The 72,089-nt window shown below is 41.3% G+C and overlaps 1 protein-coding gene across 1 annotated transcript; it reads right to left on the minus strand.

Annotated features, from left to right (window-relative positions):
- Window positions 1–9,797: 9,797 nt before the first annotated feature.
- POU2AF1 (POU class 2 homeobox associating factor 1) lies at window positions 9,798–32,505 on the minus strand. Its single transcript, XM_005291416.5, has 5 exons — window positions 32,353–32,505; window positions 15,152–15,282; window positions 14,277–14,319; window positions 13,909–14,180; window positions 9,798–12,312 (listed from the first exon to the last, which is right to left on the minus strand). The coding sequence occupies exons 1-5, from the start codon at window positions 32,366–32,368 to the stop codon at window positions 12,001–12,003; spliced, it is 774 nt and encodes a 257-aa protein (XP_005291473.2). The 5' UTR covers window positions 32,369–32,505; the 3' UTR covers window positions 9,798–12,000.
- Between the last annotated feature and the right edge of the window lie 39,584 nt (window positions 32,506–72,089).

Raw genomic sequence — 72,089 nt, forward strand, 5'->3', positions numbered from 1 at the left:
CAGTCAGGCCAAATAGTCCTACTGAAGAGGGCCATTATACAGTCTCTGGCCATTGGGCTATGCAGCCCTGAGAGAGGGCAGTTAGACTGACTCTGGCCATTGGACCATGAAGCCCTGCTGAACTGGGCAGCCCTATTGACTCTGGCCACTAGGCCACACAGCCCTGAGAGAGGGCAACCATATTGACTTTTACCCCTAGGCCAAGCTATTCCAAGACAAGGGATGGTTGTATAGACTCAGCCATGGGACCATCATTACCCCCATCCCGTTCCAAGAAGAGACAGGGCGCACTTGCTCTGCGACACGGTGTAATCAGTAATTCAACCACAGAAAGCAACAATGTTCGCTCCTTACTCGGCTGTGGATGGAGGCTCCCATCTGCACCAGAAGGTGGATACATGATAGCACCTCCTCACTCTGGTACTGAAGTTCTTTTCTCTGTTCCTCGGTTAGTGTAAGGTGACATTGCTGCTCTCGGAACAGGGAATTATGGGACAGAACAGCACAGTGAAGTGGGGTATGGCCTAAAAAAAAAGGAAATAAGGTTAAAATGGTTTCAATAAAGAGTTGATTTAAATAAAGTGTAAAATAAATAAATTTATTTATCTTTGGCTCCTTTCACCCTGAGTGACTTCACAATTATGACAAAAGTGGTTTCATGAGCGACACAGGTCTCACATATATAGTCTGAGGTGCCCCAAAGACACATAGGCCTCAAGGGAGAGGGAAATCACAGAATGGATCTCTAACCCAGATTTTAAATGCTAGTTTCAATGGTAGCCAAAGCGAATCTTTACATATTGAGAAGAGTTAACTCCCTAAGTTGTTCTGGGAGAGCAGGTGGGTGAGGTAGTATCCCGGCTACAACAACACTGCAAACAACAATGTAAGTTGTTCTCTTAAGTCAGGGCTCCCTCTTTTGTCTGTTTCATCTATGTGCAGCATCTTCTCTTAAACCTAGATTGTGAGCTCTGGATGTTTATACAGCGCCTAGCACATGGGGGTCTTGATCTGTGACTGGGGCCTTTTGGCATTACCATTGTACAAAAATCAATCATCATCATCATCGGTCATTTGCACTAACTCTGAATCTTTGCTTCATTTTCAGCTCTTTTTCCAACAGTTCCCTCTATTCTGAGAGAATTCCAGGAATATTATTGTGTACAATTAACTCAAAGTAATGAATGGCAAATTGCTTGGGAATACATGAGATGTGCTTAGAGACCATAAACCTTAGAACCCATTATATTATATATTATACAGGACTTTGTTATCCATTATGGTCCCAGTTCAGGAAAACATCCCTATTCAGGCAGGGGACATAAACATGTGCTTATCTTGAAGCATATGTTTAAGTATGATTGAATTCTATAGCTTAAGTTCTTTCCTGAAACAGAGCCTATGACGCCAACACTCTCCTTGATATTCTTGCAAACCCAAAATTCATTGAATTCAAATATCTGGGCCCCAAATATCCATTATAATTATTATTTGCTGTGTTGTTGTAGCCGTGTTGGTCCCAGGAACTTCGAGACACAAGGTGGGTGAGGTAAAAGCTTTTTTTTGACCAGCCTCTGTTGGTGAGAGAGACAAGCTTTCAAGCTTACACAGAGCTGTTCTTCAGGTCAGAAGCATTTGAGCTTGTCGTTTTCTGACATGAAGAAGAGCTTTGTATAAGCCTGAAAGCTTCGCTCTTTCACCAACAGTGGTTGGTCCAGTAAAAAATATTACCTCACCCGCCTCGTCTCTCCATTATAATTATTATTCCTTATTATAATGCCACCATCAAAATCTGCAAAACCAAAATGTGAAAGAGTTAAAACTCAAACTATCTTACCTTCAAAATCCTTCATTTCTAAATCGTACGGGAAACCTAGTGACATAATAACCTGGAGTTGACAAAAGCACAGGAGAATTTAAATTCAACAGAACGCTGTTTATAGCAAAAACCAGTCAAAGCATCCATAAACATTTGTAACATTCCCAGAGCCGACTGACTGGCAAGAATTTCTGCTGATGGCAGAATACAGATGAATCCAATTATATGTTCATGCACTTAGCCTCCGTATTGGAGTTAGTGATTGTTTCAAACCTGTCTATTTTGTCCCAACTGTAGAACTATGGGTGGCCCTTTATTTCATCTTGCCTGGGAATGTTTTCAAGTATTAAAGCTGGCAGCAGGAGGAGAAATAACAGTATTGTGCACTTTTTCGCTTTCTTTATGATGGCTAGAGAAGACCTATTTTTTTTTGTGTGTGTGTGCAGGATAAGGGATTTTTTTCCTGCTTGTTTTTTACTTGGTAATATCAGGAATGTTAAATCTTACCTGTTTTTGCTGGATGTCTAGTTGGAGGATACAGAATTGTGGACTGGGAGTTTTCTCAATCCTTAACTGAAGGGATACGGCAGGGGCTGAATCATTAACAAACAGGTTTTTTCCTTTTGTCGCATATAGGGTGTTTGTTTTTAAAAATATGTTTAATTCAAATAACTTTAGAGAGTAATAATTATAATAATAACCTGTATATCACTAGCAACTAAAAGCTACAGGCAGAGATCGGGGCCCTTTCATGCTTAGCGCTGTATGTATGCACAATGGGCTTAATCTTCAGGAAGAGAGATTAAGGCTAGGTCTACACTACCCGCCTGAATCGGCAGGTAGAAATCGACCTCTTGGGGATCGATTTATCGCGTCCCATCGGGACGCGACAATCGATCCCCGAATCGGCGCTCTTACTCCACCAGCGGAGGTGGTAGTAAGCGCCGTCGACAGGAAGCCGCAGAAGTCGATTTTGCCGCCGTCCTCACAGCGGGGTAAGTCGGCTGCGATACGTCGAATTCAGCTACGCTATTCACGTAGCTGAATTTGCATATCTTAAATCGACTCCCCCCTGTAGTGTAGATGTACCCTAAGGTTAGATATTAGGAAAAGCTTTCTCACTATAAGGGTAGTTAAGCTCTGGAACAGGCTTCCAAGAGAGGTTGGGGAATCCCCATCACTAGATCTTGTTAAGAACAGGTTGGACAAACGCCTGTCAGGGATGGTTTAGGTTTACCTGGCCCTGCCGCAATGCAGGTCCCTTGCAGCCTCACATTTCTCTGATTCTATGATACCAGAAAGTAAGTCCTTCCCCCAAAAGGCTTACAGAATAAAGGTCACTACTGGGCATGACTGAGAGGCCAGTCACAATCACAAATCAGCTGGGTAAATGTCGTTTCCCCTCGGATATTGATGATATCACAATCCTACTGGATCATAGAATTTACCAGGAAAAACAGAGGGAAAAGATTGAATTTCTAATGTAAAAAACATGTAGAACACTTTTGCTCCCTTTAATAATAGCCAAGCTTACAGACCTTCTTTATCCATCATAAAGAAGCAAAGAAGAGCATCAACCCATTTTCCCCCTTTGCTGGTTACCTTAACCATCACTTGAACTTTGGTCATTGATGTACTGAACTGTACTGCGCACGGTACTGTATATGAGAGATTCAGAGGCACTGGGCTATTGAACATGCCTGCTAGAGCAAAAGGCAGGATAACTATTGAGCTGTGAATCCTACCCAGAAAGGCTGCACAAAGCCTATCTATGTGGGTCTGTCTATACCAGGGTTCAAACTCAGGCTCAAGCATAACTCCCCTTCCATCAACACACAAATCGTGTTGACCCAGGTTCCCAGGACTCCATTGGGGTGGAGGAACCGAGCCTCAGTCAAGCTGGGATCCTGTTGCTTTGCAGTGTAGATGCAGCCCCATGGGATTCATGCTCCAGGAGCCCGCCAAAAGTATTCCACCATACTGAAGGGCTGGCCTTCTTTGTCCTCTGGATACTTACGTTTTGTGGCCAGTCAAGGTTTCCCGCATTGCATCACGAACTAAGGGCTAGAGCGACCAGATTTTGGGAGCGCACTAGGAAGTCTGGGATATGGGTGGTTGGATTTGGGCCTGCATAATGCAGTGTAGACGCCGGAGTCCCAGGTTGTGTCACTAAAGTCCCACTTAAACCCTTAGAACAGGTCTTAATATAATTCTGTTGAGTTCTATTTTAACAATTATACATTTTAGTCAGTGCATCTATGTCAATGATGGTCAAGTACTTCAGCCAACTTTCTTTAGCGCACTCTGCACTGGGTTAACAAACAATGTAAAATCAGGCCTTTTAACCCTTCCTGTAACGTGAACGCATGTGTATTTAGAACGATCTTAGAAACCTATAAATAACAAGCTGTCTCCACATATTATCATTTACAGCATAACTTCATTTCCTAAAGATCTGTTGACATTGGCAATGCTCATGTTGTAAAATTTTCATGTGTAGCAATATGGCAGGCTGAAGCAAACATGCCTGCTTGTAATATCTGGGGCAGTATGCAAATGAAACTAATAAAAGCAGTTAAGAATCTCTATGGAAATGAGCATTGTTTGGATTTAATGCAGAGTGCAACATTTGAAAACATTCAGCTCTTTTTTCCCCAGATAGGGTGATATAAAGTGATGCTTCGTACAGGCTCTTCATCTAAAATACTAGAAAGTATAACATTTTCCCTACTTTTGTTGAATAACCTGATTTCCCCATAGCATAGCATCTTAGCTGAGATTTTCAAATATAAATACATGTACTGTGATGACTCATTCAGAACCCTTAATACTTAACATACAGGCATGAGACACTAAGTCTTTGATTGAATTTGGCCCCAATTTCAGAGACACCTGGAATCAGTGCCAACTTTACATAACGTGAATGTGATTTATCCAGATAAAATATTGACACATAGCTCTGAGTTTCCTCCTTCTTAATCTCAGTTCATTAAGGGGGAGAAGAAAAGTTCAGATTGAAACCTTAAAAATTCAAGGATTTGCCTACACAGATTGGGGAGCCTGAATATATTTTGCAGCACTTATTTTAAGTGAAAAAGATGCATTTCCATGAAAAAGGGTTCCGTCGGTTTTACAAGTGCCCCACAAACATTCCCTTCAACGGAATCCTCCCAGTCAGATTCAGCACTTTATGAGGCTGCGTGAAAAGAATGTTGTCTTAAGCACTCTGTAAGTTACATATTAACTTCCTATTTATGAATTAACTTAGGGCTGTGTATAAGGCATGGTTAACCAGTGCTGGAATTCAAACGGCCAGAACTAAGGCGATCTTGCAACATTCTTTCATTTACAATGCAGCGCCATCATTAGAGGAACAGCCCTACCTATCATTGTGGGTGCCAGAACTTTGTCAGGGAAGCTTCCTACAGTGTCTGCTGGTATGAATAGAAAGCGGGGTAAAGGTTTCTTTAAAGTTTATTAGCAACCGATGATCTACGAAAGGGCCAGATTCCAATACACTCACCCATGTTGGGTAGTATCTTGCTCTGTGAGAAATCCTGTTCAAGTCAATAGGATTTCTGGCAGAATAAAGCTAGGGTGATCATATTTCCCAAAAGGAAAACAGGACACTCCCAGCCACTCGCCCGACTCCCCTTCCCCCCGTGTGAGGCTATTGTCAGTCGGAACCCTGTTGCCTGCTGGAAAACTGCCCCCTTCCTCCCTGCGTGAGGCTGTTGCCTGCTAGAACACTGCTTCCCCCCTCCTCCCACCCCCTCGTGCAGGGCTGGCATCTCTGCTTGCCTCCCCCCTGCAAATTCTTCCTCAGCGCACCCAACTTTTTTGACAAAAGTGGGCATTTGTCCCTTATGCTCTTGCCAATCGATCGAGTCAGCAAGAGCAAACGGAACAAATGCCCACTTTCGCACACACACACACAAAAAAGTCAGGCCAGCTGGGACAGGGCTTAAAAAAGGGACTGTCCCGGCCAAAATGGAATATATGTTCACCCTAAATAAAGCACTATTCAGTGTGAGAAAGTGTATCAGAATCGGGCCATACAACCAGGCAGGCAGAAACGCACAGGAAATAATGGCTCGGCAGGTGGCCCACCAAGTTTACTGCTATCGTTAACAGAAGAGATATTCAACAGCACAAAGGGCAGTCAAGTGTCATTGACTTTCAGTAAGAATTGGAGCAAGGGAGCTGATCAATCTGATGGCAATGGAGCTATGACAATTTACGTCAGCTGAGGGTCTGCCATGAATGCCTACTTCCTCTTTGTGCCTTTGAAAAGCCACATCAATAACTCTTGTCTCTATTTATCATTTAAAAAATATATCTGATTTTGCAAACTGTGTAGGGAGCTAGTCTACGTATCCAGGGACCAAATTCTGCTCTCATTCACCATGATATAAATCTGGAGTAACTCTGCTGATTTCAGTGGTGTTACTCCAGATTTACACCTGTGTGCTCCTGATGTGCTCCTATCATTGTTACCTTCTCCCTCCCTGTGACTCCTTCTGTTTGCTACACCCACTTGTTCCATGATGTCTCTTCAGATTGCAAACTCTTCAGGGCAGGAGCTTTCTCTTAGTGTGTTTGTACAGTGCCTAGCACAATAAGGCTCACGTCTGACTGGAGCCCCGGGCACTACTGCAATGCAAATAACAAATAATAACAACAATAATATGCCTAGATTTCCTCTACCAGGTTTGGAGCTAGCATCCACAGCACGAGTAGCAAGATAGTGACATGATACAGCCATCTCCTTTGAAGTGAAGGGCTGACATATTAGGTGCAAGTGGCAAAAAAGACTCCTAATAAAGGACTGGAAAGAATGAAATCAAGCCAAAAGATTTTTACTTAAGGATATATTTACTTCTGAGATGTTCATTTTAGAAACACATCTCTCAATCGATTGTTACATTCACGGCATACAAACAGAGAAGTTAGATAAAAACAAAATACTCTTTCTGGAAGGTTGCAGTGTAACACTATTTCTTACAATCCAGAACCTTCACAAGATGAGAACCAAAAACAGAGAGAGACGATGCAGGCTGCTCCGTAAGGCACAGAGACACAACTCACACAGCTTGCTCTAGACTGGCTCTTTGCAGACTGACTGCTGCTAGGCTCAGATTGCATATTTCATTACAGAGCCCCTTAGCCTGCAAGCAGGACCAGGAAACCCCTGAGAACTGAAATTTTAGCATGGTTTTCAATACCCTATCCCAATACTGTGATTTCTTCGCACTTCTATATTGCTTGCAATTAAAATAAGGAAGCTGTTCCTACCTGAATGACTTGTGCGTATCCATATGTTGCCGCGAGGTGTAAAGCAGATTGCCCTTTATCGTCCACAGCATTGACATCAGCCCCTGTCAGTATCAAATCATAGACTATGGCTGGTTGTCTGGCAGCTACAGCAACCAACAGGGGAGTCTGAAAATAGCAGCAAAACAAATACAATACAAGACTCCAGCAACAGTGAAACTAATAAAAAAGAAAATGCTGTGGAGGGGGGAGAAGGACTCCGTGCAGGACCCATGGGATGACTGAGCCCTCACGTTGCCCAAGGATGCTCCTGACAGAGAGGCATGGAGCTCTTGTCATTGGCAGAGTTATGAGAAACACAGTGCTCCCTTCTGAGCATAGACAGAGACAGAAACATGCCTGGATAAGGCCCTTTCATGAAACAGTGAAATAAATCCTGTACTTGTCCCCAGGATGAAATTCACCCTTGTTCCGAAGGCTTATGACTCATGTATGGGAGATGTGTTTTTCAGTGGGAATGAAGTGATGCTCAGGATGAGTGCTGGCACAGAGGTGAATTAAATGCTGCAATTCTGGTTTGAGCAGGGTACAGTGTCTGCATTACCTTTCCTCTGTGCTCCTTGGCATCTAGTCTTCGCAGCTCTCTCATACGCTCTGCGGCTGCCAGTGTGTATTCCCTCATACCTTTAGCTGCATAAATATGTAGAATTCTAAGACAGTAAATAAAGACACTGATCATTGCCTATCCATGAATCATCCTGAAGATTAATTAACAGTTTTACTGCACAGCACTATCTGGTCTGTGGTTTTATACTGTGAGTGCTGGACTCCAGTAAGGGCATATGGTGTGCACCGAGGAGCCATTTAAAGGTCTGATCTTGAAAACAGACATAGTGCTTGCTACTATGAGTTAAACCTATTGATTTCAATAGCGTGCAGTTTTACTCAGTTCTTGCATAGCCTAGTTACAGGCTTTCTTTCAGATGAATGCACTCTACCGGGACTGAGGTTCACCCCTGTGCACTGGGCAGTTCTTAAGTCCTTCTTAATAGAACCACAATGTTATACTTGCAGGGGTCCAGTAATATTACAGTATTACATTATCCCATGTATATGCAGTGGACACATGGGTAATACCTGTGCATCAAAAGTAACAATGATCCTCTTTTAAATGATTTCATCTCTAGGATAAATCCAGAATTTCTTGGCAAGGTGGTTCTACATGTTTTTCAAAGCTAGTGGCTTGAAGGAAAGAATGTTATGTTGATTCCACAGGACAATCAATTTATAAAATAACAGCAGAAATATTCCTTACAGATTAGGGTTTGTTGGAGCTGAGGTCTCTAATGATGGGGGAAATTCTATTCTTAGGTGCACTTACTTCTGCAGTTTGGATGAAATTCCCCTCTGAAGAGGGCTAGCACAAACCTATGCATCACTTAAGTCCCACCCATTTCAACCCTGCTTTGAGGTCTTCAAGTGGGATTTAAGCTGTACATAATTTTGTGCTGGCCCTGTGTGCAGGGTGGAATTTTACCCTGTAAGCATTAGTACTGTGATGTCAGTCAGCTGGCCATCCTTCTCCTTATTGTTCTATATTTTTCATTTAGAATAATATAATGATGAACGAATGCTTGTTTTCTTAGACAACTCTGTTCTGTCCAAAGTAATTGCCACAAATGTATTCCCTCAGGGCCACAGTTTGCACTCTAGAAAACACGGACAATGTTAACGGGGCATCTGATTTCCAGCCAGCCTCGGTATTAAGTGCAGCCCCACTCACCCTGGCCTTCTGTCTAGATTATTTCTGCCAAAATAAGGACAAATGTGCATGAAATGAAGCTTTGTGGGATCTGGGCCATGTTAGGCAGTAGATAAGCTAAAGCAGGTGGACCACACACCCGGACATAAAGAGAAAAAAACATAAAAGGTGCTGACACATGAATTAACAGTCACAATACCTACATGGGTTAGAGTTCCTGTTAGCTTGGCCACATTAATAAAAAAACATACATCTGCTTTCTGAAATGCTGATGCACAGCTGTGGAAACAATCAAACAAACCAGCATCCAAAGTGCATGCAGATAGGTAGAAGCAAATTCTCTGCTGCTATAAGTGGATACAGCTCCTCTGACTTCTGGCACTTCAGCCATTTATACCAGCAGAGAATTTGGTCCAGAGAGCATGATCATGGATATCTTTACTATCTTTACTGGGAGGTGATGTGATCTACTAGATATGGCACCGGACTGGGAGTCAGGAGATCTCAGTTCTATTCCTGGCTCTGCCACTGACCTGATCTGTGACCTTGGCCAAGTCACTCTGTCTTGTCTACTTAGACTGTAAGCTCTTCAGGGTAGGGATTATCTCCTAGCATGTGTTTGTGCAGTGTCTAGCACAATGTGTCCCCACTCTCAATTGAAGCCTCTCTAGGCCCTACTGTAACACAAATAAATAACAACATGACCACAGTTGCATAAGTAAGGACTACTTGAGTAAGGAAGGTTTTGAGCCCATATTTGGCTCACAAGAGTCTCTTTTAGCATACATTAAATCAACACAAAGCCATGTAATTAATCGCTGGTTATAGTCTCGTAACCGTGCTATCAAACTAATATTATTGCTTTCCAAGCCAGTATGTTTATATTGTGTCAAATGCCATGGGATACTTCTCTGAGTATGAAAAAAACACTCTAGGCATATGAAAGTTACTGTAGATCTTTATTGAACATTGTTTTTTTTTTAATCTAACAGAACAACCCAGAAAGAAATCCATAGACATCACATCATCACTTTATATACAACTGGGAGATTTTACATACAGTGAAATGAAAAAAAAAAGTTTCAAATAAATCTTGGCAAACACGGGCCTGATTCACAACTGCACCACGCCAGTGTTACACTGGTATAACTATATTACCAGCATAAACCTGGAGTAACACAGTGGTAGATCAAGCCTCATCTAATTAATTTCTTTGCTGGGTTTTTCTGCAAATTTAAGCCACTAATACTAGTAAGCCTAAGCTACTGCAGTTTTCAGACAATTTTATGATCATTTGCATGATCTGTTGTTTAAACCCTTTAGATTTGTCAATAGTGAAACCTGCTTTGAAAGTCTTAGAGACACTGGACCCGATTTTGCAGTCCTTACTCAGGCAAAAACTGTAAAGTTATTTGGAATATTGCCTGGGTAGAAGGAGGAGGTGTGGGCACCAAGTAGTTAACCAATGCAAGGTAACAACCCTTTGAATAAATTCATTCCAAAAATACTTCTAAATGCTATAGTCATCTAAGGCTCCTGGGCTTTATGAAGCAGAAAAACCCAGAGAAATTGTGTTCATCATCTAGGAGTCCCTGGTGCATTAAGAAAACAGTTAACAAATGTTAAAAATGGATATGTCCTCACGCAAATACCTTTGTCTGTGGCATGATGCCATGGAACACCAGTAGCGATATTTACAATAGCTTTAGAGGGGGCAGATGCTATTCATTTTCCAGTGAATAAAACCAAAATGCAATAATGATGCTGCATATGCCTGTGACTCTAAAAGACTGGAATACAGAGAAACGTTCAATGTTGATAAGGTACGTTAAAGGTCTCTAATTTGACATGGCCTGTCTCCAATTTTAGGATTGTTTATCATCGTTGTAAACTGAACTAAGGCCCAAGAACAAGAGAATGAATGACGGTGCTGTCAGTATTGCCACACACCCATCTGAATTTTGGAAGGCCCAGTCTTCTCAATGATCTCCTGACATAGGGCCATATCTTGCAATCCCACTGGGACCAGGTTCTGTCTCAGTGCAATACACAACATCATGCGGCAGCCGTAAAATATGACTCTACCAGTTTTAAAGGGGAACATTTCACATACTGAATGCTGAAAATGCATCAGTCCAATTGCCCCACTCACTGAGCTAGAGCTCTGCATGAAGACAAATCTGTACATTTTGCAAGAATGATCAGTAAAATGAAATTAAGAAGCAACTGTACAATTCTTTGCCTAAGTAATTTTGTGTTCCTCTGTAGCTGGTGACCTCTTTTCACACTAGCACATATCTCACCAGTTCTGTTTATATTACTGGTCTTCAGACTGGCTAACAATTGGTGCTACCACAGGAATAAAAAAACAGGAGTACTTGTGGCACCTTAGAGACTAACAAATTTATTAGAGCATAAGCTTTCGTGGACTACAAACCTGTCACAGGAATAAAAATATTCATAATCATACAATGAAATTTTTCAACGGTGTTATCAATTAAAGGACCATCTCATTTCAGGCCCCACACTTAAGCTGGCCTTTTTCAAAAAGATTTATTAAGCACAGGTATTGGGGTAGTTTCCTCCACCTGAACAAAGCAAAGATATCGATGTGTGTCCGTTACACATAGCTCAAGAAAATATGGCTTGTAAAGTAAACCCTCTAAGATGCCCTTAAGATACGTGTATCCAAATGCTACAGTCAGACACTACAGGGTTAGCAAATATGTTACTAAAAACCATGTCAGTTTGAGCCCATGTTCCACATATGAGGGTGAAATTTACTCCTTGCAGAGGTCCAGCACAAGAACCATGCACTTCAATATTTCCACTAGGAAGGACTAAAAGTGACGTTAGCAGTACATGAGTCTCATGCAAGTCCTGTGTGCACAGGTAAATTTCACCCTGAGTGCTGTGGAAGCAGAGAAAGAACTGACAGGAAGGGGATGCAATGCATGACCGTTCTTTCTCTGCTTCCACAGTGCAAATCTCATATTCAGGGAACATTAGTGGTGGTTGATAACAAAACATCTTAAGAAAATAAATAGCCCAAACCTGTTTTTCTTGTACACTCAAAACTCTCGTTGATTTCACTTGGAGTTTTGGGTGAACAAGAAATGTAGGATCAGGCCCCATATACATTACTTTAAAGCCCTTCAACAGAGAGAGTGTGATTTAAAACATACGTATCATTGTCTTCATCTTCTAGAAGTAGCTTTTCAATGGGCAGAGTGCTGATCACTCTTCTTGCATCCTCGAGTTCCTGTGGGGCTGGCTCTGGAATTGAAATGGGAAGTGGAACGAACTGTGGCCCAGGAAGCGAGGAGGAAGCCGGCTGATACTGCAGGGTAGATGCTGGTAATGCAGAAATGGGCTGAGCCCATGGGAAATAGGTAAGAGGGGATTGCTGGTCTGTCACCTCCAGCTGCGGCACAACAGCTGGAGTGGTGCTTCTTGGCTGTTAAGTACAAAGATATCAGAATAAGGATACTCACTATCACAGTTAAAACATCTTTTCCTGGCTCCATAAAGTTTCATGTTCAATAAGAAAATTTTCACAAGCTCACCAGAAAGAAGGATGCAACTTGGTTAAAACCCCAGCTGCCAGCAAGCCAGCAAATGCAATCTCAAAGTTTTTGCAGTGGTAAATATACTTGTACATATCACATTCCTGTCACCTTTCCGGTCTCCCTCCTGCCTCCACTTTTGTAAGCATGCAAGGCATCCTTTCAAGATTATTATAAATTGTATTTGGACCTGCTATCATAGAATCATAGAATCATAGAATATCAGGGTTGGAAGGGACTTCAGGAGGTCATCTAGTCCAACCCCCTGCTCAAAGCAGGACCAATCCCCAACTAAATCATTCCAGCCAGGGCTTTGTCAAGCCTCATCTGTGGCTCTCTGATAATGTTTCAACACAGATGGAATGTGTCAGGGTAAGCTGACATGATGCTGAACATGTCCTTGTCTACATTGACCACCAGTCACTCATGGTCAGCATCATGTCAGCTAAGTCAAGGTCATGTTTAAACATCATAAGATTTCCCAGTGAAAACAAGTTCCCTGGAAGCCTTATTTAAAAACCCCCAAACCACATCCTTACTGAAAAAACTGTATTGAAATAAACTCAGAAACAGCATCTGAAACACTCAGATTCTCAAGTGCAGTTTTGTCCTAACTGTTTGTCCAAACAACAGAGCCTATTGTATATTTGATATCTGATATTCTGTGCATCTAGACAGAAGATTATAATTTATGATCCACTCTAATTGAAACTTCATGAGCACCATGAATCAAAGCTGTAGGATTCCTTGTTACGTTGGAGCTGATGGCAACATGACTTTATTGCTCTGAATTATTTTTCCTTAGCTGCAAACAATACTCTCCTAAGATAAAATCTGCCCATTGGCCTGATCCAGCTCTCAATGAAATCTATGGCAGTCTTACCACTGACTTCAATGGGAGCTGGAGAAGGTCTCATGAGAACAATGCAGAATGGTTCATGAGTTAATTAGGTGGTGAGTGCTGGTGGGTTTGAGAGAGCATGGAACAGGCAAGCTTTGTTAAAAAGATTGGATTCACTCCGACTTCAATATAGTCAAATCTTTTAATCCCTCTCAAACTACAATAATTCTCAGAACAATCCCCCTAACTTCCAGGCCCAGGCAGAGAATAAATCAGGCCATCACATTAGACAGTTAGGTTACTAACAGGAATTTGTAGCTCACGTAGAAAACCATACGAGAGACTCACACCAAGAAGAGACAGTTGCATGACCATTATAGAGAGGGTCACTAAGGCATGTTTCTCTACTCAGTCTCACTTCTCAGGACTGTTCTCCTTGCATAGGCAATTATGGCAGAGGAAACTACTTCTGATTTTTCAGCATCACTTGTATAACTTTTTACTGCGGACATCATCCTTGACAATATAATGTGAGTCAGGGATGTCAAGCAAACCATAGTATAAAGATAAATGTAGAGAAATGTGGCTTCTCATAGCGCCTACTGGAAAGCAGATTTGCCTTCATTTCTAGGTATCTTTAGCTTACCGCAAAATTGGTGATCAGCGGCTGGGATGCGTAAGTCAGAACTGAAGAGGGTCCAACAAGTGTATAACTGGGACACATAGGCTGAACATACATGTCTGCTGTGTATGGACAGCTGACTGCTTCATGTGACATATAATCTGGGTAAGTTGTCCACTGGGTTAAGGGCTGTAGGGTAGCAGGAGAAGGCTGAGAGAGCCAACCAGAACATAATGCCCCTTCGTCGGTAACTGGCAAGGAAGAGGCAGTAACATCCATATCAATGCAAGGCTGGCCTGCAAAACAAGAAAAGAATTGTATCAAATGTCAGCCAAAGCATGGACTGAAACCAAGCTGACGAACAAATGAAAATAAATGTTTGGAAGCATTACCAATTGGTGAATAGGACGGAAGTGGCTGATGGGGCAAAACAACCTAGAGAACAAAGAAGAATATTCAGATATCAGTTATTCCTGAAAGATTTAAACTCCGCATATCTTGAGAAACTCTTGCTCAGAGCAGAAGTAGCAATAAATATATTATCATCCATTGCCTCTTAGATGAAGGTATCATGTGCCTGTGTTATACCGGTATGAGAGCAGTTATTGAAAACTATTTCAGGGTGAAATTCACCCCTCTGCAGTGGGTCAGCACAAGATCCACGCTCCATTGAAGCTTAAGTGGGATTTAAATGATACATGAGACCTTGTGTGGCTCCACTGCTCAGAGTGAATTTCATTGTTAGTGAAGATACAGTCAAACTGCTTCCCTCCAGGAGTTTAAACACCAGAATAAATGGATCTAGCCTAAGTATAGGAAATGAGGGGCCAGAGAGCTTTTTTGGACAGCTTCAGTAGCTTTTAAGGTTGCTTTGTGTGTTTTGTCTGGAACAGTATATACAGAACAGGTCACCTGTATAACCGAGTGTTTTCAGCACACTACAAAATAGGAAATTAGACTCCATGGGGAAATAGCTCCGCAAAGTTTTAGTGGATTTTTAAGAATTAGACATTTCTGTATCCCCGATGATACAAAGTACATCTGCATAAGGCAACTATCCTGAATCCTGTGACTTATTTTGCTGATTTTGGTATTTTAAGCTGGGATTTTCAAAGAATCCTAAAGGAGATAGGTTCTCAAATCCCACTGAAAGCTGAGTTCTTTCAACTTCCATTAAAATCGATGGGAGCACATGATGGAGACGGGCTGGGTGCCTATTCAGTCAGAAAGGAAGAGCTTTCCTCAGGCATTCTGTGTTTTTTCTTACCGTTGTCGCTGCAGCTGCATTAACACTATGAATGATGTTCCCACGTTTCCTCTTCAGTAGCTCCTTCACCGGTTCTTTGACACGGACACCTTGATAGGGTCGAGGCTGCTGATGATGCTCTGAAGCAGAAGCTGAGAAATATATTTTGGTGACATTTATTTTCCTTCACCCCTATACCAGTGCAAGGCCATAATCGCCATCTAGGAAAATCCTTTCTTTGCAGATTGCCCTGTCAATATGACTCTCTTTGCCTCCTAGAACAGGTTCTCCTGCGCTCAGAGTTAATGCTGCTCCTTGATACTAGAAAGGTGCAGTCTGCCTCCAGACTTGTGTTCCTTATGTATCATACATGTCACGCGGGCAATGCACTCATTCTCCAGCAACATGCAGAACTCCCATTTGGCTACAATCACCTGCAGAGATGCCACAGGATTGGGCCCAATATTTGTACATTTTAAAGAAAATTCTTTTAAAAATATATGTATGAAAAACATGGGCAGAAAACTGCAGACTTGGCAGTAAAGCCAGACCCAGCTATTACCCCCTCACCCTCCAAAACAAAACCTCCATCCCCTTGCCCCAAGACTAGGATTGTTAGTAATCTGAGCCGTCTGGTGTGTTACATCAGATTCAGCGTATAGTGAACGGATTCTATTAAATAAATAAACTATGATATAGGTGCACTCATATTTAAAGCCTGTGAGGACATGGTTACTCCTGAAAAATGACCACCATTATATAGTACAATATGCCCTACCTTAAATATCAACAATTGTTGCAGAATTATGCTGTGTTCATTAAGGGCCTGGCTATTAGCAGAGCTCTGGCACTGTTTCTTTTTCATATATATAGGCACACACATATAAACAAACAATGAGAAAGTACCAACAGAGTTCTAGGCATTTTACAGACAGGTCTGAAGACAAGGCCCCTGCCCTGAAGCGTTTACAGTCTAATTAGATAAAATACAAACACAGGAATGGAATGGAAGTAACAAAAAGCTGTGATTCATAAAATGATCTATAAATCTCATATAATTCATTTAACCAACTTCAATGAGCATTGGACTGGGCCCTTAACTATGATCTACTTTTCTCATAATCTGAAATATTGGTTTCTTCAGGTAGCTAGTGGGTATAGCATGCAAAAGATGATTTATTTTACTGGGTCTGCTGCTCCTCTCACTTGCATTATTCTTACACAGGTTTAATCCCATTGACTGCAAGGGAGCTATTTCAGAGAAAGTGCGCGAGAGGAATCAGGCCCACTTTGTTCAACTCTGAAAAAGATTTGGGTATCATGGTGGATAACCACTGAACAGGATCTCCCACTGGAAGACTGTGGCCAAAAGGGCTAATGCGATCCTGGGATGCATAAACAGGGGAATCTCGAACAAGAGTAAAAAGGTTATTTTATCTCTGTATTTAGCACTGGTGCAACTGCCACTGGAATGCTATGTCCTGTTCTGGTGCCCAACATTGAAGAAGCATGGAGAAATTTCAGAGAAGAGCCACGGGAATGATTAAAAGATTAGAAAACCTGCCTTATAGTAATAGACTCAAGGAGATCTGTCTATTTAGTTTAACAAAGAGAAGGTTAAGGGTGACTTGATTACAAAGTACCCACACAGGGAACAAGTCTTTAATAATGGGCTCTTCAATGTACCAGAGAAAGGTATAACATGATCCAATGGCTGGAAACTCAAGCTAGACAAATTTAGATTGGAAATAAAAGATGTACATTTTTAATGGTGAGAATAATTAACCATTGGAATAATTTGCCTAGGGTTGTGGTATATTCTCCATGACTGACCATTTTTAGATCAAGATTGGATGTTTTTCTGAAAGATATGGAATTATGCTGGGGAAGTTCTATGGCCTATGTTATACAGGAGGTCAGATGATCATAATGGTCCTTTCTGGCCTTAGAATCTATGAATCTATGAAAATATATAATAGGAATCATCTGTATGATTCCAGGAATGTCACTCTGTGTCACTCTGAAGTCTAGAACAGGGGTCCTCAAACTGTGGGTCAGGACCCCAAAGTGGGTCGTGACCCCATTTTAATGGGGTCTCCACGGCTGGTGTTAGACTTGCTGGGTGCTAGGGCCGAAGCCCGAGCCCCACCACGCAGGGCCAAAGCTTCAGCCCTGGGCAGGTGGGCTAAGGTTACATGCGCCCTGCCCAGGGCAGGAGCCCTGGGGCAGCTTTGCCTCCCCCCGAACCCGAGGCGGTGGGGTTTGGGTGGGCTCAGGCTTCAGTTCCCCCTCCTGGGGTCGTGTAGTAATTTTTGTTGTCAGAAGAGGGTCACGGTGCCATGAAGTTGAGAATCCCTGGCCTGGAACCTCTGTTGAGTCACTGTGAAGCAACAGAAAGAGCTACAAGCATGATAAAGAATTATTTTTGTTCAGAATATCACCAGGTTGGATCATCCCTGGGTTTCACAGTCTGTTTCTTTCCACTTTTTTAAGTTCTCAGCCATTTTGACTTTATGAATTACACCCATGCAGTGAACAGCTATAGGAAAGCATGTAACCATGCCATACCAAGAGCCACAAGTCACTGTAATAACAGAATGAACACAAGCAATCACCACCCTCCCTCTGCAGCTAATTTACATGCACAATTTCATTGACTGTATGAAGGAGACTGCACAGAGGGTGGATTATTTGCCCCAACTGTTTTACCCGTGCGCTCAGCTGTTGTTCGCACAAATCTTTCAGCACCCCCCCCGACACAAATCAACACAACCAACACACACAATATCCCCAAACCCACATAGCCCCTCCCAGCAGCACACACCCCTCATTCACCACCCGCACAAATCCACACAACTCTCCCAGCACAACACAACCATCTGCACCCTATCCCCCCCCAAATCACTCTGAACCTAGAACATCTGTTGAGACAGTGTGAAGTGATGGAAATAACTACAAGAATGGTTGAGATCTCTTTTGATTTAGAATATCACCAGGTTCAGTCATCACTGGGATTTTGCAAATTTTTAAGTTTGCAGCCGTTTTCAGCTTTTTTACATCCATGACTTTACAAATTAGATGGCTTTCAGCTACTAGTATCCTATTATATATCTAATTTATAGCTATATAATCTATATCTATCTATTAGATATACAATAAAATTCCTATTATATATATATAATATACACATATAGCCTATATAGTTCTATATATAGATATAGCCAAAATATAGAATAGGAATATGTTATATCTATTGTTGCATATACACTGCAAACACAGGCCCCAATTCCGGAAAGCATCCCAGTTCAGAAACACATTTAAACAAATTCTTCAGTTGAAGCATATGCTTAAGTGCTATCCGGCATCGGGGCCACATGCAGTTCTAAGTCACGTTTTGTGTATTGCCTTCCAAGGAGGTTTAAAAATTGGTTAGCAGGAGTGTGAGATATGGCAGCTAACTGGTTCCACAATTCATTGACTTTAACAGTGTTTTTCTTTTGACCATTCCCGCTTCTCAATACACGCCTTCGCTTTTTCTTGCTTTGCGGCCAGTTATCATAGTGACATATCCCAGGGCTTAAGCCAATACATGGCTAAGATCCGCTTTGAAAAGCAAAGCTAGCAGCCAGCTAAAATGCCTATCATAAAAGTCTTGTGACATTTTGAGTCAGAGGGAAGTATAATACTTCAGTAGCTGATATTATTGAGCCTTATCTTACATGAAGTATCCGGGGCAATTAGTGGCAGAAGGAGACTGTGGTGTATCATAGCTCAAAAAGCTCTGATCTTTATAAAACCATTGATATCAACACTTTAGCTGCCCGACTTTCACTGAACTTTGATTTGTAAATATGCCAACTGATAAATTCCCATTACTAAAGAATCTGGCTGGCCCTTCTATTTATTAAGTATAACTAAATATTTCTTGAAACCATATCAAATATTGAATTTAAAATATAATTAAACTTATTTAGAGATACAACAAATTCTTCATATGATAAAACAAAACATTCATTATACTTCTGTTCATCTCTTCTATATACAAATGGATATAATATTTGGACATTTTAATTCATTTGTGTGTCTTAGAGAATTTTAAATATAGATCTACTCTAGACCAGCAGAGTCAATGTCTACATAGGCTATTCATCATTCTTACGTTTTTAAGACATTAAAATGGTTCAGTGGTTACAGACGTTTGAAATGTTTTTAATACGTTTCCTCCCCCCGCACCCACACACACACACACTGAGATCATCAAGGTGATGCTGAGATATTCATTGTAAATGAAGTTCTCCCCATCTAGAGGGCCAGCAAGAGATCTCTGTACTACTTAACCCCTGAAAATAAGGCTTAAATGGGGACTTAAAGAATGTATAAGCCTTGTGTAGGTCCTCATCCAGAAAACTACATTAGTGGATCCCATCCTCAGGTGTCCTAGTGAATCTATGCACAATTTACTTTCTTGAAAATTGCTGTAATTGGATAGTTGTATCAAGAGTGTCTAGCTATTAGTTAAAAGAAGAACAGGAGTACTTGTGGCACCTTAGAGACTAACAAATTTATTAGAGCATAAGCTTTCGTGGAGTGGGCTGTAGTCCACGAAAGCTTATGCTCTAATAAATTTGTTAGTCTCTAAGGTGCCACAAGTACTCCTGTTCTTTTTTTTGCGGATACAGACTAACACGGCTGCTACTCTGAAACCTAGCTATTAGTTGCTTGCAAGTAAAAAAAAACAATAGATGGGGAAAACCTGATTTGCTCTAAGGTCTGACATCCCTTAAAAGATCATATCACATCATAAACCCTGTTAAAATACAGTTATATTTTTGCTTATCCAAAATAAATAACATGTTTTAATTTATATTTCTCTTAACCCTTTGCTTCCTTTGGAGACCATGTTGTGAATAAGTATGTGTTCCACTATATGGGTATGGGTATGGGTCCAGGGTCAGATTCTCAGCTCAAGTTCTGAAGCTCCATTGAATTCAAAGGAATTAAAGCAATTTACAGCTGCTAAGAATCTGGTGCCTCTAATAAATTTAACTGTATTTCCCCGATTAGTCCTAAGGAGAATCAGAAAAGCCCAGATTGTAGCTGGTGTCAATTGCTGTAGCTGCACTGACTTGAATGGATCCACCGTGTTGTAACAAATCTTGCGAAGCTTGACAACAAGGTAATGCATATTATGGATCCATGGCAGGTGCTTTTAAATTTCAAAATGTAGCAACTTTTCCAATTATTGAGCTTTTGTAAAGCTACCTAAATAAAGGCATTGCAAGTTAATGCCAAGCAATATTTTTTTAAACATCTCAGCTTGTTATAGAAACATATTTAAGCCTTCCTCATGTCTCTTCTTTTACCCTCCTGTAAGTTATTCATGTCTAACCATTTTTTTTAAGGAAATATAATCCAATGGTTGCATTTCAGTGTGAATCTTAATTGCCTAGTTATAAACCACTTAATCATGGAATGCTGAAAGGCCCTTACAAATAGTGGTGGTACCAGACACGACTATAAACATGTGTTTAAAATGTTCTCGTCATTCTTAGCTGGAGACTAATTCTGATCTCATTTATATCAGTTTACTACCAGTGTAAATGCAACCACGCTCTGATTTCGACTGGCATAATTGAGGAGAGACTCAGACTGTAATTTTCTGTTAATACGGCTTTATTATTCTTAGTACTAATGAAATGGCCTAGGATTCCCACTTAGGGATCAGAACCTGACTCTAACAAAGAAGAGAGTCCTGGCCCCTGACAACTGAGGAATCAGCAGCTATAACCTGAAGAACTATCTGACTATTAAACAATATATTTGAAATTAAGAACATTAAAATAGCACTTTCTGTTTTCTATAGTTCATTTACATACAAAATGATATTATTTTGTACTTTAATGAATTTTAATTACAGGCCAGACTCTGCTACCACTATTCATGCTGGGTGAAATCCTGGCTCCATTGAAGTCAGTGGGAGTGTCATGGATTTCAGTTGAGCCAGTATTTCACTCCTTGAGTAGACGAGTACCTTATTCCTTGAGTAAGTGCATTGATTTCAGTGGGCCTACTTGCAAAGTAGGTTAATACTCAGCTTGAGTAAGAGTGGCACTATCTGACCCCAATCTTTTTGGGGTTTTTTTTGGGGGGGGTGAGGTGGAAGGGGGAAGACGACGTTTACAGTAAAAGCTGATAAATATACCTATTCACAGTTTCCTGTGTCAGCAACCAAAAACCTGACAAAATATAACAAAGTTTGCAGAACATATTTCAGTTCCCCCAGAGCTGAAACAAAAATAATGTTAGTGCAGCTGCTCTTCCACTAGTCAAGTGTATCCCATGTCTGAGCTTTATAGACGTACCCACAGAAAAATGACTTTCTGCTTTGGTGCACGGTTCATTGTAGAGCAAAAGAATCTGATCTTCACAAATTAAAAGTGACATGAGGACTAATGACATTTCCCAAATTCAGGTAAGTTCCTGATTCAAACAAACCTAGGCACTTCATTCTTCACCTTTTGGTGCAAGGTTTATCTTAAAACAAATGGTCCCCATTGTACAGTGTTCAGACAAAGCAGCATTTTAGTTGGTTGCTCATGACATGTGCTGTAAATGAACAAAGACACACATGAACAAATTCTTTTAAAACAAATAAAAATACTTCACTAAAGTGGCAACAAGATGAGTGCAAACAATGAGCCAGATTCACTGTGTGTTCCAGCTGCTTTGCACGACTCCTGTAATGAAAACAGCCATAAATCCGGCTTATACAGGCACTGAAGCCAGGTTTGCAGCTGCTTTGTGTGGTCAGAGCAGTGCAAACCAGCTAGGGGCAATCCAGAGCCAAGCAAAATCAATGGGAACTTTTCCATGACTGAACAGCTTTGCAAGATTTCTGAATGTAAATATATTTCAGTTCGTAGCCTATTCTTGCACCAGCTACGATGAAGCTACTATGTGTTGTATATCAGGGCTCCTTTCATCAAAGTTATTACTCACGATTTTGTTGAACATTTTAATGCTGACAAACACCCAACACACACACACACGGGCACACACACACACACACACACACACACACACACACACACACACACACACACACACAAATAAATCCCAGGGTTCTGGGCTGTCACTCCAAATGATTGACTGTTACTTCAGGCTCAGCTTAGGAGAACATTTACCAAACCCACTAACCCTGCTGGATCTTTGCACAGACTGACAATAGAAAACAATGACAATACTGTTTTACTACAGATTGCTGAAGAATCTTCCCAGACTGGTTTCCAAAAGAATAACCATTGAGCACCTTGAAGTCAGTGCAAAGATTCACATTGACTTCAATGGACTTTAGATCAGGTTCTTATTGCAGACTAATATGAGCTCATAGTTACAGGTAACATTTATCTCTTCTCTACCTATTCCTCTCCTTTTTTTGGACTTATGTTTGGGGGGGAATCAGATCTGCCTTCTAAGTAGAGCCCAATCTGGCTCTAGTGTGAGTCTTGGCACTGAAGTCAGTAGGACTCTTGCCAATGAGTTCATTCGGATCAGGATCAGGCCTTAGATCATGGGGTTACAGGAGCTCAGAGAACATACTGTGCAAGACAGCTTGGCAAAGAAGGGAGAAATGCTGAGCAGATTAATAGCTCAAGGGGTGATATTGTAAAATTCTGGGCTTCAGTTCCTTTGGCTCCCTGTGCTTTGGAATATTTATCTCAGGTATGTCCATAGCTCCTAGCACCACATTATCGAAGTGCTGAATAAGAGGTCATAAAACTTGCCTTTGAATAAGAGCCAAGTTAACTCTGCAGTGAAGACATATCCTACGATTTGTCTATGCCATAGTACCAGCAAGAGTTTTTCTGTGCAGTCAGTTCTGCTTCTTAACAATCTACATATGCTAAATGCTAACATGCATATTGGTGCTTTGAAACCAGCACTGAGAACTTGATTTTTTAAATTATTTTTTCTTAAGAATTAAAACAAAATTCATTTTCCAGCATCCTGTCTCTAATCAGTCCCGAGCGGTGGAGGCAATTAATGACAAACAGCTGCATAAAAATCGCAAAGGTCAAAAAGCATGAAAAGTTTTAGCTCTCTGAATTTCAGACTAATATTACTGCCCTGCACACACACTACTCAGTACAATTTCCCATCAAGCCAATTTCCACTTTGAAATATACTGCATGCCTGACTGACTGCAACAGCAAATGACACACTTCTCACAGTTTCAGAAGATTTAGTGTTTCTTTACTCACACTCTGGCATATGACAAGCTTATCAAAGCAACCGGTGTAAATATTTTTCTTCTTTCCTATTGCCTCTCCAATATAATCAAAAAACTACAGAGAAATACAATGGCAATCTTTTCTTATTTGCAGTAATACAGAAGAGCAAACAATAACTGAATAACCAAAAATTCCAGGCTTTCAAGTAACAGGCTAGTCTGAGTTTTTGGCTTGAATCTTGAAAACTGCATTGCACAAGGCAGGCTGCTGACACCTATATTCTACACTGTGAACTTTAAATTTTTAAAAGAAATCACGCTTAGCCTTGGATACACAACTTTTATGCTCTGTCTGCAAACACAATCTGCTTACAGTAATATAACGATGCCTCTTTAGCAGTATTTAAGTAATGGGGTAAATACTGTATATTGTATATAATGGGGTAAACAAGTATCACACTTGTTCATGTCCACACTTTATGTTGGTTTTGGATATTGAATCCTTTAACATATTTTTAAAAATACTATTAATTATTCAAACTAGTAATACTGTTTTTGTATATCTTGCTGCTTTGGGTTTAGTATACTTTTAACTATCGCGCAGTATTTCTCTCAGAGTTGAAATTTCCCCCCCTGAGTTATCGATATTTTGTTTTGCAATGTATCTACTTTAACAAAAGGCCATACTGTTCCAGTGGAACTCAGGGAAAAGACTTTTACACTGATAAAAATATCTCTCCAAAAAGTTAAACAGCTAGGCAGGTGACCCTTTTTACAGGGCTTTATTTCATCAACTCCTCTTGTATTTAAATAAAGTCTTCCTAACCCTCCACAATTACTGACCAATAAGGAGCTGGTGTTTAAGGCACTGGACTTGGATTCTTGAGAGCCAGCTTCAAATCCCAGCTGTGCTACAAACGGCTTGTGTGATGCTGAGCAAGTCAACAAAGGCCAGATTTTCAAAAGATATTTACATGACTAAAGATGCAGATAGGTGGTTAGTGAGATTTTGAAAGGTATCAAAGCAGGTTAGGCACCTAACGCCCATTGGTTTCACTAGGTGCCTATCTGCATCTTTAGACCTATTTGAATGCACATAAAATAATAATAATAAATGGAACACCAGCTAAAGAGATGTTAAATTCCATCAGGTCCTCTCCACAATGTAGCTGTCAGCCTGGGCGTGTGATGGTCTGCATCAGGACGAGGATTCTCTTGCGGTGACAGGGAAATATCACCCCTCTGGTGAACCCCTAGCCAATTAGCCCAGTTTCTACCAAGATGCACTTTTGGGGGCAAAAATTCTATGGCCCGTCCTCATTCTCCTGTCTTCTTGGTCAGCGGGTCTGTGGTGTTACTGGAACCCCAGAAATGCAGTAATCTTTACAAGCTGCAAGAGGCAATAGGGAGAACAGGCATCCTCGCAGGGCCACTCAGGAAGGAGTTTAGTGAGTTAAACTCCCCTCCCTTCTCCTCTCAGGGATTTCATGGGTGTCCTCTTCTGCCTCACGATCTGCCAGGAATATTCAGGAGTTGGGAACTAATAAGCACCCTGCACTCTTTGCTCCCAGAATCAGAGCGGATCAGGGTTTACTCCTTTGAGACTGCTATAGTAGGACTATGCAGGGTATCTAGCCAGTGTCAAGTTCTTTACACAGCTCCAAGCCAGATTCTTCAAAGGAAGGTGTAAACCCTCATGCTGTGCTGAGCTGATGGGAGATTTTCTGACTGCCCTCAGCAAACAACATCCGGCTCCTTCGTTGATGGCTACTAGATAACAGATAACAGGCAGGAATATCCCCGCTGCATTGTACTGACCGACAGAACTGTGCGATGTCATCTGATAAATCATGAAATCACTCAGAAGATAACTCATCTGTGCTACATTTGATTATCAATTGATTTATGGTCCCGTCAATGGGTTTTCTGTCCGAATTGGACATTTCTGCTTCTCATGGAATGCTGGGATAATGTGACTATCGCAGCTGCAGTTCTGCACGTTGCAGCCTGTCTGCAGGAGTCAACAAGCAGCACTTTCTGTGCATCTGACACATTCTAGCTTTCCCATGAAGCATTACCATTATTTTTGTAAGTAATGCTGACAATGAGAGCTGGATAGGAGTGGATTATACCATGGACTGTTTGCCACATTATGGGCGGATACTTCAATAAAAATGTACTTAAATGCAAAGTGCTAAGCAAACATCTGGGCAGAGTGTTTGCTCTACAATCAAAAAATCTTGAGCGAGAGCGAAGGAACCAGAGTGCTGGTTCATTGCACAGTATAAGGAAACAAACTTTGGAGACTTCTGAACATAATTAGCACTCTAAATCAACAGACCAAACATCTGACCTACCTTAAAAGCAACAGTGTACTTATGGACAGTTTTTGGTTGGATCTCATTCTGATCTCTTTGGTGTAAATCAGGAGTAACTAGTGAAGTTGATGGAGTTATATTAGTGTAAATCCAGTTTAAGTGATACCAGAATCATGGCCAATCATAGAATCATAGAAATGTTGGGCTGGAAGGGACCTCAAGAAGTCATCAAACCCAGACCCCTGTGCTGTGGCAGGACCAAGTAAACCTAGACCATCCCTGACAGGTGTTTGTCCAACTTGTTTTTAAAAGCTTCTGATGATGGGGATTCCATGACCACCCCTGGAAGCCTGTTCCAGAACTTAGCTACCTCCTTTGGACTCTCTCTAATTTGTCCACATCTTTTCTCAAGTCTGGTGCCCAGAATTGGACACAGTGCTCCAGCTGGGGCCTCCCCAGTGCCGAGCAGAGTGGGACAATTACCTCTTGTGTCTAACACTACAGTTAATAAACCCCAGAACCATATTAGCCTTTTTATGTAGCTACAGCACCATGATAACTCTTATTCAATTTGTGGTCCACTATAACCCCCAGATCCTTTTCAGCGGTACTACCACCTAGCCAGCTATTCCCCATTTTGTAGTTGTGCATTTGACTTTTCCTTCCTAAGTGAAGTACGTTACATTTGTCTTTATTGAATTTCATCTTGTTGAATTCAGACCAATTCTCCAAATTTTCAAAGTCATTTTGAATTTTTAACCTGTCCTCCAAAGTGCTTGCAACCCATCCCAGCTTGGTGCCATCTGCAATATCTTGATTTTGTTGTTGTTATTTTAACGAAGTGATTACAGGCATTGTGAAGATTGGTAAGAACTAAATTTGGTCTATTCAAGATGAGCCTTGGATTCTAGAGGGTGTACATATCACTGTTTCCTATCTGCTCTGGTCTGCTGCAGTCTAGTGAACATGCTGAATACTCTAATTTGCACGAATCCTGCATGGTGATTACATTTAACGTGGATACAAGGAAGATGATGCAGACTAACAAAAGTAATCTTAACTTTTCTTTTACACTGATAAAGTCTGAGGCTACAGAAAACTCTGAAGAGATTTAGGATGTAATTTGTAGAGCTTGTTGAAGAGGTCTGCTGTTGTAATGGCTGCAGAAGGCAGCAACATCATGCATGAAATAAAAGGTCTAAGCCAATGCATGTTGAAGTCAATGGGAATTGGTAAAAAATAAGTCCAATTTTTCAGAACATTGGAGCTGATATTACAGATGGGGGAACTGAGATACACTGATGGGAAGAGATCTACCCATAGGTCTCACCCTCCCAACCTAATCCCTAGCTACAACCCATAATATTGTTTCTATTTCAGTAAAACAAGCTTTCCATTTAATCTCAGATGTGGTCATTCATAGAGCCTGACACCTGGTTTGTGAAGCACTGATGTGTTTGATTCTTGTGCTATCCGCCTTTCCCAGAGCGCTGTTACCAAAACTACGACTCACAAGGTGCAACACATTTTAGTTTCAGCTTTCAGTATCATTATCTGATACTTTCAGAAAGGGTGCTAAAAACCTCACATCTGTTGTGGTGTGCAGCAAGGGCTTTACATGATTTAAAAGCCATTTTGGTGGAGGCAAGATTGTCAAAGCGGCAAAGTGGAGTCGGGCATACAATCAACAGTACTTAAGTGACTTAGGAGCCTAAGCAGTCAGTGGACCATAGTGTCTGAAGTCACATAGGTGCTTTTGAAATTCTTAACTTGGGTGCATAAATACCATTTCATTTCACTTGGAGTCGGATGCCTAATTTTCTCAGGCATCTTTGAAAATCTCACCCTTAAATCAAAGAAGTTATTTGAGATGGTCAAAAAATGTCATCAAAATTTCAAATGTTTGAAAAATGTCACCAGCTCTATAAGCTATTCACACAGAAATCAATTGCATGAAAGGTATGTTCATTTGGTCATAAAAATCATAGATCATTTCAAATGCATGTGACAAAATGGTATTTGGTGCTGCGTTTTTAGAAACTTGCACTTGCCATTAATAAACAAAAAATAGTTGCAATGAGGGCTGGATTTCATTAAATAAAACCCTTCAAAGATGTGGGAAGCCTGTAGCAGTCATTTATCTTCTGCCATGGGCAGGGGCAAGGGCTAGAGTCTGACTTTCATATACTAAAATGCACTGCTTAAAGAGTCTTTGCAGGACTGATGCATTGAGGTCCCAATCCTGAAAAGATTTTTTTCCCATGCAGAGTGCAGTGACGTCAAGGAAACTACTCCCAGTGCACAAGCTTCAGCACATGCATAAGTCTTTGGAGGATCAGGGTTTGACTGTAAGCTGTTTTGGGCAAGGTTAATCATTTTCTATATGTTTGTACTGTGCCTAGCAGGAAGGACTCCTGGCTGGATTGAGGCGTCTCTCTCTGGTGCTACTGTGAGATAAATAGTAATAATGAGCAAATTCCCTCCAATCAGGCTATGAGCATTCAAATCTGATGACTTGTGTCATTCTTGCAGTCTCTTCTAATCAGGATGAGAATCATACTATTCTAATGGTGCTTCCTGTTATCTTGAAGATCTTTTCAATCTAAACTGAGTCTTCCCACCTTCCCTGTAAAACCCTGGGGTAGTTGTGCAGAATTCTGTTTGAGTTTTCTTCCACCCTGGTATATAGAATCATAAAATCATAAGTGGTGTGGAGAAAGTGAATAAGGAAAAGTTATTTACTTGTTCCCATAATATAAGAACTAGGGGCCACCAAATGAAATTAATGGGCAGCAGGTTTAAAACAAATAAAAGGAAGTTCTTCTTCACTCAGCACACAGTTCAACTTGTGGAACTCCTTGCCTGAGGAGGTTGTGAAGGCTAGGACTATAACAGGGTTTAAAAGAGAACTAGATAAATTCATGGAGGTTAAGTCCACTAATGACTATTAGCCAGGATGGGTAAGGAATGGTGTCCCTAGCCTCTGTTGTCAGAGGGTGGTGATGGACGGCAGGGGCATCTGGCATTGGCCACTGTTGGTAGACAGGATACTGGGCTGGATGGACCTTTGGTCTGACCCAGTACAGCCATTCTTATGTTCTTCCAGGCTGAGCAAACATTTATGTCTCTGACCTAAACATACTAAGTGACATTTCAGCACAATGCCTTTCACCTGGCTTGCAAATCCAACTTGACAGTCTCTCCATTCAGGCAAATCACTTTGGACAGCTTTAATACAAAAAAGGCTGAGTCACCCCATTTAGTGACATCCATTTGTAACTCTTTGCAGGCAGCTTTTGACTTAACTATCCTGTTCATTTATGTGTCTGGTAATTCTGTTCTTTACCATAGTTTCAACCAATTTGCCAGATACTGAAGTTAGGCTTACCAGCCTATAATTTCCAGGATCACCTCTGGATCCCCCTTTTTAAAAATCAGTGTTACATTAGGAATCCACCTGTCATCCAATACAAGGGTGATTTAAGCAATAGGTTACATACCACAGTTAGTAGTTCTGCAATTTCATGATTCCTTCAGAACTTTTGGGTGAATACTGTCTGATCCTGGTGACATATTACTGTTCAATTTATCAATTTGTTCCAAAACCCCTCTACTGTCACCTCAATCTGGAACAGTTCCTCAAATTTGTCACCTAAGAAGAAAGGCTTAGGTGTGGGAATCTCCCTCATATCCTCTGCACTGAAGTCTGATGCAAAGAATTCATTTAACTTCTCTGCAATGGCCTGGTCTTCCTTGAGAGCTCCTTTAGCACCTTGATCATCCAGTGGCCTCACGGATCATTTGGCAGGCTTCCTGCTTCTGACGTACTTTAAAAAATGGTTAGTTTGTGAGTCTTTAGATAGTTGCTCTTCAAATTCTTTCTTTGCCTGCCTTATTATCTTTTTACACTTGATTTGCCAGAGTTTATGTTCCTTTCTGTTTTTCTCAGTAGGATTTGACTTCCAATTTTTAAAGGATGCTTTCTTGCTTCTAACGGCCTCATTTACTCTGCTGTTTAGCCCTGGTGGCATTTTTTTGGTTCTTTTACTTTTTTTTTTATTTGGGGTAAATAGTTTGAGCCTCCATTATGGTGTTTTCAAATAGTCTCCAAGCAGTTAGCAGGCATTTCACCCTTGTGACTATTCCTTTTAGTTTCCATTTAACATAGCTTCCTCATTTTTGTGTCATTCCCCTTTTTGAAATTAAATGCCCCTGTGGTGGATTTATCTGGCATTTTCCCCCTACAAGGATGTTAAAATGTATTACATTATGGTTGCTGTTACGAAGCAGGTCAGCTATATTCGCCTCATGGATCAGATCCTGTGTATCACTTAGGACTAAATCAATAATTGCCTCTCCCCTTGTGGATTTCAGGACAAGCTGCTCTAATAACCAGTTATTTATGGTGTCTAGAAATTTTATCTCTGCATCCCTTCCTAAGGTGACATATATCCAGGTCTCCAGAGTGCCAATCTAGTGCTATAACACTAGATCATCCTTCCTCTCAACACAGGAAGCTAAAGCAATTAGCTATTTATCACACTGACTTAGGAAAAAAGGCAGGTTTAAGAGTGTTGTAATGGTTTTAATATCTAGAAAGTATTTATTTAGATTTAAATAAAAAGAAAAAATGACACCAAAGGTCTAGCACCCTGACATGTAATTAAGCATATAATAAAACCTCAGTACCAAAAATAATAATTTCAAACATGAACTCAACCAGTCAGCCACCTACAAAAATCTCCTTGTCGCCCCTTCATTGTTCTAAGACACATACCCTCAACTCTGCCCCCAAACCTTCTTGAACAGATGTCAAACAGAACTACAATATCTCCACTGCCCACTCTTTACCTGGTGTAAAAATACTCTCCACTGAGGAAGCCAGTCAAGGCAGTTGCTGTATCTCATGATATGTTTTGAAATGTCCAATAAGAATTGCTATAACAGATTCTTGCATTGAGAACTGGACGGGTGCCCTGTGGACGAAGTGACAGGAAGGTATTGCACAAGAGTTGCAGTGTTTTCAGATGGGATCCATATAGTCACATTGTGGGGACAACCAACCCCTAATACTGCAGCCTGGTCACTCACAACATAGGCCTGTAATTCCTATTAATCTTTAAAGAAGCTGTGTATGTATTAAGGGAAGAACACACCCTAGCAATATTCAGTATGACTATCATTCTAACTCTAGCAAAGACAACAAACTTTGCTCATGTGTCTCTGTCCTTGCAGCTGAAATCTAAAATTAACAAATTTCTTAGCTACTAGATTACATTTTACACTGATCTTGCTGCAATTCGTTTTAGATTGCTGATTCTATATAATATGCACTATTGATTCTGAAAAGAGAAAAAGATAATGAGAAGAAAAATGTTACTATAGTGCTACCGTAGTCTACTATCTGTCATGTTGCAATACAAACTCAAAGTACATGAAAAAAAAAATAGCTGGAGCTTCTTGCTATTTGATTCTGCAATCCATAATATAACTTTGAAAAATCCACATTTTTACCTAAAGGAAAAAATGACTATGCAATTCTCAAACAAAACAAACAAATAAAGGAAAAATATTTAAATCTGTTACAAAGAAAATATGATCAACTGTTGATTATCTCAGAATAATAGGTACCGATAAAACTGATCTTTGTCTACTCTTTGATCTCTAACATAATGGAAAAGAAGGTTCATCTTTGTTCCATGTTAGTCAACTCACTGGAAAATATTTAAGAAATTAACCCTTTCCATTCAGGTATGTTGTGCTATAGGTTAAGTGAATAGTGTAGTGAAAGGTAAAGGATGTTACTATGGTTGCAAAAACAAACATCATCTATAGAAATATGCCTGGAGACAATAAAAGAATTAAAAGAAACGGTACAAATTTCTACGTGCATTAGAGAAAGAACTAAACTATTTGAGGAAAGATGGGCCAGATAGAACAAAATGATTTAAAAACCCCATGGATATAACAATATGTATACATATGGTAACTTACAGCTCATACGTCCTCAGCTCTGCTCTGTTCCTTATCTTTTATATCTGTCACTCTCTCTTTGAATACTTATGTAAGAGGTTAACTCCTACAATCAACAATTATGTTTATCTTTAATAAAAAGTTAGTCACTAAAGGCCAGATCCTCAACTGGTGTATATCAGCTCCATTGGAATGCCAATAGCTCCATTTGCAATGGAGTTATGCTGCTTTATCCTTGGTGAGGATATGACCCTAAACACATCACTCATAAGCTGAGATGTAAAGGAAGTTGAAATACTCCTTTGACTGCCCAATATCATTTTTGGTAAAAGTCGTGTCCACATAAAGTCAGATACAAAAATAAGATTTATAGTAGCCTTCATTTTTAAACATGAAAACTCTGGCAAGTAACCACTATAACCTTTGACATAATACCTTGCATCCTGTTACTGTTTTTATGAATCGGTCTGCCATTTGATTCAAAGTGATTACTGCCAACAAAGCAGTGATGTTGTCTTGTGTTAATATCCATGCTGGAAAATTAGCATCACACATTTAGTAATTGTCTCTCCTAAACCAGGCACCTCTCAGTACATGGGTATAGTAAATGCTATTCTAATACTGACTTAGAGCTATTATTCAGGTGATCTTCATATATCTACTGTAGTTATGAAAAACAAAGGCAATCAGAACTCACTTACATTTTTGCCAGTGCATATTCTGTGGCAGAACGGAGTCTTTTCTCTTTGAAGAAGATAGTGTGGCTTTTTAATCGCTAACTGTGTTTTACTCCTTTACAAGTGATGTGATAACTGGCTGTCAGAATGTTTCCTTCAGCTTTTTAAAAGCCCTAAGTTCCCGCTGAGCAACGTGATGTCATCACATCCTCCAACCACAAATACTTTATATTTTCCTTTGCTATGTTTTGTTCTTCGCCACATTATGCAGTTTCTCCAAGGCTAGAGTGCGCTGGAAGATATTATGCATAAAAGACATGTTAGATCACCTAAACATTTTTTAAACAAACATTAAGGTCCGGAACCTATAGTCAATAGGAGTTTTGCCTGAGCGAGGTCTGCAAGATTGGCCCATAAGATTCTAAAGCAGAAACACACAAGCATCTTTTAATATGTTTTTTTGATCTGTTGTGTTTAGAGGAGCATATGTCTGGCCAGACTTCAGCTGGTCTAAATCTGCATGGCTCCATTGACTTCAACAGACCTGCACTGGTTTACACCAGAGGCGGATCTGGCCCTTTAGTGCTCAACTGTTTTAAAATACAAGCCTGAGCTCAGTGTTTTCTCCTGCCTTCCGAGAATCAACTCCCTGGGGTCACTAAATCTGAACTCATGAGGAAACACCTGTAAACACTTCAAGCCTCATTAAACGACGACATCCTTCATTTAAAAAAGAAACCCTGTTTTTTCTGTTTTGTTTTTGTTGAAATACATCATTTCCTATGAAAAAAGAGATGGCCACAGAAATGAGTTCCTGATGACCCTAAGTGAGTTGGGATCCTGACAGCTAGTCTGGGGCCCAATCCTGGAATGTGATGCATGAGCTCAATGGAATTAGGAAGGTGGGCACCTCACAGAATCAGGCCCCTATTTTGTACCATTTTACAAGTGTAGAATTGGTTTTAAATTTAACAAGAAAAGAGGATTCAATCACATGCAGATTATAAGTTAATATATGTCTATCTCTTTAAAACATTTTCTCTAAGACCTCTCAGTATTAAAAAAAATAAAGACTATCTGCTTAATGCAGAAGTAGGATCCACCTCGTCTGCTGTCTCCGAGAGTCCTGATGGTATTCTTTAGCCACATTTTGCATAGCTATATTAGTGTTCACTAGCAATCATGCAGTGTAATATCCTCTTTACTGTTAATGCTTAGTAACAGTAGGCATTCAGTTAGCTAACACTGCATAGATAGACATATAAGATAGGGCCTGGTCCAAAGCTCATTGAAGTCAATGAAAAACAACGAGGAGTACTTGCAGCACCTTAGAGACTAACAAATGTATTTGGGCATAAGCTTTCGTGGGCTAAAACCCACTTCATCAGATGTATGTAGCGGAAAATACAGTAGGCAGATATATATACACAGTACATGAAAAGATGGGAGTCTTGCTCTAAATTTCAATGGGGTTTTGATTAGGCCCATAGTCAGAAAAATTCCCACTCTCTGTTATGTTTCTGTCACCAAAAAAAGGAGGCAATTTCCCCCTTCAACTAATGGAAGTTTGTAGATCATTGTAACAGCACTTAACTCTGTAATTTGCATCAAAATATATGTTGACAACAACAGTCGCCACTTCTTTAACAAGTCAGGCAATTTCAAAACGTGGGCCAGATTTTTCCCGCACGAGCCAACAGGAGTTCTGTTTAATACCCGATGGTATAATATGGTCTCAAGAAGTTGCGAGGTGAAGCCAGCTGCAGTTTTGCTTGAGTAAGGAACCAGTCTGAACAACAGTAAAAAAAATAATCAGAGTACGGTACTTTAAGAAACATATTCTTGACCAGTCCCTCTAAAGAAATTGCATTCTGATATGGTATTACTGCTTTAAATGTCATGGTAAATATGGTCATATGCAGGTCCCTTTCAAGGAGTAAATCAAGGAGCATATATGGCCCAAATTTTCAAAAGTATGCACTTAAGATGTCCATGCACATTTGCACACACCCAAGTTATTCATGCAAAATCTATTGTGCATGACTGATTCTGAGATTTGCAGTCTTATGTGCCTATGCAACTTGCACAAGTATATTGGATAGTACATATGTGCAAATTATATATATTATGCACATACACAAAGTTCATACATAGATACAGATACCGATATCATCTAATTATAAAATCTCATTGAACTAAATCACCCAAAATTAAATGTTTTAAAAACATCTTTCTATCAATACTTTAAATATCTGAAATTGTACAGTTAAAGCCTTGTTGTAGTAAATATCTAAAATGAGGAAGTTGCAAAGGGCATGTTATCCACAGATAAAAACAGCCCAAACTATTTTGGTGTTTGATAGTCAGTCATCCATTTCCATGTTTTAACACACAGTTATAAGATAAGCCTTTGGTGTATTACCAAAGAGCCACTCCTCAAAACACAGCTTCACACATTTTAACAGAGAATTTATTTTAGTTTGATGGAAAAATACATTACAAAGCAAAATAAAGAGTCTGCCAATTTACTGCTCTTAATAATTATAGCTTTGTTTCATGTTGAATATTTTACCCAATGTTTGATATAGAGTGGGCTTGGATAAGGACTAGTTAACTGACCAGATAAAATTAAAGTAATACAGATTGCATGAGGGAAGCAACCAGAAAATATGGCAAAGGTTACATCTTCCGCTTTAACGGAAGACATGGGCCTACTGTTACCTATTCACGTTCACAGCAGCAATGACCCTGAAGGCAGGGTCATTTCTTTTGGATGTACACCTTGCTCTCTTGAGCCTTGCCTTTGTCTGCTCAAGTTAAGACGACTGCAATGAGCTCCACATGGAGCCACACCTTAAAATCACCCAAAAAATTAAAGTTGGTGGCTCACTTGCAAAGTGGAGTTTCTCATTCTGCGGATGGGTACCGCTTTGAGTCACATATCCAGAGACTGAAAGGTTTACAAGCAACACAGTATTTAGATATTATAGCCACAATGCAGCCCAAACAATAATCAAATGCATATATTAGCTTAATAATGTATCATATACAGGGCTGGTGCAACCCATTAGGCGACCTAGGCGGTCGCCTAGGGCACTACAATTTGGGGGGCGGCGACCACGGCGGTATTTTGGCGGCGGGACCTTCCGCTGCCTCTGTGGGGGGTGGCATTTCGGGGTGGGACCTTCCGCCACCTAGGGCGGCAGAAAAGCTGGCGGCGCTCCTGATCATATACAGTGCAAGAATACCACTTTCCAATGGGCTGAGAATTCCATTCTTCCACATATTTAATTGCTCAGTGCACACCAAGAACCTATCACAGGCTTGCAAACAGCTCCACCTGGGCAGTTCCTTAGACCTGTTCAGAGCCTTTTTGACTTCAGTGGGGCCCAGGGATACAACTACACAGATCTGATATGCCTCAGCTTCAAAGATCCCAGCCAAAGGTGTACAGAGGGAGTACCTGAGTGCACAGAGAATGCGATGGTGCAGGGGAATAACGGGGAGAGAAGAAGGATGTACCCCCACTGTCTGGAAGCTCCATTTGCCAAGACACAAAGTCTTTGATATGACCAGGACTCCAATATTCCATTGCTATGTCTGTGGACAACACAAGAACAATGTCAGTGCTTTGCCACAATTAGTTCTGAATGGCTGGGCTGCGATCCCATAAAACTTCATACAGTATCCCCAATTCTAAAATTACCACTATGCCAATGATTTTAAAATAAATTTAAACAAAAATCATATAAGCAAGATAAAATGACTTGAGAGGAGGCAGCTGTGCAGTGATCTCAGACCAAAACACATCAGGAAATATGTACCCATAGCCTAGACTCCTGCTAGACTGCTACTGCAACAGGTGCCAAGAAGAGAGAAAAACAAGAGGAACCAAAAAACCAGAGCTGTACATACTGTGCCAGTGCAGTATACAGCAAAACAGCCGTGTGAAAATGTTGGCTAGCCAAACATTAGAGAAACACAGGGATATGCTGTGTTCAGCTTTTGTTCTGCCCTTTGAACCTGAGCATTATTCCAAAGATGATGAAGAAGTAAATGCAAAATCATGCTTTAATTATTGTCGTATTCCCTGGAAGACAGCTGAGTTCATTAATCCATTTCTGAAAGAAAATTGCCAGTGTTTTTCAGAGATGTCCAGGTTTTTTAAATCATGTCAGTGTTAGCACTCTAACCCGGAAGCACTATGCAAAGAGTATGAATGCAAAAATAGTAGTTTAAGATTTCAGAAAATCTTGTGGGCTAAAAAACACAAACAGCTGTCTCCTAGGGTATGATAACTAATTTAATAAAGGAATATCTACTTATTAGGTGGGGTGAGTATTTTAAGGACTGCTACACTTATAAAAGGTCATTTCACATAATTCTTTTCATCAGTCATATGTCAATGACAAATTGAGCCTACTTCAAAAAAAATAAATGCAGAAATCTGATTGAACAATAATAGGCATTTCAGATGGCATATTCTATTATTTATGTGTCTATTATTTCTATTACTGTAGCACCTCTATGCTTTGTACATAATACCGTAAGAGACAACCCAGGCTCCAGAGAGCTTGTAATCAAAATAGACTGCACCCATTTAATAGAAGCGGAATCAAAGCACCGAGAAATGAAGCACAGACAAATGAAGCAAACCCAGATTTCTGGAATCCCAGACCAGAGCCACCAGGCAATCCTCCCTCTCAGTCACCTTCGGCAGGTGTATGCATAATCACTAGAGCCAATGGAGCCTCACAGACAGGTGAAGGGAAATCTGGTTCACCGGTAGCCAAGAGCTATTGTGAGTATACAAAGGTGGGCGAACAGTTTAAAGAGGTGAACTGGACAGTTCTCTACACGTCTTATTTCACACACGGCCCAGCAAAATCTAAGGCAGGCCCTGACTAGGATTCCTGCATTACAAGGTGGAGACAACGCAGTAGCCAGAATCGTAGCGTGAAGGGCACAACATAGCAGCCCCTCCTGTCTCTTATAGTTAATTTGGTTCACGGTATTTGCACTGTGCAGAAAGAATGATTTTCCAAACAGGAGCTATCAACCTTCCAAAATTGCTCTTGTCCTGGCAACAAAGCAAAGGTCTAATTCCTGCAGGAACGCGATCAAACCATTGTTCCGAGCAATCTGAAACACAAGGCTGGCTGTCAGGCAGTTTAAAGTGCTAAGTGACTTTTCATGCTACATTAAGTGACAGTTTAACAGATAATGCTGGCAAGTTCCCAAACATTTGTACAAGCATTTAAAGCAAAATATTACTTAAAACAAAAATCTAAAATGAAATCGTCCTGTTTCAGCAGAAACCTGGGACTGGGAAAGTTAATACGGTGCATGAGTCAAGGTAGGAGCCAGATCATCACATCCAATTAGATACATTTGCTGTGCAGGGAGACAGAGACTTGTTCTGAGTGAGTTGTAATAAATCTCATGATGACTGTCCGCATAATGCCAGAATTTACTGTGTGCTGAACTCCATGCCTGCTACAAGAAATGTGAGAGGGTGACAAAAGCAAATGTCATGGTACGCTTGCCAGCAAGGGGACCTAGACATGGCAGGAAAAGCCTCACATACCACCCAACCTGCGTACAGCGGAAAGAAAAAGAAGACCAAATTCTGCAGCCCATATTCAGCCAATATTCCCATTGTTTCCTTGGAAGATTTGCCTGCACAGGGACCAGTTGAGGATTGCAGAATTTAGCTAAGAAAGAATAAAAAACTGCCAGCCCTCCCCCACTCCCTATTTTTTCTTCCTATAATATTATCTAGAGGCCCCAATTACAACCAAGGCCCACTGCACTAGGCACTGCACAAACACACAGTAAAAGACAGCCTCTGCCCCAAAGAGTTCACATTCTACATGGGCAAGACAGACAAAGGAAATATTATTATCCCCATTTTAAGATGGGAAATGGAGGCACGGGGAAATTAGGTGACTTACTCAAGGTCACACAAGAAAGCTGTAGCAGTTAGGAACTGGAGCCTGATCTCTGGAGTCCCAGTCCAGTGCTTTAACCACAAAGTCACCCCTTCTTTTCCTGCCTATGATTTATATCATATTCTGTCCTGTCTTGCATTTTTACATCTATGATGCATTTTAGCACACAGCTTGTGTGGAAAAACTCTATAAAGACCTATAGTATTGTACAACGTTTCATTCATCCATTGTACTCTCTGAAACAATCAGTTCTGATTCACACTCCAGCTTTCATGACTAACAAATGACACATGCAAAGTCTATGTCTATTCAGCTCCAGGGTCCAGATCCTCAGCTGGTGTAAATTAACACAGTTCTACTGACTTCAATGGATCTACACCAGTTGAGGATCTGAACCCAGAAGTTTAGGGAGTATCAGCTCCAATGTTGCTGCATACCAGCCCACGTGGAGAGTGCCACTTTGGAGTTCTTTTCACTGCAGACCCATTTTATATGGAGAGAAGGGGGCTCCTGCCCATACAATTTAGAAGGAGATTACTCATTGGTGAGCTTATGCTCACACAAGGAACCTTGCCTTTACTAATAAACCCCCTAGGGCAAGGAGACCAGTCACAACTCCATTAGCCCCCTTATACTGGAGAACATGAAACACTGCAGGGCTGCCACACCAACCAGCTTGAGATGAGACTATTTCCCAGCACCTGTGAAAGCTTCCCATGCAGGGGGTCTGAGGTAGAAAAAGATGGCAAAGCAACTTTGTGCTCAGAGACAATTTTGTCTTGTGCCATTACACACCCACACGCTGAAATGAGAGTTTCCCATGAAGGTGAAAGCTGATGCTGAGGCAGGGATTCCATGACTGAACCACACCCTCTCGTGTGTCACTCTGCAGAGGAACAAGAAATTACACAGTGCTCACGCTTATTTCCTAAGCCTCTGAAGCCGTGAAGCAATGCACCATTCGGGGTTCATTTGTACCTGGATATTTCTGGACGCTGGGACAAGGAAAAGTTACACACTCTGTGTGGTGATCCTGCTCCACTCAGTAAAATACTGCAGAATAGTGTTCACAAGTGTTCAGTCAAATCTCTACTGCTGTTCTATTCAGCCACGGACATGCCCTTTTGATCGCTGCTGCTCACAAACATCAGTTTGAACAGGTTACTGTTGGTATGAATATTTAGTGAAGAGCAGTTCTCTTCAGATGAATACCTTTGTTATTCGCTCCCTAAAAGTTTCTGTCATTGTGTCGGGGGAGCTGAAACAATACTTATGTGACCAATCACACACATGCCTTATTGATTTGCACAATTTGTGAACAACTGACAGAATGAAAATTGTTCGTCCAAACTATCCGGTGAGAAATTACAAAAAACACCCACCCACAAATTGGCAGAAATCAGGATCAGATCGTGAATGATTCAAGAACAAAAAACAGGGCTAAATTTGTAATTAATATTAATCACAATGAATCATTTGATTAGCTCTGGAAGGCTATGGGATGGAGCAGGAAGAGTTGTGGGACTTACTTGCAGAAACTGTTGTAAAGCAAGATTCATTACAATTAGAAATGTTCATGCAAGGTTACCCCTCGAGTCTTTCAAGTGAGTTTGCTTTTGCCATGGTACATGCAGAAAAGCCACAGTACTGAAACAGAGAAATCAGTCACCCTTTGGTACAGTTATCAAGGAAAAGCAACTCTTCAGGCTATGGCTACACTAGAGAGCTTACAGCGGTGCACTAGAGAGGTCTCAGGTTGATTTAATTAACCCATCCCCAACGAGCGGCAGCAGCTATGTCGGTGAGAGAATCTCTCATGCCAATATAGCACTGTCCACACCGGTGCTTAGGTCGGTGTAACTTACGTCACTCAGTGGAGTAGCTGTTGTCATATGTTTTTAATAGATGTGGATTGTTTTTGCAGCATACAAGTAGAACAATTAAGGCATGAAAGTAAGAGGAGTATATGTAACATGAAAACAAAGTGGTTTTCATCCAAAATTCATCCTACTGTTCACATGAATTTTGAGTGAAAACCACTTAGTGAAAAATACCTCATAGGGCTGGATGCAGGCTAAGGAAAGTCCCAGAGTGGTGTTTCGTTAATAACACATGAACCGATGTGCAACTGGTACAGTGGAAACAACCCACATTAATGAAGAATTAACCATGTATATACAAGTTACATTCATCCAAGAAACATGCCTGAGCTGTCACAATAGCTGTGTGAACCAGGCATGTACACAGTACCTTTTCACATTCATAGACATGCCCATCCTGGATACCAATGCTGAATTATGTTAGATCAGGTTTAAATAGGAAATACAGTAACTGGCACTTCTCCAAATTAAAACTTTTTGAGTAGGTACCTTATGTTCTGCTAACAGTAAATGCTATGGTTTGTTCTTCCAGTTACCACCCATGTTTCTTAGAGGGCAGTTTCTTACTTGCTCAGAATTAACATGTATCTTGTCATGGCTACTATAAGGAATGTCTCAGAACACAAGCTGCTGCCCCTAGGGAATTACAGACAGAATCACAAGAACCTAGCATTTCTCTTGAGATGATGCATACTGAGAACTCTGTTCCTGGTTGCATGTAAAGAGCAACTCAGCTGCTTCCAAGACATCCTGAGGACAAAGACCCTGTGAAATCAGAGATCTGCAGCTGGGCAAGAGTGTATATGAGACAGAAGAGAGAGGGTCAGGGGCTGGGTGGGGTAGAGTGTGAAGTGTCATGGAGGATCCACCAGAAAGTTAACACTGATTAAGGCTGTATGAACTTTTCCATGGTTCCCCCTATATACCTTGGAGCCAATCATTAAGGTAGGGTTGGCTCTGAAGTTCTCGGAGGCTTGTAACCCAGACACAAGGGAGGAGGCAGGGGTGTCCATGTGAACAGCTTAGTCACATGCAGATCTTGGCTGAACCACTGATTAAGCAGCCACTCAGTGCCTTATTTAAAATGAATGAAACCCTGAGGAGGGGTTGCAGCTACTCTTTTCTCATCCTTGTGCAACAACACCCCTTGCTGGCTCATCCACAGGAACTGAGCCTTGGAGCTCTGTATCTAAAAGCTGAGCCGCTGTTGGGAGCAGGTTATCCCGTAACTGCCTTCTGCAGGATCTCTTGCATCTCCTCTGAAGCAACTGGTGCTGGCCACTGTGAGAGACTAGATGGACCCGGGTCTGGATCATCCGATATAGCAATTCCTATGTTACCATTAACAATGTGCCCACTAACAATGAGTTTAAATTAAAAGCCCAGATTAAATGCACTACATCTGTGGGTGAATCTGGAACAGAACTGTAGAAATCCTTGAGGTCAAAATATTGGTAGCAAAAAGGACATAAAGTATTCTGAAATTGACATAGCTCTAATTATGTTTTTCTTCCTACCTAGGATTAATAATCGGTTAGTAGAGTCCTGCACGGATACAAAATTTGTATCTGCATCCGATCTGCGATCCGCAAACGTGGTCCGCAGATAGCCACAGATCAGCAGGGCTCTAACAGTTCAATTCATCTCTGTAAAACTTAAATCTTTTTTCTAGCAGTGTTTTACATCCTGTAATTGAAATTCTCTATGCAGTCCATTTTTTATTAATATGATACAAAACATTATTTTTACCCATTCAGCAAAGGGACATTGTTGGCATAAAAAATAATCAGTGGGCAGAAAAGCTTCAGAATGCCAATTTTTCTGCAGATATTGTTGCGAGTACAATATAGGACCTGCAACATAAAAGAAATGAAATAGAAATGACCATAAAAATTGTCTATTTTAAAAGTGGTTGCATTTAGCGGAAATGTTACAATTTCAGTTGTCTTTTGGAAATTAGGGCCTGATCCAAAGCCCACTGAAGTAAAAAAAAAAGCGGGGTGTGGGGGGGTAATTCCTAGGCCTCAATTTAGTTTTAGTACATGCCTGGTTTTAAACATACAAGTGATCCCATTGATTTAAGTGGCACTACTCACATGCTTAAAGTTAGGCAGGTGCTTAAGTTCCTTGCTGAATCGAGGCCCTAGTACTGATTTAGGGTCTGATGCTGCACCATTGACATCAATGAAGGTTTGTCCATTGACTTCAATGGCAGTAGCATTAGGCCCTTAATGACAATTCTGGAGAATATTCATTTAGCAAGGTTCAGTGAAGGACTGGCACAAGAAATGTTCAAGAGCACAGCAGAGCAGAGGGAAAAGCCATATTTAAACACAAACTTCTACAGTTAATGTTTACAAACATATTATTATACGTATTTCTATTTTCCTAGATGAAGCTGCCACCTGCTGGTCTCCTTCCACAGCCCCATTACCATGCTCTGGGTTTGAATAGTCATATTATTAAAAATAGACTGGACAAAGCACATAGGGGAACATTTTCAAAGGCACAAATGGGGGTAAATGGACTACATAACCTAGAAAATCTTTTCCATCTCTAACTACTATGATCTTCTGCTTCAAGACATTGTGACTGTTTGATAATAAAATGTACGTATGCAAAGGCTCAAGTACCAGTAAGGCAGTCATGCACAAGAGCAAAGCAGGAGAATGCCAAGTTAAAAGTGAAGCCACTTGCTGCCCTGATGTTTGGAACTCAGAATTCAGTATGTCACTACATGTGTTGCTATCTAAGCAAATTGTGATGAAAGAGGTTAGGATGGGTATAAACCTTAACATTGTATTTCCCATGCCTGTCATTTAACATACCTTTGAGGATACAGATTTCCTTTTTTTTTTTTTTTTAAATGATCGTTTTAAAAAGACTGAAAATCTACTCATTGGTGGATGGCGTCTCACTGTCTCCAGGTCTACTACCATGGATAAAATAATTTACCATAGGAAAGATACTTTCACTAGACTCCTTGTCTATGTCCAATGTAATCCATGATCCAATAGATTTGGTAATCTGGCTACAGTTTTAGTTTCCCCTAGGGTATTCACAGGGTACATGACTAGAACATAGCTGCATTGTACCCTGATGATATTTGCTTGGCCTTAAAGGATTGTGACTTACGGAAGATTGAAGAGATCTGAACAGTGATATGGCTGCCATGAGTGACAACTGCAAGAAAAGGAAACTGAAACCAAGTGTATCAAAGACCATGTCAACATGCTTTCACTTATACCATGCTCAGAGCCAACTTCAGCTTAAGGTTTTATTGAATGGTCAAGCTGTTGTATATACACCACTAGAGTTGTTCCCCAGGGCATAGGAAACTTTAGAAACAGGAAAAGGCCTTTCAACCCAGCAAGTTTCTTGAACTCATGTATATTCTGTTTCAATTACTTTCACTATTCATTTATATTCCAGATGTTGAGCGCACATTACATGAAGTAGTTCTGCTTAAAAACCTGATCTTGAAAAGTTTTGAGCACTCTCAATTCCTATTGCTCAGTCCTTTATAGGATCAAGCTCTAGGTTCCCTTTTTACTCCACATAGGTTCAATATGTAAAGAGGATGCACTGAGTGATCTGGTGAAAAACAATTAACATAGGTTTAAGGCACATTAGAAAGGTCCAGTAAGCTGCACTGAGTTCCCATTTCTATCAGTCTATTGTATTTCTCTTCAGCTGAATGTACGATTTAAGGTTGGCATAAGAATGTAACGCAGAGTGGACTCTGCTCTTGCCATCTGAGGGTCCAGCTGTTTATCTTTGGAGAGTTTATTGGTTTGTTTCCTGCTCCTAACCACACCTGGATTCTTCTTTGTCCTTCTTTCCCTCTCCTAAATTGTTTATTTTAAAAAAAATGCTGTGCTTTCAAGTGGCAGCAACCAGAACTGTAGCCCAAAGCCATACCTGCCTGGCAGAGCGGACTACACTGGAAAATGACTCACAGGGAAGGGCAGGTGTTTGTGGGATCATGTTTACTGAGAGACTTAGGACGGGTCCCACAAGCACTCATCCATGTTCTAGCTGAGATGACATTGCCCTATAGCTATGTATCTTCACTCAAGTTCGTCAGTAGCCCCATCCAGTGTGACCTTTCTTATATATCATCGAAAACTCATATAGTGCCCCTTCTAAAGAAATATAAGCAAGATACCACAAAGTCAGTGAAACATCACCTGGCTTCTAGGCGTGTCACAGTCACTGCCGGTTCTCAAACCCCTGTTTAATCCCTCGGATCCTGGTTGCTCACTGATTTCTTAATACCAATCTGCACTTACACTGCCCTCTATAGGCCCCTTCCCTGGTTTCACACAAATCTTTACGGTTTCTCTTCCAAAATTCTCTTTGATTTGATATAATCTTCATCACAGTGACTAGCTGGCAGCAGTCACTACATAGCATCATTGTACGTTTCGAGCTCCACATTCTTTGTGGGGCATGATTGGGGGGTGCAGCCAAGAGACCTAGTACCTTATGGTACACAGTAACTTGTGGGATCTCAGACAGTAGGTGGTTGTGTGTAGGCACAGCCAGGGCACTGCTGGCAGTATGTCATTCAGATGACCATGCTGCCACTGTCACGGGGCTGAAGCTCCATGGAGGAGCAAGCACATGGTGCATTTGTCCTGCGACCTGCGCAGCTCAACCCATCTTCTCCCATTGATCTCTGACCTCCTGTTGCATCCTGCCATCTGTTTCACATAAGCAAGGAGAGGATTCAACCTTTATTTACTGCACAGAAGCCACTGGCTTTCTTCTCTCTACATTTTTGACTTGAAGGAGCTAGTATAGCCTCATATTCCGTCTCTTAATTTTGTTTTTACAGTTCTTCTAGTAGAGTGATATTTTATTTATGCTCCCCGAGATATGCGCATAAATCCCTAAACCAGCCACAAATATGTCAGCCCTGTCAATAATTCATCTTCTGGAAATGCCCTTTGATTTCTTTTGACTTTCCCCCACAAATCCCCACCCCAGTGACTGACTGCCTAGGAAGAGTTATTGTAGCCGTGTTGGTCCCAGAATATTGGCATATTGAAAAGGGGGGGACGGAATAGCTAACAAATGAATATTGTACTTTGCTGCACCTTCCTCCACACTCCAGTAACAAACGAAGGATAACAATGAATCTATTTCACCTTAATGGACTTGACTGGGGTTTCTTTACAGGGGAAAACAATGAAACATTTACAATGTCACAGCCACACTAATGTAGTAGAACATGCATCAGCAAGGATTTTATTTATGTTAGGTCTTTTTTTTTTAAAAATATAATGGAGATATCCCATCTCCAAGAACTGAAAGGGACCCTGAAAGGTCATTGAGTCCAGCCCCCTGCCTTCACTAGCAGGACCAAGTACTTATTTTCACCCCAGATCCCTAAGTGGCCCCCTCAAGGATTAAACTCATAACCCTGAATTTAGCAGGCTAATGCTCAAACCACTGAGCTATCCCCCCTTCCTCCTTTGGGGAAGAGATAGCTCAGTGGTTTGAGCATTGACCTACTAAACCCAGGGTTGGGAGTTCAATCCTTGAGGGGGCCACTTAGGGATCTGGGGCAAAAATAAGTACTTGGTTCTGCTAGTGAAGGCAGGGGGATGGACTCGATGACCTTTCAGGGTCCTTTCCAGTTCTAGGAGATAGGTATATCTCCATTTACAAAAAAAAAAAAAAAAAATTCCTGAACTGCAAATGGCTTATCCTAAAATTAAATAAAGAATAAGTGCCTGAGTACATAACTGTCAGGATAATTAGTAACTGATCTCTACTGAAAAAATTACACTTTAATTAGCTGCAGCTGTCATAAGTTCCTACCAATATACAGTATCCCTTAAGGCAATTATTGGGCAGATCAACAGCAAGTCTTAGGCCAAAGGATATACATTACTATTACAATAGCACCAAGACAGCTTTTGCAATCTCACACAGACAGCTCCTGTATGAGGACAGTGCAATGATACCAAGATAGCTCATGATGTTGGATTGTTGATACAGAATGTGGTAGTAGAGGGGTACATCTATATCAGCCAATGGAAATCTATGACCAAGATCCAACATAAATATGACAGCTTCCCCTTTCTTTTAGTAACTTCTTATTCAGGAAGCTTAGGATGGAATAGAATCATTAAGGGCCAAAAATTCTTCCTTCAGCTGCATTTAGCATGGCCCCTATTGATTTCAGTGAGAGCCATACAAGTGCAATCAAGAGAACCTAACCCTTTGGCTAAAAACAGAGTGGGAAGCAAAGCCATTCTAGGAATTTGTTACATACGAGAACAAAAGGGGAAAGAGGATAAAGCGAAGGACCTCTGAAAAGGGAAGGAGCATTGACCAGTCTCAGGATAACGTAAGGAACAGAGGGCATTCAGATATAAATAGTATTTAAGTGGGATTTAAATGGTGTCTTGTACTGGCCTTCAGCAGATGGGGTGAATTTCACCCCAGTAGCAATAAGCCACTCCAGTAAGTGTGTTGTTTGGCTATCAGTGCGCTTCCCAAATGGTGACAGGCACTCATATAGCATTTTGGTCTCAGTGTCTCACAACACGCGGGAGGCATAAGAGAACAGCCCATTACAGCACCAAACCATGGCTTGCTGCAAAGAACAACATCTACTTTGCACAGAAAAAGGCTTTTTACAAGTAAATGATCTTTTTACAAGTGGAAACAGGGTTCGCAATTGTTAAGAATCAGGCTCTTCTATGGAAAACGCAGATTTGTAGTTCATAACCTCGCCCAGGCATTCTCGTTAGTCTCCCTGCCTTTGCCAACCTTGCTGCAGGGGAAAACAATGAGCCCTATTGCTCTGAGTTAGGCACTGAAACCATGGAACAACTTAAAAAAATTAACTTAGAGACATTCTCTTTTGTTTTCCAAAATCCTGTAGAGGATACTGTACATCCGGTAAGGATTTAGAGTAATCCATTTTACAAGGAAGCTAAGAAAAGAACAGGTATAGATGAATGTTGATATAAAAACAGTTGCCCATTCTGCCTGAAACATCTTCAAGTTGATTACATTCTACTCTCAGTTAAACCAATGCATCTCCAGGCCCATTATGTTTATGATACTCTGCTATAAGGGATGATTTGAGAAAATACTTGTTGATCTGCATTTTTAGAAATATAGCTAACTTTAAACCTCTTATTTAACCCTGATAAATATTGAAATTAAAAGTATATTGTGTGTATAAAAGACCTTCCAGTATGAATTATGTATGTAATAGACAGGCAGGGATTAAAGGAAAAATTTGTATATAAAGATGATGGTTTGTATCAGTATTTGAGTCACATAGTAAATATAGCATGTGCTGCTACTATATTTCAAAACTATTTTACTTTTAATAATCCTAATTGAAATGGATATTCCTAGTTTCTACGGTTTCTAAAACAGGATTCCTTAATCTTAGATTACATTCCTCTCATGATGTAGGGAGGGGATCTATTTACAGCTATGATATACTGTTTGGGATGAAATTTGCCCCTGTGAACAGGGCCTTCCCAAGACATATATTAAGCTTTTTGCACAGAGGTGAATTGCATGCTTAGTTCATAGAATCGAGTATAACATTTAGGATCAGCTATTAATTCAGAAGATGTTTACAGTTCATTATTAGGGGTTATGTTCAGGTGTGTCTGCATTTGTCTTAATTCTGACTATATTCCACAGAGTATATGGGAGACCTGAGTTTGGTATTTATCCAAAACATTCTGAATTAAATGTTGTAATTATAGGATCTCTGACATTTAACATATAGAACTGCTTTGGGGCTATCTGTATGACAGTCATGTCGGTGTTAAGAGAGTAAGTGGACTTTTTAAACACATTCAGCAGTATTTATTTTCAAGGGGATTTTGCTTTTGATCAACAGGGATGTTCTCAGTCGAAAAGTAGTGTTGACGTCTAACTATTTATACTTCCTTGTACATGGCATACTTTCAGACTCTCTCACATCACAATATAGTGAGATAAGCGTATATTTTTTACTCTCGCTTCACAGAATTTATTTGATAAATATTGTCAGTTCCCTGGAAAGTTAGGGGTTTTCCTTTTGTGGGAATCAGTTGCAAGAAACTGTCTGATCTTTTCTTTTCCTGAGTGGATTCCTTATTGTGTAATATTTTCATTGTAAGAACTGCAGGTGCATAGACTGCCTTTATATTATTATGCCTGAGGATTATGGTGCTAATGCCAATTAAGTAACTTCATGACTTTTATATATGACATTCTTATTAGTTTCCTATACATTTACCTGTCAATGGCTTTGCATACTTTGCCTTTTTAGATTAATGTGTTTCCTTGCATTATTCCACATTATGCCATTTTAATGAGCGTCAGAACAATATTTAAAGTGTGCCATGCAAAGGCTGCATGGACAACAGTCCTCTTGTTGCAGCAACTAGTCTGGCTCTCAAAAATAATTTAATTTTAGTTCTCTTTGGGGCAGGGACTGTCATTTAACACAGATTTCTACAGCACCTTAGCACCCTGGGGTTCTGACCTAGTTGAGGCCTCTAAACGCTATAATAAATAATCATCATAACCATTTCATTTTGTAGTCATTATTGTAGAATGAGTACTACATTATCAGTACTATTATTCAAATACTGACCTTCAATATTTAGGTCATAAGGCAAATTCCTGAAGCCAATATTCAGTCCTTACTCATGGGACAATCTGGAACTACCCCCTGGATATAGGGGTAACAGGTGTATCTACTGTTATAATACAATAAATGATTGTCACTATAGATGTGGCACAAAGCAATTGACTTAAATCGCAGCAAGAATGATTTAGGTTGGATATTAGGAAAAACTTCCTAACTGTCAGGGTAGTTAAGCATTGGAATAAATTGCCTAGGGAGGTTGTGGAATATCCATCATTGGAGATTTTTAAGAGCAGATTAGACAAACAGCTGTCAGGGATGGTCTAAGTAATACTTAGTCCTGCCATGAGTGCAGGGGACTGGACCAGATGCCTCTTGAGGTCCTTTCCAGTCCTACGATTCTATGTCATCTAAAATTCACATCCTTTTTTATGGTAAAAGCCCCAGCATGAGATATGGAGAGTGCAGGTGCGATGGTAAAATGGATATTCTTCTTTCTATACTTAATTTTTTCCATTGTTGAAGACAAAATTTAATGATAAGGAGGAATACACAAGGTGTATTTCAGTGTGAGTTCACTACAGAAGGCTTCAAGATACAAGCCAATATTTTACAAAAGTGATTAGTGATGTCCAGTGCCCAACTCAAGATACCTCAAAGGGACATTATTCCAAGAGAAAGGGTGCGCCACACTTTCCAAAAAATCAGGCTCCTTCAAGGTAACTTAAGGTAGGCACCCAAAAATCACTAGGCACCCTGTCTCGTTGGAGAAAACATACTTAAAAACAAGAAAGATGACCCGGGCTCAGGCGTGATGCTGGAAGGCGTGATGCTCTGGTAGCCAGTGACCAGGTATTTCATAGGCTGCATGACTGGTCTGAATGCACTTCTCCTGTGCTTCATTATCCTGGCTGCTCTTTACCCAGTTAGTAACGGACTGCTGCAAAAATCTTTTCTGATTAGCCAATGAAGAGATGTTCATGTTGGCGTCAGAACAGCTCTTTTCTTCCAGCCACAAAAGGCAGAATCAATCCTTTTCGCTAGACTGAAGGGGCTTTTATGGAAAGCTAGGAAGGAGAGTGATGCAGTTCCCAATATTTCCCAATTTTTAAGCCCCCAGACTATATAATGTGTAGCATTACAATGTACATTACAATGTGCTGCATTTCTATGTAATATATAGCAGAGCTGTCTTTGCTGCATGAACAATAATCTGGGCCGGCTCTACCATTTTTGCCACCCCAAGCAAAAAAAAAAAAAGCCGCTCGGACTGTGCTGCCCCAAGAACGGACCGAATGCTGCCTCTTAGCATGTGCTGCCCCAGGCACGTGCTTCCTCCACTGGTGCCTGGAGCCGGCCCTGACTACAATAAAGAAATGAAGAAATGCAACCTTAAAAAAATAAATTTGAATTCATTAAAACCCCCAGTGGTTCGATTCCCAAAATAATAAGCATAACATAGAAGTGTCCAAAAGACCTGATTGCATGGAAGTGAGCCAATCAGTGAACATGCATTAGCATTTTGATGTTCATTTCCAGCCAGAGGCACTGGATTATCTGGCAATAACCATGGCATTACAAGCAAAGATATCCCATGCAAAAAAAAATACAACAAACCAACTAGCTTTGCTGGAAATGGCAAGGCAGAGAAAGGACTGAGAAATTAGAAAATGCAGAGTTAAGGTTGAAAGCTCAACCTTAGCGCTGCTCCATTGTGTTTCTGACTTAAAACATGGTCTGTTTTATATTGTTGTACATTACGTGTCAATGAATACAATATATAATATGCACTGGAATTTATTATACAACTTTAAATAAGGTAAGTTATACTACAGTCTATATAGTCTTTGGTACTTAGGATAAAAGTGTATCAAATCTATGTTTTAAGACTCAATGAGCCAAGTTTATTTTTTCCCTTGAACTACACAGAAGTCAAAAGTGATTGAAAAGATTTTCTTGATACTTTAAAAAAGTCACATCTGGGCAGAGCTCAAGCATGGAAAATTTCAAGCTACAGGACAATTTCTGAGAAAGGTATCAACAAATGAAAATAGGAAACGTTTATAAACACAAGTTGCATTTCAACCTCAGTGATTGCAGGAGCTCCTACAATGCCAATGTCACAGGGCAGCACCTGCCTGGAGCACCCTCCAGCAGCAGGCCACACCACAACAGGCACACTTGACTCAGTTTCCCCTGTCCCCGGTAAATCTATGCACACTTATCCTCTAGTCCATCAACATAGTTTATTACCAGAATATAGTTCAAAGCAATCCATAATAAGAGTTGCAAACATATAATCCATTTCTTGCCCCACTGCAGTCATTAACATCACTCAACATCTCGTCCCACAATACCCCATATATCACACATCGGTGCCTTCAACCGCTCCCGGACTCCGTCAGTCCTGCCCTGTCCCTGTACCAGGTCAGCCACACCAATGCTCCCAAATAGAGCACAACCCCGTTCTTCCCAGGGAGACTCCTCACAGCCTCTCTGCTGGGGAGCCTCCTTGCCAGGTAAACATCCCTCATTCCCCCTGGCCTCCCGTGGTTCCTCTGGCTCCAGCTCTCTAACCCTGGAGACTTCAGCGGTGAGGATCCTCTGCTGCTTTCCTGCCTTCATCCCACTAAGGCCCTTGGCTCTGGCTTGGAATCTGCAGGCATTTCCCCAAGCTGCTCCTCCTCCCCACAGCCATCTTGCCCTGGGGTTTTTCTGACTTGGGGATGCCAGCTAGCAAACCCCTCTTGCAGTTCTCCTGCCTTCTACCAGACCCCACGCATACTATCTCTAGCAGCTCTCACCACCCTCCTCCTCACTGCCAGGCAGCTCTCACTCACCTTTTCCTGTCTAGCTCTGATTCACTAGGTCTATCTCTCTGACTGGCTTTCCCCCTGATCCTTTATAACCCCCAGGTGCTGCCCCACTTTCTGAATTGGCCTCATGGGAGCAACTCCTCTGGCACAGGGCAGCTGGACCTACTTCATTTAGTGGGGCCAGGCACCCTATGACAGCAGATATTCTCGTAACCAGCACAGCCTTATGGCTGAGACTTTCAACGCTAAGGGATTTGGACACCCACTTTCCATTACATTCAAATCCCCTATGCAGCTTTGAAAATCTCAGCCTAAGTGTTGATGAGAAAACATAGATACAACATTCTCAAGTAGACATTTGACCATTTTCCCCCTTTTGTTAAATTTCCTTCTCTCTTTCCCAGCCACTGCTTGGTTTTGCACCCAATGGAAATGAATCGTATACTATGTTATTCCACATACCGTGGCTTTTTGTAATAAGATTTGCCTGCTCTTGACAGTGGAAAGCCTCTGATCAGAGGAACTATAGTATTACCAGAGGTATTGATTCTGCAATGACACCAAGACTCCAGCTAGGCTTTCAGCATTCATTTGCAGCTGCCAGTATCACTGGCTGATTAGTTTTAACAGAATCTCAGAAACTAGAGATAGAAAAGACATTAGGATTCAGCTGGTCAGTCTCCAGAGGACTAAGGCAGGACCGTTTTCCTGCAGGACATTTTCTACCAATACAGAAAGGAAGACTTGAACAAAGTACAGGCATTAATCATGAGACTATAGATTTCTAAAAATTCCTTTGTAATTCCATATGGAATTGCACCCAGCACCCAGTAACATTAACTGGAGATGGGTATGCAAACTACATGCATCTCAGTGAGAATATAATCTGGATTGTTAATTCATACTTTTGGAGAATCAGATAACAGCTGTAATAAATCATATACTATAACTACTCTGTGGTGGGAGAGGAATGGTCCTGAGGATGCAGACTTACTCTTCTAAGGTCAGAATGGGTGCAATTCACCCCTGTGCAGAGGGCCGGCCCAAACCCTGCATACCACTTAAATCTGATTTAAGCCCTCACTCATTAAGTGAGTATAGTTGTTACCATCTAACAGGAGTTTGATGTTGTGTGTGAAATAAGGTTTGGTGATGTCAAGCCACATCAAATAGCAGGCTGACTGAGCCATATTTGACTCCGGAGCACTTTCACTTCCTCCAGCCCCCGCCACCTCCACATGGAATTGCTGTGTCACCCCATCGTGTTGTTGGTTTTGCTTTTCCGGCATTGGACAATAAACAGGTATTTTTCATGAAAATTCACCAGTCTAGGCCAAGGTAAAGTTTCATTGTCACCACAACACCAAAGGCTCAGCTGGCACACAGCTTCTGTCTCATTAATTCCCCGTTGAGTCATATCACAGAACTGGTGCGTGTTCTCCACTTAGACTTTGTTTGTAACTGAAATAGTAATAATTTGAAAGATCTAAAACTGAACATTAAAGAGTCCGTTGTGTTTTTTAAGATTAGACCAAGCCAGGTGATTTCCAAAGAAAGAATTTTAAATTGCTCTTATGTTTACAGAAGGGCAGAATTTCCATATTGGGCAGCACCCAGCACAGTTTGGATTACACATTAAACAATGGCATAATAATTTATGCTTTACCAATTGCAGGTAATGAGGGCTCAGAGCCTAGGTTCTCTTAGAGTTCAAGTGTGCTGCAAAAATGTAAATGTAAAAATACCAAATGGAGGTCCACAAGGCTCGATGACTAACCCAACATGTTCATCTATATATCACAGCTCTGAATAAAGTGTCACTGTTGCTAAAGAGACAGCTACAGAAAGCATTCAGCTGATAAATCATAAATTTTCTGTGCTTGTCTTCTTCTTGCGTAACCTGGTCCTCAGGACTGCAATAATGCACCGAGACTGAGGGCTAGAATCCTCGTTAATAGTCTACGCTCCCGTTGCACCACCACACACGCCCCCACTGCAAGCCAAGAGGTTCTTTGGAATTCTGTGCCCAACGCTAAATTTTGCACATACACAACAGGCTAAATTCTGTGCTGGTGGAAATGGGGGAAACCCCACTGAGATTGATGGAGCCCTGCCCATTTACACCAGAACAGAATTTGATCTAGTATCAACCTCCAATGCCTCAACATTATGCCAGGGCACAGCACATACTATCAGATTTAAATTGTAGGTATCTCAGACTCCCATGGCATTTTCCATAATGCTTTTTGACTTGATATCAGCTGAGAAACACAGATGAAACAAAACCAGCCTTTACCAGATCTTCATGGCTCCATCTGATGTTTTTCAGTGTGGCAAAGAATCTCAGCTGTCTGCACTGCAGATAAGGGGAGATATTCAGACTGAGCCTGTACTACAGAGAAGAGGACACACACTCTTGTTTGCATTTTCATTAGTGGGACAGACTCCTCCATCCTCCCCTTTCAGTGACAGGGACATTGAGAAACAGAAAACATTTAAAGTGTGCCAGCATTACCAGGGGTAAGTACTAGAGATAGGGCCAGCCTGGAACCCCAGATCTGAACCATACAAAATCTGGGACAGTTTGGATTTAGATCTGAACAGCATGGCTCAGGCCCACCTGTCTTATGATCCTAATTAGTCTGCATCGTTCCTGAACAATGAAAAAAATCAGATCTACATCTAAAGTTGGTGGCTCTAACCCATCCGTAGCATGCACCAAAGGGTAGGAGAAGGGATAGAACAAACAATCCAGCAACATCTGTAATTCAGCAGGAAGCAGTAATGCATTACCCCACAGAAAGAAAGTTTAAGAGACGTGTATAGATGTGCACACAAGTGGGAACCCACATATCAGAAACAGGAAGGCAACCTGGTATTTTTGGACTGCAGCAGTGCCAGAAATTTTTCCTGCTTATCAGTGATGACTATCATTTTGATTCATTTTTTCCAACTTCCTTAATATGTTAAGATTATATACAATGACCTAAAAGTCAAAACGTAATGAATAAAATAAAGTTGAAATGTTTCAACATTATCTATATAAAACATTGACAAATTTCCCATTGAAAACTTTGTCAAAATAGACTCTTTTGTGTGAGGCATTTAGATTTAGATGAAAAAACTGTTCCACCAAAAAATTTTCAACATTAAGCAATACTATAGCCCATCTTGTTTGATATGAAACATTTAGTTTTGATTTCAAGCATTTTTTTGTTTCATTTTTTAAAGATAAGATTGAAGGAAATTTCTAAATGAAAAGTCATTTGAAGTAAAAAGACAAAATGTTTCATTTCAAAAATGTCAAAACAAAATGTTTTGAATTTTTGGAATTTTTAAAGATTTTTTTCCAAGCAAAACAATTTAGCAAAATTGACACAAATTCACAAAATGTTTTGGTGTCACTGAATCTGCATTTTTCACTGACGCAATTGTGATTGAAAAAGTTTCACCAGCTATAGTTAAGGGGCCATTCCTGCAAGGGGCTAAACGTTAATCCAATAAGGCACTTAAGTACATGCTTAATTTTAAGCATGCAAATAGTCTCAGTGATGTTAGTGGGACTCTACCTATGTGCATGAAGATAAGCACATGCTTAAGTGCTTTGCTGGGTTGGTTTTAGTGTCTTGACTGTGGTCAAACAAGGAGTGTAGCTACATGCAGGCTAAGTTATCAAACAAATTTAGTTATCCAAAGCCTCTTTATTGGTGTGCATTTTATTCGCATTGTATGATCCAACTAGCAGACTAGATTGTATCTCTAATTACCTTTAACTCTTGGCTACTGGAAGCATATATTGCACTCTACCACTTGTAATGAGCAGAAATGACTGTGTTTTGACCGCTTAGGACGGTCCTCTCAGTTAAGGGGGATATAGATAAGAATATTTCGGAAAAGTAAGAAGGTTTACAAAAAACAGCAAGGGATAGCACCAGACACATGGGTCCTTCTGTGTTCTTCCTGCCAATGATGGAGGGAAAAGCAGCTATAGAGCGCCATCTGTTGTGTACGCCCAAATATCTGCAATTGTTATAGAGCAGTGGCTCTCAAACTTTTTTACTGGTGACCCCTTTCACATTGCAAGCCTCTGAATGCGACCCCCCTTATAAATGAAAAACACTTTTTATATATTTAACACCATTATAAATGCTGGAGGCAAAGTGGGGTTTGGGGTGGAGGTTGACAGCTCGCGAACCCCCCATGTAATAACCCCGTGACCCCATGAGGGGTCCCGACCCTCAGTTTGAGAATCCCTGCTATAGAGCATCGCCTACTAATAAGGCGGGTGCGAGGTTCCCGCTGGACTTCATGGAATCATATGTTTGTCTCACTTCTCTGGTTATAGAAAACTGCTCTGATTAGGTTTTTGTTTGTGTGTTTGTCTTGGGGGGCGAATATTCTGGCTACTGCAAAAAGGATTTGTTCTAAAGTTCTTGGGATTTTCTTTGTTTTTACAAAAATCTACTCGTTTTAAAATTTACAGCGCTTCCATGAAAACACAATAAATTCCGTGAAGAAACTCACTGGAAACAAGAGCGTGAAATGAGGCTAGGGCCGACAGGAACAAGCCTGCAACTCCTAAATTCTGGTAGTTGCCCACCCACTGACTGGCTTTGACTCTTCACCCCTATTTGGAGCTTTAAGGCTAAGATTTTTAAAGATGCCTAAGGGAATTGGAATGCCAGCCCCAGTGATTGTGAGTAGGAGTTGGGCAATTACAGTGTAAAAATGTTATTTAATTAGGCCTCACTAAACCCCTGCAGTTATCAGTGCAGAGAATTCTGGGTGTAACTAGTAGCTAAAGGTGAGAGCAGAACACAGGAATGGGAAACAGTGACATTCTTTCACAAGTAGAATCTACGTACGGTAACGGGGAGGCTGGGCATAGGCTAGAAAAGACAGGATGGACAGTAGGATAGTGGTGACACAGTGGTACCAACATCCTCTCTTTGTCCAGACGTACATGTACCTGCCTCCCGATCTGTGCCTCTCCAAGGCTTTTCATAGTTAATCCAGGCCACTTTCAAGAGTTAATTTGATGCTCCTGACTCCAGGGCTACTGGATATGGCAAGTAGGCACGCATGCCTCAAAGACAAGAACTTATCTAAAACCTATTCCTCGTGCTTCCTGATTGCCCCTTCCCCGTCTCAGTCAACCAGCCATGGCATTCATCAGGCCGGAAGATTAGTATTAGAATGCCTATAAGGCAGGACAGGGCAGGTTTTATGGGACAATAACATATTCCTGACTGATGGAATTTTGTCTAGCCTCACGATGCGCTCAAGGCATAAATGGCCTAATGCAGCACAATCTGTCATGACTTACTGTGGACTTATGTTTGAAATATCTTCTGATCTCGCTGTGCCCCAAAGCTTGCTAATAACTCAATTTGTAAACCTGTAGCATCCACGACTGCCTCAGCTAGGATCTCCTTGCCCCGCAGTAAAAACACAAACAATTAAATATTTCAGGACCAACCCACCTCCTCAAGGAGCGAAGCAGGTGAAAACAGCATAGCTTTGTGGGTTATTGCAATGCCAGGCTCTCAATGTCAGATTTTTGACATTTTCCTCTTTATGTGAAATTCACCCCTCCTGAACAAAAGGTCAACACATACCTTGGGCATCACTGTTTGATTCCATCTGAGCCAGACTCTTTGGAATTGTTCCCCACCTTCAGCTTAACTACACTGCTTGAAAAGCCATGTAATCAGTGTGGCCAATGCTCATGATTTTATCATGAGACTTGTGGTATTTGGACATTTTTCTGAAAGCCCCAGCTCCGGGAGTCATGTGATTATGTGAGATTCTAAGCCTACTTTTTTAAAATGAAAGTTTCTAGCTCTCGTGGTTGCAGAGAAAAGCTTGAAAACATGAAGTGAGTGCAGCCTAAAGGGTCAAAAACCAGAAAGCAAATGATAAGAACCCCAAATTTACTATTTGGAAAAGATCTTGGTGATTTCTGATGCATGATTTTTGAATGTTTGTGGCTGGCAATACTGAATAATGCAAGTGCCTTACTGGGCTTGGAATGAGCCTCTAAAGCCAACTGGAACATTTCCATTAAAATAGATGGGCTTGGAATTTGGCCCTTATTGGTTATTGCAATTCACATTACAACATCATGATCTACTCAGGGGACAGCAGCAGCAGCAGCAGGAAAAATGCTGAAAACCAGTATTCATAAAATCCCCAGGAAGCAGTTCATGGCAGGAGCGTGGCAGTCAGGAACTGAAGCCAGGGGTGAGAGCCAGCATCAGGGTCAAGAGTCAAGCTGACGGACAAGCCAGAGTCAGGGGCCAAGCCAAGGGTCAAAGCTGGAAAGAGTCAGAAATCAGGCCAAGGGTGGATACCAGGTATCAGGGTCCGCGTTGGGATTCCAGGGGGTCGATTGGGACTGAGAACCCAAGTCAGAGCAAAGGTCAGTACCAGACATTCAGAAGCAAGGCAATCGCAGCTACTAGCCAGGAATCCACACTGTTGCCTGGACACTTCCTGGTACTCTCCATGAGCTTATATAGGCTCAAGGTCAATCAGGGATCGCTATGACCACTGTCAACTTACTCCAGGTGGAACTTCCCATGGTGTGCAACCTCTGCAGATTGGGGATAACAGGGATTAGCTAGGTTAAAGATACCACTGGGTGGGCGTGGGGTTGTCTGCTAGCCCTCTAGGCCTGGATTCAAGTCCCATCAATCCTTACAGCTGGTCCTAGAAACAAAAACTCCCAGGCCACTTTGTCATTTTCACTGGATGCTGGACAGCAAATTTGAACCAAGACATTCAGCATATAAAATAATAAATAAATAATAATAATAATGGGAGGGGCAGGTCTGTGGCCCAGAGAAGTGACCCCTTCCAATCATTCCTGCTCTCTCTTCCCAGAAGCTCATCTGAAATTTCACAGGGCTAATTCTTAGTTATTCTATTCCTGAATTTGGGCAGGGACTCTAGGTGTGTGTGCATGCGCGTGTGCGTGCAGCTTTAAGTCACCTTTGCATTTTCCCCATTCTGTATTCCCAGGCCCTGCTGTAAGCGAGAGCAACCCCCGCGCTGCTCTAATTTATGTTCTGCGTCCTTATGGCCCTAATGAGGAGCAGAGAAGAGCTGCAGTGCAGTGCATTCTAGTCTCACACCCATTATCCCAAGGGGTCTAACACAGAGCCCTTACACCAGCTCTATACAAAGGCTGGAGAGGCCCTCTGTGCAGGAGGGGGTGTCCAGGGTCTGGTTCTGCCCAGTTTAAGACCCCTCTCATGATGCCTGAGCAATATAGTGTAACTGAGGCCAGGTCTACACTAATCCCCTAATTCGAACTAAGGTACGCAACTTCAGCTACGTGAATAACGTAGCTGACGTTCGAAGTACCTTAGTTCGAACTTACCTCGGTCCACACGCGGCAGGCAGGCTCCCCCGTCGACTCCGCGGTACTCCTCTCGCCGAGCTGGAGTACCGCAGTCGACGGCGAGCACTTCCGGGTTCGACTTATCGCGTCCAGACAAGACGCAATAAGTCGAACCCAGAAGTTCGATCGCTCGCCACCGAACTACCGGGTAAGTGTAGCCAAGGCCTGAGAATCAGGTCCACAAAGAAATGTAGTGCAGGGTTTACCAAAGTGCTAAGTGATTTAGGAGCAAAAGTCCCAGTGGAGGTTAAGATACCGTGAGAGAGGCTTATACCTTCCTCTCCATTAGCATGAAGTATCATCGTGCATGCACCCCATCTGCATATTATTTAATAATAATTCACATCACCCCTAGCTGTGGATTAAAGAAGGGCACTTTTTTTCCCCAAAATAATATTGTTTCACCGCTAATCCACCCTCTGTAACTGTCAAGAGCCACAAGGCTGGCTCTTTGCCAATCATATAACAGTACAGCTGTTGCCAGAGAGAGAGACATAAACCAGAGAGGAGGAGCAGACTGGAAGAGAGCAGAAAAACGTGTCTGGTAAGTAAGGTAGGGTGGAAGAGGAGGAAGGCGGTGAGGCTTGCAGTGGAACTGGTGAGAAGCACACAACCTGTGTACACAGACAACGTGGTCGATGTAGTTAGACCGTGCCACCACCCTTTCCTTCAGGCACATTGATACCCTCTTGTGTCTCTTCCTGGGTGACATACCCCCTGTGCAAAGGATGTGGACAAGATATTCTAGGCCAGGCCCCACTTAAAGCCTCAAAATAGGGCATAGGAAATGCCAAACCAGGTCAGACCAGTGCCCCTTCTAATCCGGCGTTCTGTCTCTATCAGTGGCCAATATCACACGCTTCAGAGGGAGGCACAAAAAGCCCCTGTAGTGGACAAAATAGGAGATGGGAGAAGTTTCCTCTTAAATTCAAACAGTTAAGGGTTGGATTACAGCTTGAATCATGAGTAGGGTTGCCAACCCTCCAGGATTGTCCAGGAGTCTCCCGGATTGAAAAATGATTAGATGAAAGATTGGTAGCAGCCTTCAACTACCTGAAGGGGGGTTCCAAAGAGGATGGAGCTCGGCTGTTCTCAGTGGTGACAGATGACAGAACAAGAAGCAAGACATACAAAATTTCAAAGGAATCTGGTTTTAGAGCACTTAGAAGAGTCAAGCTGTAAACAGAAAAGGTTGAGACCAGTTTAGCAATAATCCTTCCTCTCTTAGACCAGCCTTCTCCTCCTGTGAGTTTTTCCTGCAGATTGGGGTGATCTAAATAAAAGAAACTCTAAGGAAACTATTCACCTTAAAGCACCTTTTGGTGTGGGGACTATGGTGTTCCCTGGAACATGCAGAGTAAATGCTTACAGCAGTTTCTGAAAGTGGCTATGACATGCTGACATTTTAAGGAACTACAGGCTTTGGAAGGAAGCCAGGTAATGGTATCACATGTGCTTTTGTTTTCAGTTTAAGAGAAGTGCTCTTATTAAGCAACACAATACGGCACAGTCCATCTCGCAGTGTCAAGCCCTTCTCTCCCTGGGAAGAACAAACAAGCCAGCAGATGCAGGTTACAGCTCTGCAGAGTTATTGCTCCTGGTATTAGCGATTGTATCAGCTGCCATTCAGCTTGCTGGAACAAAAACAATTTGTCCCCGGGAAAAGCAATGCGTGCACAAAGCCACTGCATTCAGCTCCCTTCTTAGTGGGAGACTTAATGCTGCACTGATCCTTTGCTAAAATGATGTTCTCAGTCCAGGTCCCAGTGGAAAAATGTCCACATCACAAAAACCACCATCCAAACTGGCACTTGTTAGGCCCTTGTTTCCAGCCCTAACAAAGATTGAATAGGCCAGATAGACTGCAATCCCCTCTCACTCCTAGAAGTGATCTCGCCAAGGTAGAGCTGAGGCTCACGCTATCTGTCTTCTGTAGCTAGATAGAAAATTTCCATCTGGCCAGTTGCAGATGTACAGGGAACCATATCCTTTCATCCCTAGGTCACCCATTCAAATCCAGGTCAGGATGGCAGTGAAAGAAAGTTTGTACCATATGATTGCTATTGCTGTCCTAAATTCAATGACTTTGGTTGTTCTCAGCTCTTGAGTTGCATTAGTGAAGCTGGTTTAGAGAAGTTTACACTGCAGGACTCTGCGCTGTGCTGGGAATAAACAGATCCCAAGATTGCCAACCTGCCCTTTTCAGAGGCACTACATTTATGCACGCACAAATGGGTTATTATTTATATTACAGTAATGCCTAAAAGCTGCAAATGAGATCAGGGCCCCGTTATGCTAGGCACTGTACATAGACAATGTAAGAGACAGTTCCTGTCCCAAAGAGTTTACTGTTTGGGATGAATAAAACAGTGTTATTATCCCCATTTTACAGGTACAGAACTGAGGCACAGACAGATTAAGGGCTGGATTGGCGTTTTGCAATCCAGCCAAAGTAAGGGGCAGCATGCAATTGCACAGCCCCAGGAGCATGGGGGAGTGTGTGGGGTGGGGGGGGGGAGGGGGAGTGGGGGAGGGGAGGTTTGGGGAATCCAATTGTGAATAAGTGTCACGATTCAGTCTCGCCTTGCTCCCCTTTGGGAAGTAAATTGGACCAGCCCTGTTCCTAGCACAGTTTCTTTCCCCTTCCAAGTGGACTGCTAGAACAAGCCTCTGCCCATGGCCCATTCACTTGCACAGGAGGGGTGTAGCAGCCCACCAGCTGCTCTCGCCTGGTCCCCTCATGGTATGGAAATTTGGGCATCTCAGACAGGGGAATAAAAGGGTCCCCTATGAGCCCTCTCTAACTTGCACAGACACACAGTCAAGCTTATGATTAAGCCTAAATGGCTTGGGGAAGGTCACACAGGAAGCTGACCTGGGAATTAAACTCAAATCTTAGCTCTGTGCCTTACCCATAAGACCATCCTTTCTCTTTGTATAATGTTGCCTCTTTCTTTTGGTACCCCTGTCACACTCCCAACTACAGTGTAGCCTGTCTGCTGAGAGCCGGCAGAATTCTGGGGCCTGGCAAGTTGCCTTCCAGTTGGAGGAGAAATCATTTTTTTGCTATGGAGTCTGGGTTTGCCATTAGTATAACTTTTTTTATTTACACATAAAACATAGTCATAAAACAGAAGCGGTCACAAACAGAATGCAGGTAGTCCCCGCTTCCAGGGATCTCAGGCCAAACACCAATGCCAGTTGTTCCCAGGGATCAACTCTGCCTCAAGAATTGACTTTAGTTAGGCCATGTCTACACTTACAAGCTTACACCGATACTTAACTTGTTCACGCATGAGGAAAAAGAACTTGTAAGATTACGTGTGACCACTGGCGTATTTTGAATTAGTGGGGTCCTGTGGGCAGCTTCATTTTCGGGGGCTCCCCTTGGGACCCAGCCAAGAAAAAGAACATTCTCTGTTATACCATCCTCCCCACCCCCTGTTTTTCATTCTTTTTTTCTTCATCCTCCTCCTCCTATATAATAAGTAATGGGAAGTAAAGTGAAAATAAAGTGAGGTACCTTGATTGGAGCAGGGGGTTGGGATGCAGGAAGGAGTGTGGGGGGAGGGCTTTGGGAGGAAGTTTGGGTGCTGGGTGTGGGCTCTGGGCTGGGGCTGGGAGTTGGGGTATGGGAGGAGGGGTGAGGGGTGCAGGCTTTGGGAGGAAGTTTGAGTGCGGGGTCTGGGCTGGGGCAGGGGGTTGGGGCCTGGGAGAGGGGGAGGGCTCTGGGAGGAAGTTTGGGTGCAAGATGCAGGCTCTGGGCTACAGTAGGGGGTTGGGGTGCAGGAGGGGGATAGGGGAGTAGCGCTTACCTTGGGCGGTGTGGCTTTCAAAGTGACCAGCACACACACCCCTCCAGCAGCGGTTCCTAGGTGGGCGGGAGGGCAGGGGATCTCCGCGCACTGCTGCTCGCAGGTGCCACCCCTGCAGCTCCCATTGGCCACACTTCCTGGCTAATGGGAGCTACAGAGTCGGTGCTCAGGGCGGGGACAGCGCGTGGAGACACACACACACCTTGGGGCCGCAGGGACATGCCAGCTGCTTCCAGGAGCGAAGCAGACTGGAGGGAGGGAGGCAGAGCGGGCAGGGAGCCATCTTAGCCCTATTGCTGGCACGTCTCTATGCGCCCCTTGTGGGGAGGGGTCAGCAGGTCTCCATGCTCTGCCCGGGGTGGGGGCAGCGTGCAGTGCATGGAGGGGTGCACAGAGACATGCCAGCAGCTGGCCGCTTCCGGGAGCGGCATGGGGCCACCAGCCGCAGCATGCAGGCAGCCTGCCTGCCGGAGCCCTGCTGTGCCACCGGCTGGGACTTGGGGGGTGGTTGTCAGAGATTTGTCCTGCATTTTGGGGGCCCATCTGTTGTTGGGGGCCCCGTGCCACCACACGGTTTGTTTCATGGTAAATCCACTCCTGTATGTAACAGAGCTATGTAGGAGTGACCCCGTTCCATAACAACAGGATTTTCTTATCCTGAGGGGAGGGGGTGTCTGCCAGCACCCAGAGACAGCAGCCTTGTGATTCCACTTCCTCTTTGTCCATGCACTGCTTTGACCAAGATGGCCAACCTGCTAACACAGGAGGCATAATAAATACAGATGCTGGGCTTAAATGATAACTGTTTTTTGGTGAAATTTCAGTGTGGAAGGAGTCATTCTTCTTCTTATTTGCATATAGTTATGCACAATATTAGGGGCCAACAAAAGCCACTGTGAATTAAAGAAGATTTCTCAGCTGAGTTAAAAGTTTAATCTGCCGAGCACAAAAGTTTTTCCTTTGCTTTTGATCAATTAAATGTCCAGCTTACGACGCTAAACAAATAGCTGTCCTTTATTTGAGATGAAAAGGCTTCAGTGTCACCTGATGTGTTTATTCCATGTATATTATCTCCGGCACAGGTCTCTGGTTGTTGTGGTTTACTGGGTTACTAATGCACCTGCAGTTTGTTTGTGTGATATTGTCTAAGCTTCCAACAGATTTCTTTAAAAGAGGAAAAACAAATCCTGCAAACTGGTAAGGGACAGCAAATAAAAGGAGCTAAAAGATGCATCAAACCCTCCTTTTCTGAAGTATTACAAAGATTATTTAAATATTTCCTTTGAAAGACAGCATAAAGAATTTCTTCCCATTTTACAGGTTAATTGTCAGGGTTTTGCAATGATACTACAAAGAGAAAGCGAGTCATGTCCAATCAAATATTTCCCAAACATTCAACATTGCAAAACAGGCACCACCTTGTATCTAAATGAGACGATAAGATCACTGAGTCTTGCTGATAAATACATTGGCACAATGCCTACCTAGGAGCACCAGTCTAGCACCAGTCTAGCACCAGTCTAGGAATACTGATATACCATACCAACAAAGCGCTCCTAATATGTATGCGGCTTGTACTGGCAAAGTTGTTTGTTGTACCAGTATAGTAAAGCTAAACCAGTAAAAATGCCGTTTAGCCAGTATAACTGTGTCAAGACTAGGGACTTCTGCCAGCACCACTAGGTCAGTCAAGGATCATAGCCCTTCCCACCCCTGACTGACATAACTGTGTCGGCAGTGTAGATATAGCATCAGTCTGGATGATAAATTCACTTCAGCCTTGCCTACGCTCAAAAGCTGTACTGCTTTAACTATACCAATCTAGAGAGGATGAAGTTATGCCAGTATAAATGTGCTTATACTAGTATAGCTTCCTCCTGTACAGGAAGGAAAATAAGCTTTACCGCTATAAGGCACCTTTATACTGAAATAACTGTGTCCCCACTAGAGGTTGTATGGGTATAACTATATCATCTGGAAAACAAAAACACAACCCTAACCAATATATATGGTAAAAAATATGTGTAGATCAGGCCTACATCTTTATTAATTGAAGAGCAGATTCTGCGCCTCTTTTAGAAGTGGGTGCAGTTGAAATCAGTGGATTACTCATGGAGGAAAGCACTAATCAGCCCATAGGGTGAAACTTACCCCTTCTGCAAGGCACCAGCACCAAGCTTAGCCCCTCTGGGACTTAATAGGAGAAAAAGCTATGGGTGTAAGTGGGTGCATAAACCTCATGCTGGAAATGTCACCCTTTGAGGATGGAGTTTAGACTCTAGAGCACAGCGTCCACATGAGATGTACAGTTATGTTCCTTAGTTCAGGCCAAAGCTGAAGTTAAGAGCGTTAGAACTAACTTCTGCTTTCATTGCTGTAAAAGGGCCAGATTTTCCACTGGCAGGAATCAGCATCCCTCAATTTAAATCAGTGGAGCTATGCTGATTTACAACAGCTGAGGATGTTGCCCTAGATTTCATTTATTGCTTAAAGGTTTCATTATTTTTCTTTTTCTTTGAATTTTATTGGTGTATACAACTAGAGTTGGTCAGGAATTTTCTGACAAAACTGTTTTTCATTGGAAAATGCCAATTTGTCAAACCCAAACCTTTTTTGGAAACATATCAGTTTTGATAAAATTGTTGTCAGGAAGGTTTCTCAGGTCCAGGGAGGGAATTTCTGGTCAAAACCAGAAAGAGAGAGAGATTAATCAGGCAGAAAAAGAACTTGAAGCTGGGTCTCCCATAACTCAGTGCCTCTCCGGCCTCCCCCTCCAGTTTTTTGTAAACAGTTTCAGAAGGTCTTGGTTTCATCCCAATGCAGAATAGGAAAACAAAATTGAAACCTCAAACATTTTCACTGAAAGGGTAAACCATTTATGCCCAGTTCTATGTACAACTGACGATTTAAAAAGTGCATTGGAAAAAAATGACTGGAAGGACTGAAAAATAATCATGATACTTCAAGAGGGTCATACTCCTACGGAGAATTACAGATGGTAAGTCTCTCTCTGCTTTGCACAGGTGTTTACCAGATTTTTGGTGCCCCTTCTGATTTAAGTTATTGTTATGGAATTATTGGAATGATAACAGAGAGCAAACTGCATATTTATTCTGCAGACCTGCATTTCTTTTACTGGGTAAATATTTAATCATTTCTGTGAACTCCTTGCTCAAGTTAGACTTCAATTAGCCCCTTGACCCTGGATAAAGAGGAGTTAATTCCAAGTAACACCTGTGTTTTTGCATTCTCTCATTTCCCTATACAAACTCGCCTCTGGCGAAGTTAAACACCTTGCCAAACTGCAGCATCTTTAAACTCTGGTCCTCGATGCTCAATTGAGTATTTTTGGAGTATGCTGTACAATGTATTGTAGGTGTACACCACATGCATAATTTGGCTGGCTAGTGTAACTGTTTGGAAGCCAATGCAGCTATGCTGATTTACTTCACTTGAGGATGTGTCTGGACAGATTTAACAAGAAGCCCTGTCTTTAGGGGAGATATGTTTAACTTTTTTGGTGAGAATTGTTGTAATCTTTTTCTTAGAGGTATTCCCATCAATTGATTCCTGTTTTCCAATGGAGCACCAATATGATCCTTTGTTTTAGACATCCTTTCTTTGAGTTGCTCGGTTTGTACATTTCTGTAGGTACCTGAAATGCTTAGGAGGATTTAAGCACTTGTTGATGGAGATGGGAGATATGCCACTGAAGAATAAAAGAAGTGCTTAAAAAGTATGGTTTACATGAAACTAACTGCAGCACAAGGAAGTGGTACTGGAATTTGTTTGACTGTGCAAATTACAAAGAAGGGTTACATGAAGGTTTATATTTCATGTAGAAGAATCCAGGCATGCTCTGAATGATTTATGTTAATACAGCATTAACTTATGGTAATAGGGAGATGTTGGCATTTTCATGGGAACAGATTGTTCAGAAAAAAAAATGTGGCAAAAAACCAATCTAAACAATCACCAAGTTAAACTGGTTTGGTTTTAGAGTTTAATCCTCAAAAGGTGACATAACCACTTATCTGTGGATCAAGCAAATTATACGATATGTAGAGAAAAACAATCAAAGTAAACATCTCTTAATATAACCAATAACTATATCTCTGTAAAATATGCCTACTTAAGAGAAACAGCTTTCAAATTTGTCCTATAAATTATATTTCCAGTTGGCACATGTTGCATTGGGTGCAGCTGCACTCCTGGACTCTATCTGAAGAGGGATGTGCACTACATTATAGATCTTGTATTCTACTTGCTGTAGGTACTGTGTGTAGGATATTTTCCATAAAAAAAAATCTACCATAAATAAGCAAGTGTGGCCAAAAAACCTGGTGTAAATTGGGAACTTAAGTAAGTCTGAAAACAGTGGCACCTGGAGGAATGCGCATAGGCTGAAGCATCAGGATCCTGACTTCTAATCTTGGCTCTGTGACTTGCTCCGTTCATAGCCTTTGGCAAGTCACTTCACCTTTTTGTCTGTGTTTCCCCATCTGCAAAATGCAAACAATATTTGCCCACTGTCACCCTGAAGGGGATGGCGGGTGGGGGGTGGATTGTGAGGATTAATTAGTTGATGTCTGCACAATACTTTGAATGTGCAAAATACTGTTAACGTGCTAAATGTTACTATTCCTACCAAATGCTTTGTAGACATCATGCAAAGGCTGTCAGGCTAAGCTGATGATCGTTATATCTTCTTTAGTTTGTGGTTGCTGCCTGCTGCTAAGTTCAGCCCTTCTCTTACCCTACCAAAAAGAGACCCTCATTCTAAAGCAATCACAAGGATAACTGACGAATAAGAAGATTGCTTAGCATTTTATATTTTCAAAACACTGTAACTAATTCATCAATCAGAATTGCACACGGGCCTGGTGTTTCTCCACTAACCCCAGTCCAGCAAAACACTTAAGTACACGTTAAATTCTCAGCAGGTGAGCAGTCCCATTGAAATCAACAGTAGTATTCCCATACTTAAAGTTAAGCGTGTTTTTAAGTGCCGTAGTGGATTGCAGCCCTAATCAGGAGCCCTGTGTAATTTACCCCCTCTTGCCCCACAAAGTCCCTTATACAGCCCACCATTGTTGTAACGGTATTATATATTAAATAAATTTGGTCCCTGGTCTTAAAAGTAGGTATGAGCTTTGTTGTTAATGCCCCCATTATAACTGAGCTTTGCATACACAAAACTCTCAGGGATTAGTTTATTCTACTACAAAGGAATTGAATAAGTTTCTCAGCCTTGTTGATTAATAGGGTTTACTTCCTTATTTTTATATAAATACCAGATGTCACAATTACTTATTAAAAAAACACAACCTTGAACAAATAAAGTGGCTTAGTATCCTCCGTGAAATCTTATGCAGATGGTTTTCAGGGTAACATAGATATTCATTGTATTACTCAACTGGAATAGTTTGGCCAAGGATGCATCAACGCAGTCTTAATCTCATATGTCATGAGCCTCATCCTCCAGGATAACAGGGCCATTTGTGACTGTGGGAAATCAGAGCATATACATAACAGATCATCCTATCTAGATTTCAACCAGAACTATATGAAGTTTCTGGCTTTAAATTTTTGGTAAACAGAACAGTACCTCTGTAAAATGGGACTAATGACATTGACCATCTTTATAAAAAGCTTTGAAACCTACTAATTATAAGGCACTACATAAGACCTAGGTATTATTATTATCTGACTACTAGAATCAGGCTGATTCAGCAGATAAGGCACTGGTTTCTAATCTCAGTTGAGGGACAATTGTAATATAAATAATTACAATAATAGCAGCCGCGGATCTTTTCCTGTGCTGGCAATAACGATTTTAGCACATGCTCAGGGTAAGCTTTTTGGTCATATCTTCAAGGCAGTATCGCACACATTTTCAAGGGCTACAGAAAATTACTTTCCCTAATCTCAGTGCAAAAGGGGAGACCTTGAGGAATTGTATCTCAGGGCAGCGTCTTTGAGACGCATTGCCTTCTGGTGCCGCTTCTGGGGGCAGCATGCCAAATCGCTGCCCCTTTCTATGGGCTGTGGCTAAAAGTCACAATCTAGTCAAAATGAGTTTGTTTTCCCCTTTCCTCTACTTTCATAGGCCTGACCCAATGCCCATTAACTTCAATCGGAGTCTTCCCCCTGACTTAATCAAAAGTAAAATATAAAGTGTGGGAAAAAGTCTATGAAACTTAACCTCAGATTGCAGGCCATTGTTCCCGTGACTTTCATTATATTTGTTCAGGAGAAGAGAGATGGATTTAGGAACTTTAGTTTTTTCCCCTCGCATATTGATTGCTTTAATTATTAACTTTAAATAAGCAAATAGCTAAAAGTTATGTAGCTCAGTTTCAGTTAATAGGAGTGTTATTATTATGTGGTTCACCTTAATATTTTTATAGCATTTACTGGAATTTTATGTACATTTTTAAAGCAAATGTAAGGGTAAATACATGTAGCTGTTCCCATTTGTCAAATGAAAAAAAAATTCTTAATTTCTGTCTCTCTCACACACACACTTGCTCTTTCTCTCTCTCGCTCTCTTTCTCTCATTTCAGAGCAATGTCTAAGGTGGCCTTTGTCTGAATTCTCTGCTATGCAATGTGCAGATAAAGTTTTGAAGTCATCAACATTCTCTAGAGGTATTGGAAGCAAGTTTCTGGAGATTCTTTCCATTGGTAGCAGGGAATCAATGAAAGATACAGATATTGGTATACAGAGCCTGTGGGATCCTGCAGCATTTTCTACAGCTGCAGAATCATATACCAGCCATAGGTACAAACATTTAAAATACTATGCTAATTTTCAACTACAAGGACCAAATATCATCAGCTTGGTTTAAGCTACTCTTCAACGGCCTTCCATGTCAACATATAAGATTATGGTTTATGCATTGTAGTCATGATCCAAAACCATTGACCTTTGTTAAGTTCAGGAGTTCTGCTATAAAGCTTCTATGCTTCTTAAATATACTTATTTATGCCATTCCCATCTCAATGTTATCTCAACCCAATGAATGGTGCCATGCCAATAGGCCACCATCTATGCAATCCTGTAGTGAATTATTGGCTCTGCTTTGATCTTACTGTGTGCTTGATAAAATGGAATTGGACCTATAAGTTGTCTACTCACATCTGTTAAATTATTCACATACAGAAGTATTTGCAGGACTGGGGCCCAATCAGGATTGTTTCATGTGTATGGCTGACGTTAACAGACAGCTGCATCAGGAAACCATATGGAATATTAAACCACCATAAAAAGGAGTTTATAGTGCTCCCATTTAACCAAAGAACTTATGTCCTGATCCTCAAAGGTATTTAGGACCCTAACTCCCATTGGCTTTAATGGGAGTTAGACACCAAAACATCTTTGAGGATCTACGCCTTAAGTACATCCTTAACTTTAAACTTGTGCATAACTCTCATTGAAAATCACATGCTTAAGTGCTTTGCAGAATCAGGGCTACAAAGAGCTGACCAAATAGGATAAGTGAGATGGAATACAGCAGAGGGTTACATTATGGCCCTGAATACCTTGTGTACTAATCTCATTTGAGATAAAGCCTCTAGAAATGTGGAGGAAATAGATTATCAGGAATTTTGTAGCCTTCCAGGGCAAGATGAAATGGGAGATAAAGAAAGAATTAAGAAAATGCCAGAAAAAAGTTAATATTACACTTGATTCCATTCCATTACTTTGGGCCCAATTTTGCCACCTTTACTTATGGAGTAATCCCTTTCTCCACCACGCTTCCTATTGAAATCGCTTGTGGAGCAACTACTATTCAATGCAAGCATAGCAGAATTGTTCCATCTGTCACCCCGGAACATGAGTTACAAGATGGGAAAGGAATGTTGTAAGAGGGGCTGGAGAATTCAAGCAATTTGATTGACTGCCAGCCATTCAATCTCACTATAATAACTACTGATCAGAGTCATTTTTTAATTTAATTTTTTTAAATCATCAGATAAAATATCCGTTCTAAAGAGGAATTCCCAAAATAGCAGGCTTAGTATTTAGCAAGATGTTACGTTTTTATCCCTGAGAAACAGTCACCTACTTAGTAAATAGAGTTTATACACACCCCGTCTGGGCCACCCTGTTATCTTTACTCTTCTGAAGGAAAAGAAAAAGTTCCTTTCTCATCTGAATCTTAATGTTCCCTGCAGAACCAGTGTTCCTATTTCAATGTGTCGAAAGTACACATAGTCATTTTATTTCTAATAGGTTTCCTTTGATTGCATTCACAGCACCATCTAGTGATGGATTGCTAGAGTTGGGGCTCTGGAGTCAATATTTTGTTTGATATTTCTCACTTTGATTTCAATGTCTTGGTTTTATTTTAAAAGTCACAGAGGAAAAAGCTAAAAAATGAAACCTTCATGAATCATCAATGAGTTGGTGGGGAGAACATAGTGGGTTATCAATGTTGACCCTTCCCTGGCTCAGGAGTAACTCCATACTGACATTTTACAGCAGTATAGTCCAGTGGACTAGGTACTGGGACACCAGGGATCTGTTCCTGTCTCTGCCCTTGTCCTGTTCTGTCACTGTGGATCTCTCTGCACCTCCACCCTTTGTCTTATTTATTTAGATTGCAACCATATGTGGCAAGGATTGTTTTTTTTTACTATGTGTACAATGCTTAGAACATTTGGGCTTTGGGGTTCTTGAGTAATAATCTAATTCCCATGAAAGCCAGTGGAGTTTAATTGGGAGATGGAGTGGGTCCCTAGTTGTCCAATCCTGCCTTGAATATATCTCATATTTGATCTTGAATTATTTACCCCTTAACTACATTCATCCACTTGCTGCCACAAAGTAAATTTTCCCACCAACAAATGTTCTTTTAACTTCCTCTCCTGACAATAAGAGAGAGTGAGTTAGTATTCACCCTCCATGGCATCCTACTTCCAGCTGCCAGGAGAACATAGTTACTTTGTGTTCTTTTCCATGCATCCCAGTGGGTCACATGGAAGACACCAAAATTATTTCATATGTCAATTTATTCTGGCAATGCTTGATTTCTCACTTTTGTAGCAGCACTTGATTCCGCATCTGACAGGTGATTCATTTGAGTGATGAACAATCTGTGGATATCTGAACACTGTCAGTTTGCAAATATTATATTCAAATGAGCTTTAAACCATTCAACACAAAAAAATGGGTGTTTTTCTTGTGCTCCCTTGTGCATAAGCAAACTCTTATGTAGCAGTTACAGCTTCCTGAAAAGCGGGTCTGAAGGGAACATGGCAATTACAGA

Source organism: Chrysemys picta, chromosome 16, assembly GCF_011386835.1.
Source record: "Chrysemys picta bellii isolate R12L10 chromosome 16, ASM1138683v2, whole genome shotgun sequence".
In the NCBI taxonomy this organism is placed as follows: Eukaryota; Metazoa; Chordata; order Testudines; family Emydidae; genus Chrysemys; species Chrysemys picta.

Excerpts from the sequence above, each read along its gene's own strand:
- POU2AF1 (XM_005291416.5), bottom strand. Across the intron at positions 14,320-15,151 it reads ATGCAGCTGCAGCGACAACG|GTTGTTTTGCCCCATCAGCC; the intron begins GTAAGAAAAAAC and ends TTTGTTCTCTAG. Across the intron at positions 12,313-13,908 it reads CGCTGATCACCAATTTTGCG|CCAAGAAGCACCACTCCAGC; the intron begins GTAAGCTAAAGA and ends TGTACTTAACAG.